Raw genomic sequence first — 72,089 nt, forward strand, 5'->3', positions numbered from 1 at the left:
GAGGGGGGGGGAAGTTTCCAGAAATCCTCCACATTGAAAAAAAGAGACTTTTTCCTGTTCTAAATAGTGGGATAATGTCCTCCCCCTCCAATCCTGTGTTGATTGGAGAAGCAGAAGGGTCACCTCAGATTCCCAGATGATCTGGCAATGCGCATGTCTGCTGGGGCTTTTTTTTAAAAAAAAGGTGAGAGGCAGTATCACGCGTGAGCTGTCCAAACAGGAAAAGGCTGATCTTGTGCAGCTTTTTTGAAAAAGGACCGGACTTTATGTGCTGTCAAATTAATGCGCCATAGATGCGTAGCAAGCCGGGATGACACTGGAATACGCTCGATTGCCAGATGTGGATGTCTGAACAAACACATTTAATCCGTCAGTGAGACGGAGCTGTATCGCCACTAATGGTACGTCTGGCTGCACCCAATGTCATCCTAAACAGAGTTTAACTTTGATTAGCACACAACTTTGCTTAGAATTGCATGGTTAATAAAATAAATATTCATCTGCAATGGTATTTTGAGACTTTCAAATTTTGACTGTACTGCTGTAGGACTGAATATTCAAATAGCATTTTGTTATTATTTCCCAGTATAATCCTTTATGCATATAATCTTATTTGGATTGCTAAAACCAACAGGTTTTTAAATTACAAAAACTGAAATAGCTGCTAAAATCCTGAGGGGGCGAAGTAAATCCCTTTTTATTCAGAGACTGACTCTTAGGAAAGTGCTTTTAGATTTTTCAGTTTGGGATTATTGCTCAGGTTATATTAACCTGATAACTTTGTATAATTAAAATAATCTTGAATTTTAAAACTCTATCCTGTTAGACCAAAGATACCCTTCTAATATGAATGAATTCCTTAGGCAAAGCAAAGAATATAAAGACCAACTGAATGGAAAATGAGAAAATGCACATAGGATTTCCATATGTTTAGAGATGCAAAATGCGCAATGCTGGCCTGGATGAAGCACAAATCGGAATTAAGATCGCCGGGAAAAACATCAACAGATATGCAGTTGATACCACTCTAGTGGCAGAAAGTGAGGAGGACCTAAAGAAGAGGGTGAAAGAGGAACGCGGAAAAGTAGGCTTGAAACGCAATATCAAAAAAACTAAGATCATGGCATCCAGCCCCATCACATCTTGGAAAACAAAAGGGGAAGACATGAAGTAGTGACAGACTTCAGATTTCTGGGATCCAAGATCACTGCAGATGGTGACTGTAGCCATGAAATTAAAAGATGTTTACTCCTTGGGAGGACAGCTATGGCGAACATAGACAGTATAATCAGGGCTTTTTTGACAGAAAAAGCCCAGCATGAACTCATTTGCCTATTAGGCCACACTCCCTGATGTCACTATTGTTTTGCACAGGGCTTTTTAATAGAAAAGGCCCAGCATGAATTTATTTGCATATTAGGCAACATCCCTGACACCAAGCTAGCCAGAACTGCATTCCTGTGCGTTCCTGCTCAAAAAAAAGCCCTGAGTGTAATAAAAGTAGAGACATCATTCTGCCAACAAAAGTCCATATAGTCAAAGTGATGGTATTTCCAGTAGTAATGTATGGCTGTGAGAGCTGGACTGTAAGGAAGGCTGAGCACAGAAGAATAGCTGTGGTGCTGGAGAAGAATCTTGAGAGTCCCTTGGACTTCAAGAAGATCAAATCAGTCAGTCCTAAGAGAAATCAACCCTGACTGTTCCCTGGAAGGTCAGATGCTGAAACTGAAGCTCAAATACTTTGGCCACCAAGTGTAAAGAGAGAAACTGGAGAAGATCCTGATGCTGGGAGAGACAGAAGGCAAAAGAAAAAGGGGATGGCAAAAGATGAGATGGCTGGACAGTGTTACTGATGTAACTAACATGAATTTGAGCAGACTTCAGAGGATGGTGAAAGACAGGAGGAACTGGCGTGATTTTGTCCATGGGGTTACAAAGAGTTGGACTCAACTTTGAGACTGAACAACAACAAAAAAGATGAGATATTGAGTATCTTTATGAGGTGAGGAGCTTTATTCAGTTGATAGTAGAGATACACTAAATGAGGATTTCAGACTCCTTGGAAATTGCATTTTGAATGCAAAAACAAAATAAATTGACATAGTGAAAAAGAAGTGTCATTGGACTCAAACTTTGTTCTGCTGCTTCAGACAAATATGGCTATCTATCAGAAGCAGGAAAGAGTCAGAAATTATTCAAACATGGCTTCCTCTGGAATGGAGATCCATGCAACTGGAAGAACTTTGGAAAGCCTTTCACATGTATGCCACAATAACTCAGGATCATCTGAGTATCTTCTTGAATTAGTGTAGTGTAAATTTATTTTAAATAAATGCAGAAACACAATGGCTTACAGAGTCAGTATACCCTTAGCCATAAGTAAAACTTGGGGTGGAACTACTCCAAATTCTGAAACTATTAAACACACACATCAAATGGACTACTGAATATCACATGTGGGAAGTACCAGCATCTTTTCTTCAGCAGGGATAAAAAGTAGCTGGGATGGAAGGGATTGATAGTGTGAGAGGAAAGGGCCATGAACCTTATGGTTACCAACCTCCAGGTGGGTTCTGAAGTTCTCCCAGAACTACAACTGATTTACAGACTTAAAGAGATCAGTTCCACCAGAGGGAATGAGAAGTTGGTAGACTCTGTGTTATCACGTTCCTGTTGAGCCCCCCCCCTCCAATCCAGAAAAAAAACTCCAAAAATTTCCCTAATCAGAGTTGGCACCCTGATGGTTCTCACTCTGTGCCAATTTTCCTTTTGCAGCATCATCAGTTTCTCTGTGTTTTAGAAAAGAAAATCACAGAAATGCATGTAATATATGGCTTTACCCTTAATTGCTAAGGTTCATTCAAACAGACAAGATTAGCCAAACCTGTAACAGAAAAAGTGTCTGACTCCATCACTGTGTTTGTATGAATAATCGCCATAATCAACAGCAGCTATGCTAGTTCTTTTAGAATCATCAGGTAGTCTATCGATAATAATTTACATTTTGGATTTAGTTCCCCCTCTCCTTGATTATATTCTGGGATCTGGTCATATGAAAAAAAATCTTTAGATAAAATGATAGTGCCACATTTTGATAGCTATGAAACATAATTGCAGTTGTTTTCCATTTTACCCATCTGCTAAATCCCCAGATTGAGCTAAACAATTTGTTAATTAGACTGTCAGTATCTGCAAATCTTCTTCTTGTTGTTGTTGTTGTTTTAACATTCTTTTGGGGGTGGTTGGTGGATGAGAGAGGATGAAACCTCTATCTGACAAGATTAATACAATGTGTTGACTAAGCAGTAGGAGTTTTTTTCAGTTAAGAAAGGCATTTCTACTTCTCATTAAGAACTGGATCAAACATACAGCTCTCTCATGGGCCAGTACCATCTTGGAATATATGTGGGGAGTTGACTTTATTTCAAAACACTCTGACTAGGAAGCAGGATTAACAACATTCAAGTGGGGCCTGAAGATCTCTCAGAATGACAACTGATATCTAGGCTAAAAAGACCACTTCCCTTGGGAAAAAATGGCAGCTTTGGGCCGAGGTCAGACGCATATAAACTGATGAGATGGGCATGGATGAAAGCCAGGTGCATGTCGGATTTTACGTGGTTGTCCAAACATCAGTATCTGGCAATGGTTGTTGACTTGTTCGTGTCCCGAACTGCCACGACTGAGACCTGGACTTTTTGATAGTACATTAAATCCGGAATAAGAATGCTTCCGACGACTCCCGCACGTACTTTCTATGTTTGAACACTCCATTGTAGCCAACTCATCACAAGTGCACATCCACTTCCCTGCAGGAGCCCACTCCAAATGATATAATTGAGCCAGCAATTGTTGACTCAGCCTTCCAACCTTCCGAGGTTGGTAAAATATGTAGCCAGCTTGCTGGGGGGAGAAGTATAGATGACTGGGCAATGGCAAACCACCCCATAAAAGGTCTGCCATGAAAACTTTGTGAAAGCAGCGTCACCCCAGAGTCGAAAACGACTGGTGCTTGCGCAGGGGACCTTTCCTAAATGGGGGGGAGGAGGCAGATCGCCCACCTTTGCTATCTCCCTGCCAGGGGAGGAAGATCACCCACCTTTGCCACCTCCCCGCCAGGTGGAGAGACAGCAAAGAGAGTTGCCATGCTCCCCCCCCCATTTAAACACCACAGTGGGGTGTTTAAATGGGGGGGAGGAATATCACCCACCTTTGCTGTCTCCCCGCCAGGCGGAGAGACAGCAAAGAGAGCTCCTGGGCTTCCCCTTCCTTTCTGGGTGTTTAAATGGAAGGGGGGGGCAGATCGCCCACCTTTTCTGTGTTAGAGTATTTTGCACGCGGAAGAGCTGAAGGAGAGGGACAGGCAAAACACAGGAATTAATAGACAAGAGAAACAGCTGTATTCAATGGTAGATATATTTACCAGGATAGTATCCAATATTCAGAGTCGTTGCCAGGCCAAGGTCATACACAGTAAACAGTAGACACTTCAGTAGATAACAGTATACAGCAGTAAGTATACACAGCACGATCCAAGCACAGTAGCCTAGGATCCAACACCAGCAGTGTTCGCTGCCACCCAGACAGTGGGCCTCACAGTGCCCACAATCCTTACAGGCAGACTGAGCAGGCTCACTGAGCTTCCCTAAGTACACGTACCAATCATGCAAGGTTGCATCAGCTCTGTGAGTCAGCACAAAGCCTAATTACAGGTGAGGTCATCCCACCTTACCTCAGTAACAGGTAACAGCTGGACCATGATGCAGCATGACTCAGCATGACATTGCAGAAACAACATTACTATTACTAAGATGGAGTCAGTCAGCCATTTTAGGACTGAGTTCCAACATTCTGGCACCTTTAAAAAAAAAAGCCAAGCACAATATCCCACGTACTGCACTTGCGCGAGTGTGCAATGCCATCTCAAAAAATGAGGTCCGGTTGAGACCTCTGATCAACCAGCGATGGGACCAACACTGCTTAGAACTGAAGGATGGAGGGATGTCTGATCAGGAAATTCGTTTTTAAAAAGCTGCGGGGTATAATAGCGACTGGTTAGGGATGGATTTAATGGTGAGTGTGACTGCGGCCTTGGAGAGTGAGCTTAATAGCTGTATACCTCTTGAGATCTCTCCCATGCCTAAAGCCCACCATCTCTAGAATTCACCCCAAAATCTTCAAAAATTTTCCAACTCAGAGTTACCAACTCTAAGAAACCATTGACTTTCTGTTTGCTGTGCAACTGCTAAAACCAATGAACTATCCCTGGAGGAAAAAAGAGGCAGACCTAGCTAATACTCCTCCTTTTACAATATTTGAAAAATGTATCACTGTCTCATAAGTTCACCTTTTAAATAGTCCTAAATGTGATTACAAGAAGAAAAAATAGAGGGGGGAAATCATTATTGAGACACACCATCCTATTTGTTTCCATTTTAAGGGTCTAAGGGTCTTAAAAACGACTGGAATCTTACTTGTTTTTTATGAAATGATGTAAAAAAAAGTTTGGTAAACAAAGTCTTTGTATAAATGGATATGCTGTTAAGTTATTAATCTATGGAGATGGCACTGTTGTTTTAAATACTGTATGTTTAAGGAACAATAAGATTGTATACACCTGTGGGTATATAAGTGAGAACCTCTTTTAGCAGCCTGGAAAGATTGACCATACCATTTAGAAGCTATTGTAAGCAGCAGCATTTGAATGTATTATAGATTTTTCTTGGAAGGTAGGTCTTTAAATATGGAGGGTACCCCACAGGATTTGCTAAATATTTTTAAATAATAGTTTATATATGGTTTAATGTATTATTTATAGAAGCGAAAGCAAAATATCAGATAAAGTACTGCCACGTTGTGTTCTACTGTCTGTGCCTTGTTATACAGAGGAAGAATTCTAGGGAGCATAGGTCTCCTTGAAGGACTGCCTTATTGGATTATTACTCTCCAGAGCGTGGCTCTCCACATAAGACTTCATCTTCAGAATTTTTGTCTGTTGAGTAATATTGGACATTTATTGCCTTTTGAGTGACTTTGGGTGTGGGCTTTTGTTCCTTATGCACTTATGTTGTGATATTGAGAACTTGTGATGAATTATTTTTCTAATTATTAATGAAACATAGGATTTGTTTATAATTTTGAGGCTGGTTTTTTGCAGAGGCATTTGTCTTTGTTTCCCTGCTTCATTATCCACATAGCTCTTTGTTGGTTGCTCATTCCCCTAGATGGAGCAGGGATTCCCTTGACTTTGAAGGCTCCAATCCACAGCCAGCCAGTTGGCTGGAAGGGGAAGCCCCATGCTCAAACAGCCCCCTTCCATGTTGATATTGTTGGTGCAATGACATCACACCAAACTGACAAGCAGTCATTGTGCCAGGTATGTTGCATGTTGATGCTGTAGCATTTTGCCAGGAGTTTTTGACGAAAATGCTAGAGTGTTGATGTCTGACATGCCTGGCATGATGACCCAAAACCTAGGAGCCCCCTGCTGGGAGCCAGGTAAGACATGGCAACCCTATTTTCCGGTCATAGAAAGGTCACATACAGCACAAAACCCAAATCTCAGTGCAGGCCAATCAGTGCAAGATTTCAGTATCAGTTTATATTCTAATCCTCAATCAGCCAAATTCAAAGACTGGAGCTCTGAAAGGATGAGACAGACTTTTCTACAAACCTGAAAATTTCCCCATGCTGAAATCTTTTTTAAAAACCTAAAACCTGGGGCTGTAAAAAACCTCAAAATGATAAAAGGAGCACCTGTAGCTTTAATAAAAGGATCGCTAGGCAACCAGAGTTTTGTAAACCTTCCAGCCAGCATCATTAATCCAGAGGAGCAAAGCCCTTTCTAGGACTGTTTTGGTTTTTGAGGAAGGACTCATTGGGGAGGGACGGTGGCTCAGTGGTAGAGCATCTGCTTGGTAAGCAGAAGGTCCCAGGTTCAATCCCCGGCATCTCCAAAAAAGGGTCCAGGCAAAAAGGTGTGAAAAACCTCAGCTTGAGACCCTGGAGAGCTGCTGCCAGTCTGAGAAGACAATACTGACTTTGATGGACCAAAGGTCTGATTCAGTATAAGGCAGCTTCATATGTTCATATGTTCATTGGGGCCAGGACAAGCAGCTGCCACTGAGCAACTTGTTACCATGTGACTGACATGACTCACCCAAGCCTATCTGCATGCTACTGTTTGACAGCAGCCACCCCACAAAGACCAGTGTGGTGTATTGGTCAGAATTTCAGGTCAGGGCCTTGAATCATTCTGCTGTGGCAGTTCACTGGGCCATTTAACATTCTTAGCCTAACTTCCCTCACAAACAAGGGTGGATTGGCCATTAAGGCCATGGAGCACTTCCCAGTGAGTTGACATCCCCTCCCCACCTAGACTGGGCCAGTCCAGGCCTCATTCGAGGTGGGGGAGGTGGCACCCACCCACCTGAGATAAGGTAGCAGAGGTGACACATGACCTGCCTGAGCCCTGTGTGAGGCAGAAGCACAGGGTGATCGCAGGCCTGCCCAAACCTTGCATTAGGCAAGAGAAGCAGCAGCACCCAGCCTGCCTGAGCTCTGCTTAATGCAAGGGAGATGGCAGCACCCACCCTATCCAAGCCCTGCGGGAGTCAAGGCAGATGGCAATTCCTGGCCTGCATGAAGCGAGGGAGGCAAAAACACTCGGCCCACCCAAGCATGCAGCAGCACCTGGCCTGCCTACACTGCTTGAGGTGCAGTTATAGGGTTGCTAATCTCCAGATGGGGAGTGGAGATTTCCTAGAATTACAAATGATCTTCAGACTAAATAAATCACTTATTATTTATTTAAAAGATTTATTCAACTTTTCCTAGGGAAAATGGATGCTTTGGAAGTTGAACTGCATGATATTATATCCTACTGAAGTCCTCCCTTCCCTAAACTTTACTCTCCCAGGCTCCACCCTCAAATCTTCAAGTATTTCTGAATGTGGGGGTGACATCCCTAGTGAGGTAGATGGTAATGCAGGTTGTCCAAGCCCTGCACAAGGCAAGGAAGGTAACAGTGAGGTATGGCATGGCTGTGCTTCCCAAGCATCACACAAAGCTAGGGAGGCAACTCCTTCTCAGCCTGTGCTAAAGAGAAGTGGTGCCCAGTCCACAAGAGCTCCACATAGGGCAAAGGAGGCAGTACCCAGTCCACCTGAGCCCTGTGTGAGGCAGGGTTCTTTTCCACTGTGCTTTACTCCTGATCTGCAGCTTCTCACCAGCCTGGTCAGGATAAAATGGAGGAAAGGAGAATGATATAAGCTGCCTTGAGTCCTCATTATGGAAAAAGAAGAAGAAAAGGTTTAATATCCAACTGTCAGGCCTTCCTGGTTCCGGGTCGTGGGAGCGGCCAGGCGACCACTCCAGGACTCTGAAGCAGGGCAGCACACCTCAGACCGGGCTGGAGGGGAGGTTAACCACACCTGAATTACCTTCTCAGCCCCTGCGCTGGCTGCCCCCTCTCTCAGCATATCCCTTCCTCTTTGGTGTGCTTGGTGTCCTTCTTTTAAACAGGTAATCCCTGCAGTCCCGCCCCCCTCCCACTGGTTGTATATCCCCGGCTTTATTAGTAGAGGCAAGGAAGCCTCTACTAATATTACTCTTATAACAGGGCCTACTGCAAGCTCTTGGTGGATTGACTACATCAGGGGTGTGTGGCCTAATATGTAAAGGAGCCTCTGCTACAAAAAAGCCCTGTCCCTGATCTGTCAGAGCCAGTATAGAGACTATACAGACTTTTGTTGGCAGAGCCAGTAGAAGCTAGATTATCAGTCTAGGATCAAGAAGATCCAGGTCTGAATCCTCACTATGTCCAGAAAGGTTGATGGTGACTTTGGTCCAGTTAGACACTCTCACCTAGACCTACCTCAAAGATTGTAGTGAGGATAAAATGGAGAATTATATAAGCTACTTTGAGTCCCCATTGGGCAGAAAGACAGTATAGGCAGAGAGGATGAAACATTTTGTTGTTATTGTTCAGTCACACAGTTGAGTCCGACTCTTTGCAACCCCATGGACAAAGTTACGTCAGGCCCTCCTGTCTTCCATCATCCTCCGAAGCCTGCTCAAATTTGTGTTTGTTACATCATAATGCTGTCCAGCCATCTCGTCTTTTGCCCTCCCCTTCTTCTTTTGCCTTCTGTCTTTCCCAGCATCCGGATCTCCTCCAGTGAGTACTCCCTTCTCATTAGGTGGCCAAAGTATTTGAGCTTCAGCTTCAGTATCTGACCTTCCAGGGAACAGTCTGGGTTGATTTTCCTTAGGACTGACTGATTTGATCTTTTTGCAGTCCAAGGGACTCTCAAGATTCTTCTCCAGCACCACATCTCAAAAGCATCTATTCTTCTGCGCTCAGCCTTTCTTATGGTCCAGCTCTCACAGCCATACATTACTACTGGGAATACCATCACTTTGACTATACGGACTTTTGTTGGCAGGGTGATGTCTCTACTTTTTATTATACTGTCCAGGTTCGCCATAGCTGTCCTCCCAATGAGCAAACATCTTTTAATTTCATGGCTACAGTCACCATCTGCAGTGATTTTTGGACCCCAGAAATGTGAAGTCTGTCACTACTTCTATGTCTTCCCCTACTAAGGTGTAATGGGGCCGGATGCCATGATCTCCGTTTTTTTGATATTGAATTTCAAGCCTACTTTTGTGGTCTCCTCTTTTACCCTCCACAAGACGTTCTTTAGGTCCTCCTCGCTTTCTGCCATTAGAATGATGTCATCTGCATATCTAAAGTTGTTGATGTTTTTCCCGGCAATCTTAATTCCGGCTTGTGCTTCATCCAGGACAGCATTCTGCATGATGTACTCTGCATATAAATTAAATAAGCAGGGTTACAATATACATCCTTGTCGAACCCCCTTTCCTATTTTAAACCAATCAGTTGTTCCATATCCCGTTCTGACAGTTGCTTCTTGACCCTTATATAGGTTTCTCAGGAGACATGTGAGTTGGTCTGGTACTCCCATCTCTTTAAGGACTTGCCACAGTTTGTTGTGATCCACACAATCAAAGGCTTTAGCATAGTCAGTGAAGCAGAAATAGACATTTTCTGATATTCCCGTGCTTTCTCCATAATCCATCGAATGTTGGCAATTTGACCTCTATTTCCTCTACCTCTGCAAAACCCAGCTTGAACTTCTGGTAGTTCCTGATTGACATACTGCTGAAGCCTAGCTTGTAGGATCTTTAACATGACCTTGCTGGCATGTGAAATGAGTGCAATGGTGCAAAAGTTTGAATTCCTTGCCATTACCCTTCTTTGGGATTGGAATATAAACTGATCTTTTCCAATTCTGTGGCCACTGTTGCATTTTCTAAATTTGCTGACATAATGTGTGCATCACTTTAACAGCATCGTCTTTTAGGACTTTGAATAGCTCAACTGGGATACCATCATCTCCACTCACTTTGTTGTTAGTAATGCTTCTAAGGCCCATTTGACTTCACACTCCAGGAGGTCTGGCTTGAAGTCAGCGATTTCACCGTCATGGTTGTCAAGGACATTGTGATCCTTCTTGTATAATATTTCTTTGTATTCTTGCCACCTCTTCCTAATCTCTTCTGCTTTTGTTAGGTTCTTACCTTTGTTGTCCTTTATCATGGCCATCTTTGCACAGAACATTCCCTTGATTTCTCCAATATTCATGAAGAGATCTCTTATCCTTCCCATTCTATTATTATCCTCTATTGCTTTGCATTGTTCCATCAGGAAGGTCTCCTTATCTCTCCTTGCTGTCCTCTGGAAATCTGCATTCAGTTGGGTGAATTTTTCCTTTTCACCTTTGCCTTTCCCTTTCCTTCTTTCCTCAGCTATTTATAAAGCCTCATCAGACAGCCACTTTGCTTTCTTGCATTTCTTTTTCTTTGGGGTGGTGCTGATTGCTGTCTTCTGTACAATGTCACGAACCTCCGTCCATAGATCTTCAGGCACTCTATCAACTCTAGTTCCTTAAACCTATTCTTCATCTCCACTGTATATTCATAAGGGATGTGATCAAGGTCAAACCTGAATGGCCTAATGGCTTCCCGAGTTTTCTTCAGTTTAAACCTGAATTTTGCAATGAGTAGCTCATGATCTGAGCTGCAGTCAGCTCCAGGTCTTGTGTTTGCTGACTGTAAGGAGCTTCTCCATCTTTGACTGCAGAGTATGTAATCAATCTGATTTCTGTGTTGCCCATCAGGTGATGTCCATGTGTAGAGTCATAGAATCATAGAGTTGGAAGGGACCTCTAGGGTTATCTAGTCCAACCCCCTGCACAATGCAGGAAACTCACAAACACCTCCCCCAAAATTCACAGGATCTTCATTGCTGTCAGATGGCCATATAGCCTCTGTTTAAAAACCTCCAAGGAAGGAGAGCCCACCACCTCCCGAGGAAGCCTGTTCCACTGAGGAACCGCTCCAACAGTCAGGAAGTTCTTCCTAATGTTGAGCCGGAAACTCTTTTGATTTAATTTCAACCCACTGGTTCTGGTCCTACCTTCTGGGGCCACAGAAAACAATTCCACACCATCCTCTATATGACAGCCCTTCAAGTACTTGAAGATGGTGATCATATCACCTCTCAGCTGCCTCCTCTCCAGGCTAAACATCCCCAGCTCCTTCAACCTTTCCTCATAGGACTTGGACTCCAGACCCCTCACCATCTTCGTCGCCCTCCTCTGGATCCGTTCCAGCTTGTCTATATCCTTCTTAAAATGTGGTGCCCAAAACTGAACACAATACCCCAGGTGAGGTCTTACCAGAGCAGAGTAAAGCGATACCATCACATCACATGATCTGGACACTATACTTCTGTTGATACAGCCCAAAATTGCATTTGCCTTTTTTAGCCACCGCATCACACTGTTGACTCATGTTCAGCGTATGATCCACTAAGACCCCTAGATCCTTTTTGCACATACTGCTGCTAAGACAAGTCTCCCCCATCCTATAACCATGTATTGGATTTTTCCTACCTAACTGCAGAACTTTACATTTATCCCTGTTAAAATTCATTTTATTGATTTTAACCCAGTTTTCCAGCCTGTCAAGGTCACCCTGTATCCTGTTTCTGTCTTCTTCTGTGTTTGCAACCCCTCCCAATTTAGTAACGTCGGCAAATTTAATAAGCATTCCCTCTATTCCTTCATCCAAATCATTGATAAAGATGTTGAACAAAACAGGTACCAGGGCAGATCCTTGAGGCACTTCACTTGTCACTCCTCTCCAAGAGGATGAGGAACCATTCACAAGCACTCTTTGGGTGCGATCCATCAACCAGTTACAGATCCACCTAACAGAAACAGGATCCAAACCACATTTTACCAACTTGTCAACAAGGATAGTATGTAGAACCTTATCAAAAGCCTTACTGAAATCAAGATAAATGATGTCTAGAGCTTTCCCCTTATCCAGCAAGGTAGTCACTTTCTCAAAAAAAAAAAAAAGAGATCAGGTTAGTCTGACATGACTTGTTCTTGAGAAACCCATGCTGGCTCTTAGTAATCACATCCATTCTTTCTAAATGTTCCAGGACCGACTGTTTGATGATTTGTTCTAAAACTTTTCCAGGTATAGACATCAAGCTGACAGGTCGGTAGTTACCCGTATCGTCTTTTTTCCCCTTCTTGAAGATGGGGACAACATTGGCCCTTTCCAATCTTCCAGCACCTCTCCTGTTCTCCAAGAATTCTCAAAAATAATAGCCAGAGGCTCAGAAATTACATCTGCAAGCTCTTTTAGAACCCTTGGATGCAGTTCATCTGGCCCTGAGGACTTAGTTTCATTTAAAGAAACTAGGTGTTTATGTACTACCCCTATGCTGATCCTAGGTTGGAACTTCATACCTTCCTTATATGTTCTGTTTTTGCCATATTGAGCAACGTTTCTCTCAGAAGAGAAGACTGAGGAAAAGTAGGAATTGAGCAGTTCCACCCTCTCTTCATTACATGTTATAATTTCACTTTCTTGCCCTCACAATGGGCCTACCATGTCCTTGCTCTTTTTCTTACTCTGAACATAAGAAAAGAACCCTTTTTTGTTGTTTTTAGCATCTTTGGCCAGCCTAAGCTCATAGTGAGCTTTAGCTTTCCTAACTTTTTCTCTGGTGATTTGTTTATATTCATCCTTGGTTATAAGGCCCTCCTTCCAATTCCTAAAGGAGTCTTTTTTATTTCTCAAGTCTTTAGAGAGCTGTTTATGGAGCCACTTCGGCTTCTTTAGGCTTTTTCCATTTTTTTTCTCATAGTGATCATCTGTGATTGCACTTTCAGTATTTCGCTTTTAAGAAACTCCCACCCCTCCTTGGACCCCCTTCCTCCTAAGTATTTCTGACTATGGGATTTTACCCAGCATCGTTCTAAGTTTATCAAAGTTTGTCTTTCTGAAGTCCAACCTATGAGTCTGACTATGAATAGCTTTCCCCTTCCCTAAGACTGTAAATTCCAAAACCACATGGTCACTGCTGCCCAGGGTGCCCACTATTTCCACTTCTTCAATCAATTCTTCCTTGTTGGTGATAATCAAATCCAAAATAGCAGATCCCCTTGTTTCCTTCCTCACTTTCTGGAAAAAGGAAGTTGTCAGCAAGACAAGTCAGGAATCTATTTGACTTTTCATTTTTAGCAGAGTTGGACTTTCAACAATAATTGAAATCTCCCATGATCACTGTATCCCTTCTCTTGGAGAATTTTGCAGTCTGCTTTAGAAGTATCTCATCCAAGTCCTCTGCCTGACTTGGTGGTCTATAGCAGACCCCCACAATAATATCACTATTATTTCTTACTCCTTTTTTTTACCCTAGACTCTCAACTGAGCTGCCATGCTCAGATTCACATATTTCCTCACAAATATATACCTCATTCACATATACTGCTACACCTCCACCTTTTCTCATTTGCCTGTCCCTTTTAAATAAGTTGTACCCCTGAATCCTAATAGTCCAGTTGTGAGTGTCATCCCACCAAGTTTCAGTAAGGTCTATTATGTCATAGTCTCCTTCCTTTATTAGGACTTCCAGATCCTCCTGTTTGTTTCCCATACTCTGTGCATTAGTGTAGAGACATCAGAATCCACATTTTATGCATCCCAAGGATTTAGTTTCTGTACAAGCCTGGAAGTTAACATTACCTACCATATGTGCCACTCTGCATATCTTTAATGTTCTTATCCCCAGTTTCTGGCATCATACGAGGCTTTGAATTATTGTCTCACTCCCCCATACAATTTAGTTTAAAGCCCTCCTTATTACCAAACACCCTTTTCCTACCACCGTAAGGTGCAAACCATCTCCCGATAGAAGACCAGCATCTCAAAAGCAGAAGCCATGGTCCAGAAATCCAAATCTTTCCTGACAACACCATCAACGTAGCTAGTCGTTTATTTGAAATATTCTTCTTTCTCGTCCTAAGCCACGGCCTTCAACAGGAAGCACTGACGAGAATTCAAGAAGATCTCCAATCACCACCACCTTCCTCTTCCTATATTGGGGAGCAGAAGCTCCAGGCTTCTTATCCACAGGATCCTGAGAAACTTTCTTCAAGCTTCGTGAAGGCTGAGGAAGTAGCCCTTGTTCCAATGGTTCAGAATCAGTTACTGTGGGGAGATCCTGGAACCTATTGCTGAGCAGCAGGGGCTCAGAACATCTCCTGATTTTCTTTCTCCTTTGGGTTATATTTTTCCAGGAACCCTACTCCTGTGTTGGGTTCTCTTCTAATTGCTGAGATACCATTTCCTCTCCCTCCTCTTGTCCTTTCAAGAGTGCCTCATGCATTTTGTCAAGAAAATCCTCACATTCCTTTATACACTGCAGTGTGGACAATCGTGCCTCCAGTCCCTGTATCTTCTCCTCCAGCAGGGCCACTAACTTACACTTGCTGCAAGTGTAATTTGTGCTACTCTCAGGTAGAAATACAAACATCCCAAAGTCTTTACACGTCACTGCCTCTGCTCCCTCACCACTATACTGTTGCAATTCATTTCAAAATTTTCTTTAGCTTCACTTCTATTTAAATCCCACTACCAACTGCCACTTGAAACTAATTGTGGGTAACTCTCCACCTTTCCACAGATCCCCCAGGCTAGACCCCCAGGCTAAGAGCCACAGGCCAAGAGCCTTGCAAATTAAAGGTTCAAGCCCCCACCCACCTCTGACTCAACAGCCAGAGCAACAGCAGAGGGTGGGGCCAGCAATTACCCCCAGGCAAAAAGCTCTCCTCACTCAGCAACAGCTACACAAAAGCAATCAGAAACCCCTCTCCAGCAGGTACCAAGCGCTCACACAGTTACCTCCCACAGCAACCCTAGGTAATGCTCCCCAGCAGTTTAGAAAAGCAAATCAAGTCTCACTCACCTTACCAGCAGCTCTGTTCTAGATCCAAACTTAGGAAGATGGTGAGATATTTGGAAAAGTTTAAACAATTTAAGACGATTGGTTGGTTAATAAGAAAATGAATGGATAAGATGTTTAAATAGAGTGACGGAGTTGTATTTGGACGAAATGTTAATAGTTATAAATTTATGGAATATTATAATGTATCTATGGCCTGGGATTCTCACAGAGGTGGATTGGTGGTGGAATACATAACAATAAAAATTTTTATAAAAAAAAAAAATAGATCCAAACACCTTCTACTGCAGTTGAGACACCTCTGTCGCCTTTTAGGTTGTTGGAAGAGGGTGTTTGCTATGACCAGCTTGTTCTCTTGACAAAACTCTATTAGCCTTTTCCCAGCTTCATTTTGTTCTCCAAGGCCAAACTTGTCAGTTGTTCCAGTTACCTTTTGACTTTCTACTTTGGCATTCCAGTCCCCTATGATGATGAGGACATCTTTTTTTGGTGTTAATTCTAGAAGGTGTTGTAAATCTTCATAGAACTAGTCCACTTCAGCCTCTTCTGAGTCAGTGGTTGGGGCATAGACTTGGATTACTGTGATATTGAATGGTTTGCCTTGGATATGGACGGAGATCATTCTGTCATTTTTGAGATAGTATCCCACTGCTGCCTTCCTCACTCTCTTGTTAACTATTAAGGCCACACCATTTCTTCTATGGGACTCTTGCCCACAGTAATAGATGTAGTGATCCTCTACCCATTCCTGTCCATTTTAGTTCACTGATTCCCAAGATGTCGATGTTCAGTCTTGCCATCTCTTGTTTGACCACATCCAGCTTACCTTGATTCATAGATCTTACATTCCGCGTTCCAATGCAGTATTGTTCTTTGCAGCATCAGACAGTTCTTTCACCATCAGACACATCCACAGGTGAGCATCCTTTCAGCTTTGGCCCAGCTGCTTCATTCTTTCTGTGGTTACTTGTACTTGCCTTCTGGTCTTCTCCAGTAGCATATTGGGCACCTTCTGACCTGAGGGTCTCATCTTCCAGTGTCATATCTTTTAGCCTTTTGTTATTGTCCATGGGATTTTCTTGGCATAGATATTGGAGTGGGTTGCCATTTCCTTCTCCACTGGATCACATTTTGTCTGGAATCTCAGCTGTGGCCTGTCCATCTTGGGTGGCCCTGCATGGCATAGCCCACAGCCTCACTGAACCGCACAAGTTCTCTCGCCATGTCAAGGCAGCAATCCATGAGAGGAGGATGAAACATATCCCCTTCTTAAAAAAAAAATCAATGGGGGGGGGGTTAACCTCCCTGAGCTATCACAGCCAGTGTGACCTAGCTTGTTTGACTAGGACCTAGGAGCCAAGTCTGAATCCTTGGCCATGGAAACTTGCTGCATGAATTTCAGCCAGTCACACCCTTTCACCCTAATCTGCCTCACATGGTGGTTGTTGTGAGGATAAAACAGAGGACAGGAAAATGATGTAAGCTGCTTTGGGTCTCCACTGTGGAGAAATCTACTTTTGCCTGTCTCTCCCCCCACACACACACCTCAAATAAAGGACTGTTGCTACTTCATCCAGCATTTCTACAACTCTTTTAGCAGCGACAGAGCTGCTCATTCAGTATCCAAACTACTACTAAATATTGCAAGCTAGAGCAAAGCCCATTGTAGAACACAACACGAAGAAGCTATATTTTTTAAAGAATTCATACTGTATCATAATTGCCTGCTCATTTCAGAAAGAAAGTGTCTGCATACTTGTGGAAATGAAACATATGGTAATATAACACAAAATATGCATATTAAATAGGGTGATAAATATGCACACACTGTATCCAATCCAACTGTCTACAAACATTAAAGATGTTAAACGAGTAACACAAAGCAAATGCACTTGAACAAGCAATAGTTTTGCTTTACTAGTGTAAAAATGGGAGAAACAAATGTGATGCCATATTTAAGTTGTAAGTATTGCCAGGCTCTACATGTGTATGCTTTGAATTCAACCTAAATATCATAAAACTTTTTAAATAAGTCATTGACAGACATTAGTTGAGTCAGTTTTTTAAAATCCTCTGTTTTCCCAGATTATCCTCTTAATTAGTTTATGTACTAAATTAGGGAAGATTGTCAAATAGTGGACAATTATTATTATTATTATTATTATTATTATTATTATTATTATTATTATTATTATTATTATTATTATTAAATAAATATAATTATTTTAACTAATCCAAGTTGGAAAATTAGCATTCATAATCAGTGGTGGGACAAACTGAGTCAGCAGAAATCACAGCATCAGGTGCATAGACCAACCAACAGAATAAATTCTCTACCTCTGATGTGGTCTTGATAAGTTTCTCTGCACAGCCTTATTGCTTGTCATTGTTCTGTTATTAAGGAATACTTTTTGGATCTCATGTTTGTACAAAGCCCAACTGTGTCTGTAGTCTATGAAAGAGTGTGATTTAGTGCTTGCCTTCTTGATGCAAATTCTGCCTGCTTTTCAGGGTGCCAAATATCTGTCTGCCTGCACTGCCAGCCTCTTGAGGTTGCCAAATATATCTTTTTGTCTGCTATGAAACTGATAATTTAAATTGTCTATAAAGCAGGGATGCAATGGAAGCTGTTTTTCTGGTTGAATAATTTAACAATTTCATTCCAGCTGCATAGGGAAAAGATGACATGGTTGCGTTTTAAGCTTTTGTGAAGGTAACATTTCATGCATCTGATGAAGTGTGATTTAGCTCACCGAAGCTTATACTACAATAAATGTGCTAGCCTTTTAAATATCACAAGACTCTTCATTATTTTTGGAGCCTTTGTAGTATTTTAATGCATAATAGATACTTTGTACCTGGTGAAAATTATTTGTTTCTAATTTTTTGTGCATATTCCAAGCAAAGGAGTTCCATCAAACTTAAGAGCCCTATTGCAACCTCTTTCATGTCCGGCATCCTTCTTCATACAGGCCCAACAAAGATGGCTTAAAAAACAAGGCCTTCCCTCAGTTTTGCTTCCCAGCACTAGCATTGAGAGGTTTCTACCTCTGATTATGGAAGTTCCCTTTCATCATCATAATAATGTGACACAAGACATGTAATTAAGTCCATAGCAGGCCCTCAAGATATTAGAAACTGTAATATGGTGGTGAATTTCATGTACAATTTTGAACTAATTTGCATACTTGTAATTAAAGTGGGAGAGAAACAAAACTTAAGTTTAGCAAGCTTCAAGTTGCTATCGTGATACTTTATGTGATATTGATAGCTGTGCACACAGATTTCCTAGAAATGTCAAAACAAGAAATGAGCTTTCAAGGCAGCTAAACATTATGTATTGTGAAAGTATACCCAGTTGTAAAACCATTTAAGCACACCAAATAACTCAGTGAATTCACAGTGCACTGCTTGCCCAATGTCTAGAAATTCTACACCTGTTCAGAATGACTCAGAGCTATTATGGTAGAACGAAATAACATCAGTAGAGTTCCCCAAAGTTAGAGATATTTAAGCACACTGTTATATCTTCCCTGCAAGAAGCTTGAGCTATATTTTGCATATTTGACAACTTGGAGCAAAATGGTTTCAAATTCTCACCTGTTTGGAACAGTTTCCAACAGTTTTTCTGGTGGTATTCCTGATGGTCTGTTCTTCCCAGAAATAGTTTATCAGATGTTCATCTGGATGGAGTTTCTGGAGTAATATAGGCTGGGTAGGGAAGGAACAATACCTGATCTGGGTTCAGTCAAGGTAAAAAGTCTCTTAAAAATCATGTAAGATATTTGTGATGATTAACATGATATAAAAGTATGTAATGGTCTCTTCAGTTTCAAAAATAGGACAGATTTTGAGACAGTAAAGGAGAATCACATATCATCTTGCAGAGAAGATTAATGAAACAAGCAAGACAGACATAATGACGTGTTTGCACTTTCTCAGTAGACTTTAAATAAATATCAATAGCTGATGGATAGATACGTTTAAAATGACAAAAAAACAAGGATTGAAATGAAATCAGTTCAGCTAGTTTGGAAACATAATGGCTATGGAGTCCCAAATATCACAAACTACTATATCACTGCAAAATTATTCTCTGGGTTATTGGGCCATGAGAGGATGATACTTTGTTGAAAGTGGAGAATGCTTTCACTAAGATGCCTCTACATGTGTGGGATGGTTGAAGAGTGTAGAAACAAAAAGCTTCTGTAAAAAGGATTATTGTATAATAAATGATTAAACATCAATTTGGAACAAAATTAGTAACAGGATAGCTCCAGATGCTTCCCCTTAACTATCAGCATTGAGAAAAAGGGATGTATCAATAGATCAAAAAGACAAATAGGATAGAAATGGGGGAGAGTATGCTTTTCTCACTATGAGGACTTGATTAAGGATAATAAAATAGTTCCTTATGAAGCAGTAATACTAACAAGCAGAAATTCAATAACTACTATTTACAAGGAAAGGTTATTTGGTTTCTTTTTCTAAAGTAATACAAAGTTTTTAAAACCCTCAAAATTTTCTTGCATGTTCAATCTTGATTCATTCCCATAGATCTCGCACAATCAGAGATATTAGGATTATATATGTAATTTATTTTTTAAAAAAGAGAGGGGGGGACATACATAGAGACAAAAATAGAAAACCAGTGCTGGCAGACCTACACAAAAGTTTGTGTAAAAGGTTTCCAAATATCTAACAATAAGTCCATATGTAAAGGGGACTCTGAGACAAAAGATGCCGCAGGGCCATATTTAGATACCAACAGATGTTACGATTATACAAGGTGGGAGTGCACAGGAATGGAGTTCTACCTTCGCTGGCCAGGGCTCTGGCTAGCATGCTGGGAAAGGTGTCGGGAGGCATTTTTAAATTTGTCCCTGATGACTTCAGCCTTCCCCAGCACACCCACTGCAGTGGGCGTGCTGGGAAAGCCACAGGGGAGCTCCTGATGGGCTTTTTCTACAAAACCCCCTGCAATTGTAAATATTGCAATTCAACAGAAGTTTACAAGTCATATGCAGACCTCAGCTGAGAAAACAACTAAAACACTGTAGTCCATCAGCTGATCCAATGTAAAATCCTCCTATTGATCCAGGCCTTCCATAAAAAATTTTTCTCAATTTTTAGGTCTGAATTGATCCATAAGGTTAATTTAGCATGTTAACAGCACAATCCAGAGGGGTTGGACTGAAAGCGCTGTGGAAGCGAACTTACCGCTATGCTGGTGGTATGGAGACCTACACCAGCGGATCCTCCTCCACACCGGCAGAAATGGGGCATGCGCCACTCTCTGGCCGCCACAGCATGCCTCTGCTGCGGGCTGATGGAAGTGCGCCGCCGCGCTGCACTTGGGGCACAGCAGAGGTGCAGGGCGGCACTTCAGCATAGGAGGGGGCTGACCCAGGGGAGTGGCAGCTGCTGGTTGGCTCCCAGAGAACTTTTGGTGCAGGAATGCCCCCCCCCCCAGGCGCAAACTTATGCCACGCAAAACGCTGGTGTACCCCATAGGCACTAGTGCAAGCAGAAAGCACACACCAGCAGCAGTGCACAAACCCGTTTGGGAGCCATGTTATCGTTCCACTAATCCCCTCCTGCTCTGGGCTGGGCATGGCCCCCCTCCTGCACCCAATCAGTGCCCCCCCTCCCAACAAAAGTTTCGACTCCTGCCATGCACAACTCCCCAGGGAAGGCAGGGTGCACATCACAGCACTCTGCTCTGGAGGGCTATGCCGTGTGGACTTAGTGTGAGAAGGGGTGCACTTGGTGGAGGGAATGGCACAGAGAAGGATGTTAGTTAAGTTAGAGCAGCTGAACGTGGGGAGATGAGCTAAGTTTGGGCTGCCTGTTTAACCACTTGTGCTTCCCAGTCCTAACAGGTCTCGCTTCCAGAGCCCCCTGTATGGACGGGTAAGTCCTGCTAGGAGTCCCCGTGGCCCCCAAGACCGTCCAGTTTGAGTGCAGCTTCGGCCAGAGTGCCAGCCACCACACATGTGCATGTGGGGGTGCACCCTGGCCATCCATCTTGCTGGTGTTCCCCCCACCCCATGTCTCGGGCATCCCCGTGCTGGGACAAAGGGGGTGCGACACATGTCCCTGCTTTCCACAGTCCAGCCAGTGACTCACCATCTAGGGCAGGTCCTGCTGCTCACACCAGCCCCCGCCGCACTGCCGTGATTGCGGGCAGCTCCTCCTCGCCTGTTGGGAACCGCACATGCTGTTGGAGGCGCTGAAGCACAGCGTCTAGGAAGGAGTGCAGGCAGCAGCTGGCCAATGACTGGGAGACCTTCAGGACCTCAGCCACCACACCCTAGAAGAAGCTGGTTGCCAGGAAGTGCAGGGAAATGAGGACCGCTGCAGGACTGGGATGGGGCGGGGGCCGGTCACCTGGCTGCAGAGGCTCGCCCTGAGCTGCTCACACAAGTCCTGGATGGTGGTGCGGTACAGGCGAAAGCGGTCCAGACAGGTGGCATCCTTGAGACACAAAGTGCTCAGGCACTCCCCGTATCTGCGCGCCTGACGGCGTCTCTGCCGCCACCGCACAACCCACACATAGAGAGCGGGGAGGATATGCAACAGCCGCACCTGGGGGAGCTCTGGCAGCGGGATGAGCAGGCACCAATTGCCATGGGCCCTCATGGTTTGCACACTGTGGCGCAAGCTGCGGTGGCCATGCTGCTGCCCTGAGGCGCTCCACCACAGCTTCTAGACACCTCTGGAGCTGTGAGGGGCCCTGCATGAGCAGCGGCGTGGGGCCATCAAGGTCAACAGATGCTCTGCTGGTGTCCCATGGAAAAGCTGGGCGGGGCGGTGTGAGAGCGACCACTATCAGCGAGCTGCAGTCTGCAGCCCCCGTACTCCACTGCCCGTGGGTGGCAGACAGATCAACATCTACAAGAGTCACTGCCAACCAAACTGGACTGAAGCAGAGAAGGTGCTCCTCTTTGACTTGGTGGCTGAGAATGCCACAGTGACACTCGCCGCCACAGAGCCAGTGGGGTGAACTCCCGTTGGCGGGTTTTCTGGTGTATGGCGGCAGAGCGAGTGTCCGCTGTGAGCCAGGTCCCTTGCACAGAGCAGTCCACCCTGAAGCGTATGAACGACTCCTTTGGCTCTGCCAAGAAGCAAGTCCGGCGTCTCATCACTAAGGGCTCGACCTATGAGGAGGCAGTGGCCCGGGCCCTGACCGGCTCTGCGGCATGGGACCCCTCATCCGCCCGGTGACTGTAGCTGGCCACGGCATTGAGGTGATCCGTGGTAGGTTGGTACTTTCCCCCCTCCTGTCCTCGCCACCGTGGGACTGCCAGATTCTGATGGCAACACCCTTTGCCTCTGTTGGGATTTACATATACCTTTAGCAGAGTAACGTGGAGATAACCACAAAAGCTTAAGAATACAAAGTAGTTTATTTTTCTAATGAGGAAAGGTATGACTGGGATTTCTAGAAAACAAAGAAGGATTCAATATCCCGTCTAACTACATCTCGACTCTCTCAAGTCCTAACTTCAACTGCATGGAGATCTAAGGGATTAACACAAAGCACTATAAAACTGACCAAATGGTTTCCCTCAGACTGCCACCCAAATATATGGATTAGCCTATTAGGGTTCTCCCTGAATGGTCACTATGCATATTGACACCTAGCCTTGGCAGAAAGTATGTGCACACATTCTTATTGGCTCTACCTACTCACTGGCTAAACATCAGCACGTATATACAAACATATAATTAACTCATGACAACAGGAAGTGAAATTGCATCAGAAACCCAACAGCCTCCCCCCCAGGTGACTCCCAGGAATCATCACGGGCTGCCACAAGCTCCACTGTGGACTCAGAGGTGGGAGGCCACTCTAGCGAGGCAGCTAAAGACTGGAGCTGGCTGCCCAGCACCTGCGCGACGGGAGGTCAGCAGGTCCAGCAACCCCCGCCACCCAGTCAGTAGGCGCCGAATCAGGGGGAGGATGCATCGAGTAAGGAGGTCATGGATGCCGTGGTGGGTGACCTCTGTCTGTCCACAGATGATGAGTGGCCTGAGTCCCCTCAAGGTGCGACACTGAGCGCGGGGCGTGGGGCATCTGCGACTGGCCGCTCGTGCCAGCATCTGACCCCTGTCCCGTTCCGCTGGTAGCCACACCATGACACTGATGGCCGATGTGGTGGAGAACCTACGGAGGGTGTCCCGACGCAGATGGTCAGCCCTAGCTGCCTCCCTCTTGCTGCGGACCTTGGATCTCCCTCATCTCCTCCCCATGCCAGGGGGGCTGGGCATGGCAGACTTGTGTGCAGGGCGGCCCCTTTCCCCCCCCCCAGCCCCGGCCCCTAACCAGGGGGAGCCACTGGGGGATCCGGAAGGTGGCAGTGATGCAGAAGGCTGTGAAGGTGGCTGGGAACCAGGACCCAGGGCTACCGGGACCTACAGCCAGCTCAAAGAATACCTGCCACCCTGTCCTCCATGTGGGCAGCCATAGAGTGGGACCAGCTGGAGGGGCACCAGGAATGGTGGGAGGCCATGGCCGCAGACCAATGCTGGATGGCGGGGATGGAGGGGACCATGTCCACAGCCACTGGCCACCTGTCTAGTCTCAGCCATGAGGTAGTCACAGGAGTGGGACACGAGGGTGGAGCGGCTGCTCGCCAATATCAACCAGTCCCTGGTGGCTGGTGGAGTGGCGCCTCCTGCTGCTCCTGAGGCGCCCCCCTCCCCCGGTGAGGTGGGCAGGGAAATGCTGCATGCAGGCGCCATTGGGGATGACATCCAGGATGCCGTGCCTGCCCCTTGCAGGGGACGGGCTGCTTCACAGCTCTGCCCTTCAGGCAGCCACCTCTGCCCACTAAGGCTTGAGGTGACTTCCTGTAAAGGGGCCGGGCAGCAGCCCCTCTGCAGCCCGGAGCTTTAATAAATCTTATCCCTGCACATTGCGTTGAGTCCTTATTCAAGGGGGATTCAATGGGGTGGGGGGAGGCTGCGTAATCCTGGTGTGGCTGCGTAATCCTTGCGGAACATACTGACCAGATGCTTCCCCAAGGATTACGCAGCCACACCATGGGGCTGGGTGTGTGTGTGAGGGGGGTGGGGCATGCGGGCAGCCTATCACCAGAGAGCGCTCTCTCCTCCACCGAGTATCACGTGGGCCGGCTCCCTGGCCACCACCAGCCAATCCCTGGGGAAGCACCGCCTCCTATCCCCTCCCTTGTGCCACTCTGGGAGCCCACACGCCAGCGTATTTTACACATCCACAGGCGGTGGCTTGGGCTTGGGCAGGCTGTGCTCCGGTGTCCCAAACCCCTTTGAAAGCCAACGAGTGGTGCCGTAGATCCGCCCATGCCCGAGCAGCTGGCGGATCTATGCCAGTATGTCTGGATTGGGCTGCCCATGAATCAAATTGACATTGTCATGCACCATTGTTCTCTAGATGCAGAAACTGTAGAAGGAATGGGGTCCACTTTGGCATAAATAGACCCATTCAGGGGTGTTGAACTCATTAATTATGAGGGCCAGATCTGACAAAAAAGGGACCTTGTTGGGCCAGGCCATATGTGTCATAAAATGTAATGCCAGGTAGTGGAGATAAACTTTATAAAGGACACAAACAAACACAAAGGTTTTTTTTAAATAAAGCTTAAAATAAAACATGCTTAAAAGATTAGCACTCTTGCAATATGTTATTTAATAGTCTCTGATAACTTACACCTCTTGCTCTGAATTATTGCATCAAAATCTGTAGACAATGTCTGTGTTGTAGCAATCTTGAGTATGCTGTTCAGGTGTTGTTCAGGTGTGCATCTGTAAACTGCAAACTTACTTTTGACTTCTTGACATTCATTACAGAAATCTCATGGCCAATGCTTTGAGCCTAAGACTCAGAGGAAAAACATGAAATGGCTGGGTATTGTGAACTTTTGTACATAAATTGCTTCATGTGCTGGTCAGCCAATGGAGAAAATAGAGGCTTTGCTCTGTAGCTCCTAAGCGATTGAGCAAGCCTGTCAAAGCAAGCTGTGATGCAGAAGGAAGCAAGAGAGAGAAAAGGAAGCAGATGACAGTGAGTTGCTCACAGGCCTGATAGGAGCCGTCTGGGGGCCTGATTTGGCCCTCAGGCTGCATGTTTGACACCCCTGCCCTGATGCACTCCATTTAGAGAGGGGCACAAGACAAGAAGCCTCTAAAACAGCCAAAGATGGATAGTCCACCTACCTTGTTGGATCAGGGGAATGCTGTGGACAAGTTGGTAAAGTGTGGTTTGGATCCTACTACCATTAGGTGGATTTGTAACTAGTTGACCAATTGTACCTGAAGTGTGCTTGTTAATGGTTTCTCATCCTCTTGAAGAGGAGTGACAAGTGGAGTGCCTCAGGGATCTGTCCTGGGTCCTGTGATATTCAACATATTCATAAATAACTTGGATGAAGGAATAGAGGGAATGCTTATTAAATTCTCAGATGACACTAAAATAGGAGGGGCAACAAATACAGTAAAAGACAGAATCAAGATATAGCATGATTTTGACAGACTGGAAAACTGGGCTAAAAATAACAGTGAAGTTCAACAAAGATAAATGTAATGTTCTTCATTTAGGTCTAAAAGTTTACATGCATAATGATAGAATGGGAGAGACTTGTCTTGTCAGTAGTATATGCAAACAATATCTAAGGATCTTAGTACACCATATACTGATCATGATTCAGCATTGTGATGTGATAGCTAAACAGGCAAATGTAATTTGGGGCTGCATCAACTGAAGTACAGTATCCAGATCACATGAAGTAGCAGTATCACTTTATTCTTGGTTAGGCCTCAATGAGTATCATGCTGTTTTTTCACACTGCAGTTTAAGAAGTATATTGATAAGATGGAACATGTCAATGAAAATGGTGAGGGGTCTGAAGACCAGGCCCTATGAGGAAAGGTTGAAGAAGTTGGGTATGTTTGACTTGGAGAGGAGACAACTGAAGGTGATAGGAAATAGTTGAAGGGTTGTCAAATAGAGGATGGAATGGAGTTGCTTTGTGTTGCCCCAGAAGGTTGGACCAGAACCAGTGAATTGAAATTAAATTAGAAGACTTTTGGGTTAAATGTTAGGAAGAACTTCCTGACAGTTCCTCAGTGGAACAGGCTTCCTCAGGAGGTGGTGGGCTCTCCTTCTTTGGAGGTTTTTAGGCAGAGGCTAGAGGCCCATCTGACAGTAATGCTGGTCCTTTGAACTTAGGTACAATATGAGAGGGAGGGCAGGAAGGAATGAGACAGTACATAATTCTTGTGAATTCCCTTCATTGGACAGGAGGTTGGACTTGATGGCCCTTGTGATCTTTTCCAGCTATATGTTTGTATGGTTCCAATAATTAGTACAACTTAACATATATGTCTAGCGATATGAACTAAGATCAGGAAAACCAACTCTTCCTTTATTGAATGAAAGGTGCATCCTTTTAAAAGAAATTCAAGGTAGTAAGGAACCCCATATAAATTTGTGAAGCAAAGTATTAATTTTATGAATACATCTGCAAAGTATATAGTTAGGAATTGCATATAAAATATAAATAATTTTAGGCATAATATTCATTTTGAGTGTATTTACTTTGGCCCATAAAGACAAGTTTAAAGTTGCCCATCTGTCAAAATCCAAAGATTTGCTCGTAATCCCCGGGCCAAAGGAGGCCCGGTTGAAATCTACCAGGGATCGGGCCTTCTCACTAACGGTACCTTACTGGTGGAACCAGCTGCCGGAGGAGGTGAGGGCCCTGCGAGACCTTGGGCAGTTCCGCAGGGCCTGCAAGACAGCCCTCTTCCGGCTGGCTTACAACTAACCGACACTGGGAATTTCGGATGGTGGTAGGGGCATTCTGATAGACCGCTGGTTTTATGTTTATGTTTTATTAACTTATTGTTTTAAAATGATGTTAATTGATGTTTTAAATGCTAAACCCTATGTTAAATTTTTACGTGTTGTGAGCCACCCTGAGCCACTTCGGTGGGAAGGGCGGGATATAAATCGAAATATAAATAAATAAATAAATAAATAAATAAATAAATAAATAAATAAATAAGATATATCAGCAAGAAGTTTGTTCAAAATTTAGCATAATTTCTAAGAATCAATATTCCAAGATAAGTAATTACATCTGGGCACCACCTAAAATGTCCATAGGAAAATACACTCTGTGATATATTGTTTCCCAGTGGCATCAGCTCAGATTTAGTTCGGTGACCTGAATATCTAGCCAGATCTCTAAAGGTATTAATAATATTCAGTAATGCAGTTATGAAAGACTGAGATTCCAAAATAAATAATAAAAGATCATCTACAGAAAGAATAATATAAATTCAAAAAAATCCAGTGAATTAAACTACAGTTGAAATAATTCACTGGGTGGGCAGAAAATACATGGCATTGATTGATGAACTGTAATTTCTTTCAAAAAATAAACCTGGACCTGATACCAGACGAAAAGTGTACCTCCTCTCAAAACCTCACCTGAGTGCTGAACCGGAGGTCCATTCTACACACACAGCTTACTTCTGATTTTCACTGAAGTCGAGCTGGTTGGGGTTTACTTTAAATGCTGTGCCTGCATTCTACATCTTTCTCTCTCTCTCTCTCCGATTTGTATTGAGAATTGCAGTGTATATATTCTACATACCAATGAGAAAACCTGGGTAGTGTTCTGGAATTGATTTCTCCTTATTGGTTAGCTTCACACTGGACGTGCCTTTTGAAATAGGAGACTCTTCCAGCTGAATTTACTGTGAGATTGCCATTACTGGTCTCCCCCCATCAGTAGTCAAGGAGTTTGCTGGAGGAAAAAAAAACACTGGCAGACACTGCTTTAAGAATTTAGTGAGAGAGGGGGGAGGTGGAGACATCAGTACTTTGCAGCCTGAGTTCTTCCCATTGTTATTTAGAAATGAGATGATAAAAGGGGAAGAGGCTGCTGCTGCCACAAAGTAGGTTCCGCAGCACTATTCTCACATTTGAAGTTTGTGGTCAGAGGCAATTTAAAAGGAAACTTTTTTTTCAAATACAAAATTGCCCCAAAGAAGAATCAAATTTGCTCAGCATCTTAACCAACCAAGCTAACTTGATATTCTTGCAAATGAGTCAGACAAAGGCAATTACTTTCCTAATCTCCTATTTCAAAAAACATGCCTAGTGTGAAACTGACCAATAAGAACAGACCAATTAGCCTGCAGGGGAGGGCAAAAATCCAAGGAAATGTTTCTACTTTTTTGCAATTTTTTTTTAATTTTTTCTTATTCATCACATCATTTACAAGATGACCAATATATATATATATATATATATATATATATATATATATATATATATATATAAATTTATTTTGCTGTTGTTGCTTGACCTCTATGTATCATCCATATATTCCATATTTAAAGGCTTGGAAGTGAATTAAGAAGAGGATGAGGAAATACTCCTCTGAAAAACCACTCTTGGAAACTACAGAGATACAGCGGAGTGACAGCAGAATACCGAGAAAAGGATGTGGAAGGAATTTCAAAATCCGACAGGAGAGTGGGGTTAGTGTGTGAGTGAATATGGAAGCAGGTTTTTGAAGCGGAGGTGGAAGGCAAGAGCCATAGTTAATACAAAGAAAGGGCCAAAGTTTAATGTGATTCAGGAAGTGGATGTGTTCCTATTTTCTCCCTGAAATAGACAGCTGGGGAGGGAAGGATCCTGTTAAAGTTAAATTGCTAAGTAAGAGGTAAATTCAGATTTATTGCATGGGACCAAAGGCCAAAGGCCATTGCAAACTCAGTTTACAATCAAGAAATAAAAAGAGGTCAAGCAACAACAGCAAAATAAATAAAAAATTAAACCAAGTTGCTTCCAGATGATGTTTTAAAAAGCAATTGCAGAACAGAAATTAATCCTTTGAAACCTATGTGTATTCAGTCAATAATAAAAGGAGCTATGGCAAACCATTACCTTAGGTTCAGGCCCATAATCACAAGGGGGCCTTCCAGGGCACAGGCCCCTGACTTATTTGCGATGCCCCCCTAACTTTCCAGCCCTACCTGGCCTCCTGACTTGCCCCCTGACTCTCCGCGATTCCAATCACACATGGGAAGAACAAGCGGGAAGAACAGCAGAAGCAGTTGTTGGCTTCCCCCCACCTTTAAGGCCCCGCCGATCAACTGATCGCGGGTCCTTTAAATTGCACCAGAGGCTGCCTCAGTCGTTTCTCTGTTGCGTGATATGAAGGGGGGAGGCAGCCGTGGATGGCACCAACAACAAGAAAGGAAGGGAATCTAATCGTGCTGGGTGCGCAATTTGAGTGGTGGTGGGGGAAGGAGGAGGCAGTGGGAGCAAAGAGAAAGGAAAAGAATTGTGCAGAGGCTGCCTCAGATGCCCCTCTGGTGTGTGATTTGAGTGGCAGAGGAAGGGAAGGAGGAGAAGGCAGCTGCAACGAGGACAAGACTTGGAAGGAACTTAGGAAGGGAAGAGAAGGGAATTGCACTGGAGGCTGCCTCAGCAGCTGCCCCTCTGATGGGCGATTTGAGTGGCAGAAGGGGTGGGAGGAAGGAGGCAGCAGCAACAAGATTCAGAAGGAACTTAGGAAGGGAATTGTGCCAGCGGTCAGACTGCGGCTGCTGCTGCCTGAGGCGGCTCTCCCATAAAGCCCCCCCCTCCCATCTCTTGGCTACAGGCTTCGGCAGGCAGCATGGCTCATCCCCATGGCCTCAACGGACTCTGCAGCACAGAGTGGGGGAGAGGGGAGCAGGGCAGTGGGAGAAGGCTTCCCCCAATGTGCGGCTGGGAGGTGCGTGTATAAACTGGGCTGTCCAAATACAGTGGCGTGGGGATGAGCTGCCCGAGCTGCCCAGAGGCAGTAAACAAAGTACAGAAAATATATTTAGTTTAAAAAAAGAAAAAAGATCCAAGCATCTCACACTTCCCATTGTAGCTGGCAAAGTAGCCCTGCCCCAGCAAGGAGGAAAGTCCCGCCTCCAAAGCTGCCCAGAAGCCAATCTATTGCTCTGTGTGTCTTCCCTCTCTTGCTGGCAAGCCCTTAACCCTGCCTCCTGTCCAATAACACACTGGCACTACTGTTCTGCTCAGTTAATTTTGTTTGTAGTCAAAAACTTCTGTTGCCTGCTGACACTCTCCCTCTCCCTTCTCTTGCCATTGTCTCTAGTGGATAAGCCTGGTAAATTGAGGGTAGTCCAGGGCAGTGTAAACTGTACCCTAAGACTGTCTGTGGGGATACCAGGCTCCAGGTGGGACCTGGGGATCATCATTTAAAGAGCCATTAAATTTCTGCATCATCCTGGGGTGGTGGGGTTTGGAATGGAATGGGAATATGGGATGTTGCTGCCAGACTGAGTTCTAGAGATCACCTCACTCTCTCCAAGCTTTTGCCCACCTAAGAATACTGTTCTTGATGGACCAAGAGGTCTGATTCAGAATACTGCAGCTTCACATGTCCCATGGTAATAAGTGAGCTGATTATATAGAAAAATGTCAGACTGGAGGTGATCCAGTTGGTTGCTGGGGCCTTTAAATTGTTCCTGGAGGCTGGAGGCCACTCTTGTGCTACACACCTCCAGAGTGATTTTTAAGTGAGGGGGACTTTTTAAAAATTCAGGTGTCCCCTGAATTTTTAAAATGCCCCCCCACACACACACAGCTTTAAATTTCTGGCTACGGCCCTGCTTAGGCTGCAAGCTCTAACCTAGACTGGATTTTCTTAGCAGCTGGGCCAAAAAGACCAACCTTGATTGATCCTGAAGAAGAAATAAAATTTTCTCTGTTGCAGAACTGGGGCTTCAGCTGGCCAAGAATGAATCTAAAAACAATTAGCCTAGGACGGTATATAGACAGAATAGACTTTTCTATAGACTGTATATATAGACAGAAAAACAGGTAATGGGAAAGATCTTCCAGTTCTGGAGCTCTGCGGATGCATAGATGCTATTTACTGGTTTATTTATATGATGTTCTACGAGCATTTAGGATTGTGTAGTTTGAAAACAAATGGCTGTAAGAGCTGAATGGAATTTCATAAAGTTGAGTAGGAAGATATCCCCCAGGGTCACCTAGTCAAACTCCTGCATAATGCAGGAAATTCACAAATACTTCCCCCCACACCTCCAGTTACCCCTGCTCCATGCTCAAAAGTGTGGGGGGAGGGAAACTCTTCAGTATCCCTGCCAAACTGGTAGGTAATCTCAGATATATGTGCTTTGAGAGAATTTAAAACTTAAAATGCCTTGCCTGTCAAAAATGGCATCGTGCTAATACATAGACCTGACAGTTGAAGTCTGTGACACCCCCCCGCACCAAATAATATCAGGCAACTGATGAAGAATTGTATTATATAGTAGTCCAAAGACCAAGGTCTTTGGCTTGTAGTGAAAAAATTTCCCACTCAACCAGTTTAGAAGCTTTAAATATCTGAGTAAGAGGTAAGCAGGAATGCTTGGTTAGTCAGACAGAGTGGGTTGCTGAAGTGTAAATATGTAAGCTGTTTTATTAGTAGTGTATACTATTTTTTCTTTTAAAAATATATGGTTAGAGCCTATGTACTATTACTGTAAGGCACTGGAAGAAGAGGATTTTTCTTCTCTCTTCAATCTCTCTTTGCATTCTATAACTGTATTTGTTCTTACCCTCTTTGTAATGAAAAAGGAATATGTGGGTGGACGTTTGCAAGCTGTCTTAACTCATTTATGACTTCATCTTCATTTAAAGATGGACAGGTTAAATGAAGCTCCATAGAAAAAGGAATACATTAAACAGTGTCTTGTCATTATATTCACCTGTGTCTGTATGTGGACTATTCATTATTTGTATATGAACTGGTAACTTCAAATGACATTGTCTTCACCCAAAAGACAGTCTAAGAGGAAAGTATCAAGCACTGTCTCCTGCAATGAGTTGAGTCATATTTGCCTTGAGTAAAAATTCTGAGCTTTTAATTATGGCCATGAATATTTTACAGAGGAGTAATAATTATCTCAATGTCTACAGACTTGAATATACTGAAATTCGACCCAATTAGCTTTAATTTTTGGAACCCCCTTTTTGCTATTAAATACGACACTCAAATATGTATTAATTGCATAGCCAATTAAATTACTTATGCATGATTAGGCTCTAAACTCATGCAGTTTCCCCCTTCTAGCAAATAACTAAATGGCAATGTCTTTCACCAGTATCTTACAGTTTGGCAAAAGGCATTGTCAATTGGATTGTTGTTCTCAGACCTAATAATAACCTATTAGCCTAATTACCTATTCTTGTGCCAAAGAAAATCTTAGTGTGTTGTGTTATATTTTTGGTTGCTAGCCCTTTGCTCTGGAATGATCTTCCAGAAAAGAAGAGGCAGGTATCCACCTTGCTCAACAATTTTGTCAATATGTAGAACACATTTTTGAGGTCAGGATATGATTTGTTCTATTAAGAATAAGTTCAGGCAGAACAGAGGAGGGCAACCAAGATGGGTAGAGGGCTGGAGGCGGAAGAGTCTGGGACTTTTCAGTTTAGAAAAGAGCTAAGGCAACATGATGACAGAGCTTTATAAAATTATCCATGGGGTGGAGAGAGTTGACAAAGAGAATTTTTTTCTCCCTCTTGCAGAATGCTAGAACTTGAGGACATGCAATGAAGCTAATGGGCAGTAGATTCAGCAGGAGAAACCAGCTCCAGGATCTCTTTCTACTGTTTTTAGATCTACCCAGTAATTCCCAAATATATTTGAGATTTTTTCAGGATTTTTTTTCCCAGAGAACACCTGGATACATTAGGGAAGCCACAATATACCTGAAAAATACTTATTAGGTATTTTTGGGGTCTATTTTCAGCTCATGTAGAGCCAAATGCACACCCCTAGTTGTGATGCCAGGGGATACTGGACTGGCAGGTCACCAGTCACCACCCCCAAAGCTCTCCCAACAACTGACAGATCTGGGCTAGCAAACCTGTAATGCTTTTTTCTTCCCACTAATCACTTTTTATCATTCCTCTCCATATTCCTTGCAACAGCCTCTCAAACACATCCAAGAGTAGACAAGACATTTTGTTTGCAAGTAGGGTGCTCAGTGGGCCAGTGCCTGAGAGAGCTGCTGAAAGTCAGGAGAAAGCGGAGACAAGTATCTGCCAGTCTGCCAGCATGTCAGGAGCCATTTGGCTCAGGTCCTTCAACAGAAAATGGTAATTGGTGTCAGCTCAGCAACTGCCTCCTTCCACACCACTATCTATTGGGTGAGCCAAGACCCATTGTTGGCAAACCTGGTCTAAGCTGTGTAGTTCCTCGTGTGCTGACATGTGCGGCCACTAAGACCGTTCACCTTGGTTTGCTCCTGGGCATTTTAACTTCCTAGTCTCCTGCTGAACTCATCTTTCCATACTCTCTTCTCTTCCTGAGTCTGAGTTACTTATTTTACGACTGGTTATTATTATACTTTTTACTTCCTCTCCTTATATCTTCTCACATTTCTGTTCCAATGGTGGGATGGGAGGAGGAAGAAGTGGTGATGAGGCAGTCTCTTTTCACCTGGACTTGCTTATGCAGCTTTGTTAAGTGCCTGCTTTCCTAATTTCTGTCACTGCCTGTTTTGCTGGGCACTTGGTGGTGTTTTGAGCCATTATCCACTGACTTCCAGCATCTGAGTCACTTCCATGTAGTGGTGTACTGCTTGCAGTATCCTGAGATTTCAACTGCTGTAATCTATGTGTACATGTACGTCTGTTGGATAATTACGGTTGCCAAATCCCAGTCCTCTCTAGGAATCAATGAAACTACCTTGTTTTTCTATAAAGTTTCCTGCAATTTCTAGAGAGGTGTGACATTACTTCCAGTTTTCCCCAGAAATTATATAATGCGTTGCCAACATTTCCCCTATGTTTCTACCCCACACCATCTGCTGTTGATTGCCAGGATAAACAACTATAATCGGATTCAGTTTGGAATTTCTCCCCTAAACTTTTTTCTCTACTGTTTGCTTTTTGAGTGGTTTACCACCTAATTATTCCTTTCCACTTTTCATATTTTTATACAGCCTTAGATGTTCACATAAATATATACCTGAGTCCTGGGAGGCTCTTTTTTGAGGACTTTTAATTTAACTTGGAGAAGGAGGTCATATATTAGATAAGTGCTTGTGTGGTTAAGTGTGCAGATTGTTCTATGGGAGAACCAGGTTTGATTCCTCACCCCTCCACTTGCAGATGCTGGGATGGTTTGGGGTCAGCCATTGCTCTCGCAAGAGTTGTCCTTGAAAGGGCAGCTTCTGTGAGAGCTCTCTCAGCCTCATTTCACAAGGTGTCTGCTGTGGGGGGAGAATATAAAGAAGAATATAAAGGAGACAAGAGATCTATTCAAGAAAATAGGAGAAATCAAAGGAACATTTCATGCAAAGATGGCTATGATAAAGGACAAAAATGGTACATAAGAACATAAGAGAAACCATGTTAGATCAGGCCAATCGCCCATCCAGTCCAACACTCTGTGTCACACAGTGGCAAAAAAATTTTATATACACACACTGTGGCTAATAGCCACTGACGGACCTCTGCTCCATATTTTTATCTAAACCCCTCTTGAAGGTGGATATGCTTGTGGCTGCCACCACCTCCTGTGGCAGTGAATTCCACATGTTAATCACCCTTTGGGTGAAGAAGTACTTCCTTTTATCCATTTTAACCTGTCTGCTCAGCAATTTCATCGAATGCCCATGAGTTCTTGTATCATGAGAAAGGGAGAAAGGTACTTCTTTCTCTACTTTCTCCATCCCATGCATTATCTTGTAAACCTCTATCATGTAACCCCGCAGTCGACGTTTCTCCAAGCTAAAGAGTCCCAAGCATTTCAACCTTTCTTCATAGGGAAAGTGTTCCAGCCCTTTAATCATTCTAATTGCCCTTTTCTGGACTTTCTCCAATGCTTTTTGAGGTGCGGCGACCAGAACTGCACAAAAAGGACTCCAAATGAGACCGCACCATCGATTTCTACAGGGGCATTATGATACTGGCTGATTTGTTTTCAATTCCCTTCCTAATAATTCCCAGCATGGCGTTGGCCTTTTTTATTGCAAACACACACTGTCTTGACATTTTCAGTGAGTTATCTACCATGACCCCAAGATCTCTCTCTTGGTCAGTCACTGCCAGTTCACACCCCATCAACTTGTATTTGTAGCTGGGATTTTTGGCCCCAATGTGCATTACTTTGCACTTGGCCACATTGAACCGCATCTGCCGCGTTGATGCCCACTCACCCAGCCTCAACAGATCCCTTTGGAGTTCCTCACAATCCTCTCTGGTTCTCACCACCCTGAACAATTTACTGTCATCCGCAAACTTGGCCACTTCACTGCTCACTCCCAACTCTAAATCATTTATGAACAAGTTAAAGAGCATGGGACCCAGTACTGAGCCCTGCGGCACCCCACTGCTTACCGTCCTCCATTGCGAAGACTGACCATTTATACTCACTCTCTGCTTCCTATTACTCAGCCAGTTTTTGATCCACAAGAGGACCTGTCCTTTTATTCCATGACTCTCAAGCTTTCTAAGGAGCCTTTGATGAGGAACTTTATCAAAACCTTTCTGGAAGTCAAGGTAAACAACATCTATCGGGTCTCCTTTGTACACATGTTTGTTCACCCCCTCAAAGAAATGTAACAGGTTAGTGAGGCAAGATCTTCCCTTACAGAACCCATGCTGAGTCTTCCTCAATAACCCATGTCCATCAATGTGCTTACTCATTCTGTCCTTGATAATGCTTTCTACCAACTTTCCTGGTATTGAAGTCAGACTGACTGACCTGTAATTTCCCGGATCTCCTCTGGAACCCTTTTTAAAGATGGGGGTGACATTTGCTACCTTCCAGTTCTCAGGAACGGAGGCAGATTTCAATGAAAGATTACAGATTTTTGTTAGAAGATCCACAAGTTCAACTTTGAGTTCTTTCAGAACTCTCGGATGTATGCCATCCGGACCTGATAGGGACCTAGAAGCAGAAGAGATCAGGAAGAGGTGGCAAGAATACACAGAGGAATTATACAAGAAGGATTTCAATGTTCCGGACAACCATGACAGTGAAAATGTTGACCTTGAGCCAGACATCTTGCAGCGTGAAGTCAAATGGGCTTTAGAAAGCATTACTAACAACAAAGTGAGTGGAGATGATGGTATCCCAGTTGAGCTATTCAAAGTCTTAAAAGATGATGCTGTTAAGTGATACACACATTATGTCAACAAATTTGGAAAACATGACAGTGGCCATAGGATTGGAAAAGATCAGTTTATATTCCAATCCCAAAGAAGGGTAATGCCAAGGAATGTTCAAACTATTGCACCATTACACTCATTTCACATGCCAGCAGCTCATGTTAAAGATCCTACAAGCTAGGCTTCAGCAGTATGTCGATCAGGAACTACCAGAAGTTCAAGCTGGGTTTCGGAGAGGTAGAGGAACTAGAGATCAAATTGCCAACATTCGCTGGATTATAGAGAAAGCACGGGAGTATCAGAAAAACGTCTATTTCTGTTTCGTTGACTACGCTAAAGCCTTTGATTGTGTGAATCCTAACGAACTGTGGCAGGTCCTTAAAGAGATGGGAGTACCAGACTACCTCACATATCTCCTGAGAAACCTGCATAAGGGTCAAGAAGCAACAGTCAGAATGGGATATGGAACAACTGATTGGTTTAGAATAGGAAAAGGAGTTTGACAAGGATGTATAATGTCATTCTGCTTATTTAATTTATATACAGAGTACATCAAGCGGAATGCTGGCCTGGATGAAGCACAAACTGGAATTAAGATTGCCAGGAAAAACATCAACAACCTCAGATATGCAGATGACACTATTCTAATGGCAGAAAGTGAGGAGGACCTAAAGAACGTCTTGTGGAGGGTGAAAGAGGAGACCACAAAAGTAGGCTTGAAACGCAACATAAAAAAACCCTAAGATCATGGCATCTGATCCCATCACACCTTGGCAAATAGTAGGGGAAGACATGGAAGTAGTGACAGACTTCACATTTCTGGGATCCAAGATCACTGCAGATGGTGACTGTAGCCATGAGGACAGCTATGGTGAACCTGGGCAGTATAATAAAAAGTAGAGACATCACCCTGCCAATAAAAGTCCACGTAGTCAAAGCTATGGTATTCCCAGTAGTAATGTATGGCTGTGAGAGCTGGACTATAAGGAAGGCCGAGCGCAGAAGAATAGATGCTTTTGAGATGTGGTGCTGGAGAAGACTCTTGAGAGTCCCTTGGACTTCAAGAAGATCAAATCAGTCAGGGAGATCAGCCCAGACTGTTCCCTGGAAGTCAGATGCTGAAGTTGAAGCTCAAATACTTTGGCCACCAAATGAGAAGGGAGCACCCCCTGGTGAAGATCCTGATGCTAGGAAAAGCAGAAGGCAAAAGAAAAACGGGACGGCAAAAGATGAGATGGCTGGACAGCATTACTGATGTAACAAACACAAATTTGAGCAGACTTCAATGGATGGTGGAAGACAGGAGGGCCTGGCATGATTTTCTCCATGGAATCACAAGGAGTCGGACTCAACTGTGCGACTGAACAACAACAAGCTGCTCTGAGACTCTGATTCAGAGAGAAGGGTGGTGTATAAATCTAAGGTCTTCTGTTTTAAGTAAACAGGGTTTTATTTGTTGTTAAATCACCTTAAAAGTTGGCATCAAAATCCCTGCTTCAAAGTTTACATAACAAACCTATTGAATTACCTAAAGTATTAAATATATATTTTCACTTCAGATGTTATGTCTCCTTTTGGACTCCAGCGCAAGGGAGGGGGGAATCCAAAATAGTTTGTATCTTTGTTATGTGTCCCAAGTGAGAGCCTGTTTCTTACCAGGAGTGTAATTAGAGGTTCCAAACCTGCTAACATTGTCTTTTTGGATCTGATTAACTCTCCACCCTTTCTATACTATGAAAATCTGATTATAATCTCTCTTTTACTTCATAGCCCTGATGCAGTTGGTGCCCTTAAATTACTCACAAGGGAATGGCACAGAGGGATGATGCTGAATGACAAATTTCACATGTGTCACATGCCGCATAATGATTATTAAATTGTATTCTCTGGAGTGCTTGCTGTACCATCTGGGGTGGCTTCAGGCATTTAGAGCTTCACTCTTGTTACCTAGTCACCATGGTTTCAGCCAACTAGAGTAAGACCATCTGTAAATTACTAAATGCCACCCTTCTGTGTTATTTCCTTTTAATCCTCTTGGTTATACCATGACTTCTAGGTTTGCAGGGTTTGCCTTAAAACTACTACATTACACTATAAATATATTTTTCTGACTAATTTTTTCTATTTTGGAAAGCAAAAACTCACCACCCCCAAAAGCTGTGAATGAAGCTCATCAAACTGTATACTTCATTATAGATGGCAATTAGCCAGTTGCTTCCATTGTTTATGACACTGAATTGTTAAATTCATTATGAGAATCTTGAGTAGCCAGAAAGCTGTAGGCTTTAATTTTATGTACTGTTTGCAGTGCTGGATTCTGATCACTGTGGTTCAGTCTATTGTATGAGGCAAAGGGAACATAATTATTCTTGATGGCTCTGGATATATCTTCAATGACTTCTAATTGTTGGGAAATGGCTTTGGCTAAATTCCCTTCCAGGATGGAAAAGATAGATCATGGAGGAAGAATGTGAGTCTGTGTGAAAAAAAAGTCCAGAATTTTGAGATACCGGAGGGCGTGGGGAGAGAACAGCACATAGATTACCAAGAGCTGGCTGAAGCACCTTTTTGTGCAAGATCCCACTGTCAAGTCGGCAGATTCAATAACGAGTCTTTGTTGAAACAAAATAACTAGTTTATTGATACTGTTGTTCTTGGCTAAGTTGGTATTGAAAGCCTAAAGTCTATACAGTAGAATGCAATCATATAAGGTACACTTCAAAGGGATTCTTTAGGAAGGGGTACTATGCAGGGCACATTCACACATTGATGTTACCATTTCGTTCTCAGGCCCGCTTCGGCTTTGAGCGTCTCTGGCTCCAACCTCCCCCGGAGCCAGGCCTGAGAAGGCTCAGATAAAAACGTTCACATATTCCCATTTCAAAGCAGTACTACATAACAAAGAAAAGGAGGGGGTAGGGAGAGTTCAAGCTACCAGCAATGGAATACAGTTTGGCTATACCTAGGATGCTTCTCACCTGAGCCAATGTTAGGTACAGACTTGACCAGAGTTTTATACAGACTTGACACCCACTCTTTCTGTGTTTAGAGATCCCATGTGAGGTAGATGTTCTAACCTGTTATTCTATTACTCTTTGCCACCACCTGTGCTCTACCTTTAAACAAAGCTAATATAATTTAATTTAATTTTAATTTAATTTAATTTTTTAAATTTATTCTCTGTCCTCTCCTGCAAGCGGGCTCAGGGTGGCTTACAACATTAAAAACTTTACAACAATATTAAATAAACCACATCCAAACAAAATAATATCATAATTACAAGATTTTTTAATCAGCAGTTATAACTTTTGGGAGTTCTCTCTGATGTTTAAAATTTCTTTGTTTTGCAATATTGCTGTTATGAAATAATAAATTACATTATGAAATAATTCCGATAAGATACCATAGTATAGTATACTCTGACAAATAAAGAACTGATGTTTCTACACACAAAAATACCTCTACCTTTTCCTGTATGTATAAAAGTATGTGTATAAAATATAAAAGTACAACATTAGATGTAATGCTGTAGCAATTTTGAGAGGCAGAAAATGCACAAACTGAGTAGATGGTACAGGGCTGATACAAAGAAACAGGGGAGTTTCTAGAATCTTTTAAAAGTAGTAAAGAGGGCATTTTTAACTAGAACAACTTGGCTGGAGAGTTAAGGAAAGCTACCCCTTCCTCTTTTAGGCAATTATGAATGCTTATATAGATATTTAAACTATATAAATAAAAATACTTGTAAACTATGGAATGATGTGAAGAAAATGAATAGTGGATTTTTTTTTCTGTCCCATGACCTGAGCTCGCCTACAGTGAATTTAATAGGCAGTAATCAGGAGAGTCCAAAGGAAATACTGTATCACATTCTGCATAGTTAATTCCTTGAATAAACTACTATGAGTTGGCAAAGGAGGTTTTAAAAGGGGATTAGACAGATTCATTAATGCGGACAAGTCCATGACTGACCATTAGCCTATGATGACCAAATAAAACTTCCATTCAGGGGCAATATACTCTTGAATGCAAATGGAGGACAATTTTGGGGCTGACTGTTGCCTTTATTTCCTGTGATCGGATTCCCAGAATTATTTGGCTGGCTAGTGTGGGAAACAGGACATAGGACTAAAGAAATCTCTTGTGTGATCCAGCAAGCCTTTTATTTTAATCTTAGGAAAGGTACAGGGTGTGTAATTATCCTAGCCTTATATTTACAGAGGGGGTTAAAATATTATTTAGTGTTCTCTGCATTGATTGGGCCACTCTGCTTGTTTTGTTTTGGGTTAGTAGAAATATTTTAAGGTATTTTTACAATTTAGCATTTTTGAGAGAGTCTTAATTTAACAGGGCTTTATTCCAGGTGACGTGTCTCCCCTGTATTTAAATGACAGTGCACATCAGTGTTCAGGCTAAATCCCTTGGCTGGAGAGTCTTCCTGATTTTGTTTATTCCTGTTGTTTGTCTGCTTGCTTGTTTTGCACTGTAATATGCAATGTGTAAATCATAAGTAAAATCTATTTTAATAATCCTGTTCTTCCAGAATGAAAATTATTATTCTGTTCACAGAAATAGAAAGCCAAGTGATTTCTAGTGTGATATTTCTCCAAATTAGGATCATGGGGGGATGGGAGAAGGAATTTTTGTCTGAGGTCCCATGGTAGCTCTTGACAGCTCTGCCTACACCCCCTTTTTCTCCCTCCCTTCTTTCAGGGGGTTCAAGGATCCCTACAGCATTCTGCCCTCTTCCACAGGGCCATGCCTATGCCCAGGGCTTTTTTGGTAGAAAAAGCCCATCAGGAACTTATTTGCATATTAGGCCACACCCCCTGACACTGATCCAGCCAGAACGGCATTCCTGTGCGTTCCTGCTCAAAAAAAGCCATGCTTATGCCTAAGATCTCCAGACTCCAGCCATCATCATCCTTGTTTCTTATAGCAGCAGCAGCAGCTTTAGGGCAGTGACTGGCAATTTACTAAGAAGTATATAGAAATCAGTCCAAAAGAAAATATTATACAAAAATATAATAGTCTTTTGCTGAAAAGACTAGACCATTTGTTCTAAATCATTACTCTACATGCGCTACCTGCTGTGTTGTGTATTTGATCATCTGTGGGTGTGGCCTAAGGTATGTTGGCAGCGCTACTCGAGCCCTTAGAGTACGTATTCTGGAACACAGGAGTAGACTTAGGAACCATGTGATTGAAGCTCCTATGGTCAGCCATTTTATGCAAAAGAATCATGACTGTGAAGATTTTAGTTTTTTCACCTTATACAAATATGAACAAACAGATAGAAATGAAGACGTGCACAAGATCCTGCTGCAAAAAGAGGCATACTGGATATACCAGTTGAATTGCATTTCTCCATATGGACTGAATATGACCAATTATTTGACATGTTTTTTATGAATGGTCTTCTTTATAATATTATGAGTGCTGTGCATAATTTGCCTGTATAAATTATGGGATTTGATATTCTTTATATGGAATGTTTTGTATGTTGTATCTGCTGTGATATAGTTTGTGGTGTTTGTGTCTTTAAGCATGTTGCATTAGAAATATATTACTTTACCTTTAAGAGGTTTGCTGTAAATGAGATGTTTGCCTTTTTAAACATGTTAATTGCACCATTAGGGTGCACAAGAAGCCACATACTTAGCTGTAGCCAATGTGAAATTGCAGCTGGAGACGCTCTGCGTCCCTCTTTTTTGAAAATTGTGTAAAGAATCTATATAATTGAATCAATATGTAAGTATGATATATTTTTTCACTGGAAGAGGGTTGGTGGTGTCTGAATGTCCTTCTGATATTTTTGTATAATATTTTCTTTTGTTAGTGGTCCCAGGTCTGATGAAGACTGGAAAGAAACAAGTACTTAATCGATAGACTTGTCACCACACTACTTTGGGACTTGAATATACATATTTTAGACATTTGGACTGATTTCTATATACTTCTTAGTAAATTGGTCACTAGCTTGCATTTTTTGTTGTGTAATCCATTATAGTGACCTCTCTCAGATTGTATTCTATACCACTAGAGATTCTGCCAGCCTTTACAAATCAATACCAAATAATGAGCTCTTGTGCTTGTAACTTTAAAGGGATCATTTTCCAATCTGTTCCCCATTGGAGTGCGCTGGATTCTTGAAGGGAAAGTCCCACTGAACATGGTAGAACTTCTAAGCAAACTTGCAGGGGATCAAGTTGAAGGAGAGGGGAGGAGGACAGGAGGAGCAGCCCCACCATTGTCAGTGAGCACAATATGTCAATAGTTCAGTTCAGTTCAGTTTGCTTTATTACGGTCCATGACCAAATACACAACACAATATGTCAATAGAGTCCTCTGGTTGCATAAAATGGCTGACTCATGATTTGTTCCCACAGATTATTTTTAATATCCAGTTTTCCCATTCTGAAAAACAAATTTGCGATTCTTGAAGTGGAAGCTGTCATGTCACAGAGTGGGGCCCAGAGAAGCTGCCCTATTTCCCATGTGGTTAAGAATACCTCTGGATGTATGAATAAGAGTAGAGCTTTTTTTGAGCAGGAACGTACAGGAATGCAGTTTGACTGGCTTGGTGTCAGAGTGTGGCCTAATATGCAAATGAGTTCCTGGGTGAAACAATGGTGGTATCAGGGTGTGGCCTAATGTGCAAATTAAGCCCTGGATAAGAATTGCTTTTAAGTTAACAAGCTCCTAAGAAGTGCAGGGAAACCAGCTACATTTCTACTTGGTCATTAAATAACAAAAGTGACAAGAAGAGACACAGCATCTTCTTCTAGGTTTGCTATTTTGATGTTTTTCAATCAGACTGATGTCTAACAAAGTTTTTTTGTTTATTCTTAGGTTGGCTCATTTATTTTGCTTTCTAGCTTTTTGTTTTTAATGTTAAAGATTTTTAAGTTGTTGCAGATTCAGGTTGGAGAAAACTTAATAAGAATGACATAGAAGTGTGAGAGATATAAACAAAGTATTGGAAAATGTGACTTGGATAAAGCAGTTGCAAAACAGAAGAATTTAGACGGATTATGCCTATAAACTGATACTGAAAGTGTGTTGGAGTATTTTGTGCCTACATTGTGCAAATCTGAACCAATTTGAAAAGTAAATGTGAAATATCAAACCTATAAACTGAGTGGCTTTTTTGAAGATAAGAGACTGATAAGAGGCGTATGCTACATAGAGCTGTTGCTTTTTTTCTGTCTCCTATCCATGTGACTTTTTTCTGTTACCTAACCTTATAATTGTGGACAGAGAGAGTTCACCACTACAGTGGTGTGGAGTTCCTCGAGGGTCGATTCTCTCCCCAATGTTATTTAACATCTTGATGTCCCCTCTGGCAGAAATTGTCCGGAAGTCTGGAGTGGGGTGTTATCAACTTTAAGATAATATCCAGTTCTACTTCTCATATAAGCAGCAACTGGTAGCTGGAATTCCGGTATTGGCCTCCTGACTGGATTCAGTGGTGGAATAGCTAGGTGAGAGTTGATTGAAGTTAAATCCATCTAAGTCAGAGATCAAGTGGCTGGGGAAGCCTGGACTGCTGGGGTGGCCATTTCTACTGACCTTTGATGGGCTCCAACTTTCTATGGTCAACTCTGTCAGTAGTTTGCAGGGTATGGCTCGATCATTTGCTCTCCATAGACAAACACGTGTTCTCAGTGACTGCATTTCACCATCTATGCCAAGCTCACCAAATGGCTTCCTATCTGCCTCAAGAAGACCTTGTAGTAATTTATGTAATGGTCACCTCAAGACTTGTCTACCATAATATACTCTATGCCAAGCTACCTTTGAAGTTGTTTCAAAAACTGCAAGTCATCCAGAACAGAGATTTCTGACAGAAATATTCTGGTCAGTGCATATTACAACTATCCTATGGCAACTGCACTGGCTCCCAGTTAGTTTTGAGTGCCAATTCAAAGTATTGGTACCTACCTTTAAAGCCCTGAACAGCCTCAAACCTTCAGGACCACCTCTTCTGGCATGATCATCCCTGTCTTCTCCAATCTTCACCCCAGCATTTATTGAAGGTCCCTGATCCACAAACTGTTCACCTTGTGTCAACAAGGGTGAGGGTCTTCTCAATAGTGGCTTCTTCCTGTGGAACCAGCTGCCTGAAGAAGTGAGTGCCTTGCAGGACCTCCCTTGGCTCCATAGTTCATGCAAAACTGCTCTTTTCCAGGTAGACTTTGGGTGATTGTGATCCACCAGGCAGCTGCTGTGCTTCAGCTTGTCTTCAGCATCCACACATCCTACTGTTTGATAATGGATCCATTTTAATGGAGATAGATTACACATTCAATATTTTTAAAGTTTATTGATTGTATATTTTGTATTATTTTTATCATATGTATTTTATATATTAGCCATCCCAAGTCCTGTTTGGAAAAGAGAGAGCAGGATATAAATTTGATAAATAGTACTTATAAAATAATCTAGGTGGCGCCTGGAGTTCTCCTGGAATTACAATTTATATCCAAACTACAAAGATAAGTTTCCTCCCAGGAAATGGCAGTCATGGCACCATATCCCCACTGTACTGCTTCCTATCCCAAACTCTGCCATCCCCAGGCACTGCCTCCAAATCTTCAGGAATTTCCAAAGTTGGAGTTGGCAATCATACCTGCAGATAAAGATGAAACTCAAAGTTTGTTTACAGTTCAATGTATTCTGCCTTTGTGCTCAGCAAAGTTTGAAGGCTTGCTCCACCCTAACAAGACTTTATTGAAACTAATTAGGGATGCTGGGAGTTTTGCTGCAGATACATTTGACTTTTGAACTTACCATGTTCCATGGTGGCAATTAGATGTAAGTCAATCACTCTGAAAGTCTAGTTTATTCCGAGAAGCCATGAACATCAGCCAAAGTACTTTGCTTTGCTCTGTCTTGAAGAAGACAGTTGTTTTTCAGGACTCTGTGAAGGTACTTCATGTATGCCCAACATTCCAATACCACTTGGTTTGAAAGTGGCACCATCTGATATATAATGTGAGAACTCATGCTACTGTTTTGTGATCTCTGAATATTATGAGGGTCTTAATGTTAAATTTATTCTGATGAGAGAAGGGAATTTAAAGGGCAGATCTCTATGAAAAAAAACATGATTTGTAATAGGAAATCAGAATGAACATTTCCCTACAGTACCTGAAAGAACTATGTTTCTATTACTCATTGCTAGATAATCTATAATCTAGTAAAATGATGTTTCCTTTTCAAACTCTAATGAGAATGTGTACAAGACATTATGGGGGGGTTTGTGGATCAATTATATTTTTAATGGATAGATTATATCCATAAGCATTGAGGAAAAGCATGTTTCACATGGATCTTTCACATGCATTCATGTTGTTACTTTCTTCCAAACAACCTTTTTAAGCATGACACTACCAGTTCCTCATACAAACATTTTTAAATTAACTTGCTTTCAACAAGAATACATCATAGTTATCCATTCACAGTGTAATGTCTCCCGATCATGCTATTTTTTCCTGTGTGAATAGCAGAGATGCAATTTTAACCACATTCATTTTTAAAAAAAAAGAAATCATGAGTATCATATTTTCATTGTCTTCCTGGTGGTTTTGTGTTTACTTCAATTCTTATTAATTGTTATTCTTATTAGACACTCCAAAGTGATTCTACATTCTGATCAGTCTCATTCTTATTCATTGCTTTCATGCATGGAGCCTTTTGATGGGAATCAATCAGTTATATTTAGCCTATTTGGAGTATTTTATGTCTCTCAATTATAGTTCTTTTTTAACCGCCATGTATTTATTAACAATATTTATAGATAATAACAGAGGGAAAAAATAAATAAACAAGTTATTGAACCAAAAAAATCTATGATAACAGTAACTAGTGATGTGCTGCAGAAGGCATAATTGGATCAGTGAGCATTTATGTAAGCATCATACAGAATTTAGGTACTGGAATAGTTAATATTGAAGATACTAGCAGAGCAATCCTGAGTGGGGTGGAGGTGAAAGTGTTTTGGGAGCCAACTTACCCCTACATCAGTATCTCAGTTACATCAGGTACGTCAATGTAACCAGCACTTACATCAAGGCAGGCACATCGAGGTGCCCTACAGCTCATGGGTGCCAGGATGTGATGCCTGCATTGCTGATAAGGATAGTACTTACTATGGAGTTCCCGCTATTATGTATACTAATTAGAGAAAGCTAGGGATACTTTTGGCACTACTGGACCTGGGAAATTGTACAACACTTCTTCCCTTGAAGAAAGATCTGAGATCCGAAATGACTTGCAAAGCGGACCGGTTCTCTGTTGGACCACCCACTTTTACACAGGACTGAATGTTATTTAGTGGCTTTTAGCCACATAAGGACAGTAGGAGCATTGAGTAACGTATGAGGTTTTAACTTGGTGATATGTACTGATATTATTTGTTTTGTATTTTGATACTTATTATTCACAAGTTAAAAATTGCATTTTATATGGCCAGTGTGGCTGGGGGCCGTGTTGGAAGCATGACCAGAGTTAGTCAGCAACCTGAGCCCTTTCAGCCTGGGAAAGCCCGCTGTCCAAGGCAGAAACTTACACAACAACAAAAAAAACCCCATGAATAAGCTGGCTTCTCATGCCAGCTAGTGAGTAAGGCAGACCTGGGAGTCCCAGAGTCCATTCCCCACTTGTAACATGGGAGTTAGGTGGGTGGCCTTGGGCTAGATGCCAGATGCATACCCTCAGCCCAACCAACCTCATGAGGTTATTGTGAGCATGGAATAGAGATGAGGTGAATGATGCAACCTACAGCAGGGGAGGTTGCTAATTAACTGAGTGCATGGATGAGCTCCTTACTGGGTGCCTGCTCCAGGAAGGGGTTCCTCTGGCACCTGGGGGAATGGCATCTCTGCAAGTAACATTACATAAGTCATTAAAAAAACACATAAGTCATAAAAGCGTAAAAAGAGCCCTGCTGGATAAGACCAATGGTCCATCAAATCCAGCATCCCGTCTCACACAGTGGCCAGCCAGTTCCTCTGGAGGGCCAACAACAGGGCATAAAGGTTGAGACCTTCCCCTGATGTTGCATCCTGGCTCTGGGATTCAGTGAGTTAGTGTCTCAGAATGTGGAGGTTCCCCTCAGTCACCATGTCTAATAGCTATTGACAGGCATCCTCCATGAATCTATTTAATCCCCCTCTAAAGCTGTTAAAACAGCTGTTTAAACAGTGGCCAACACTACATCCTCTGGCAGTGAATGCCACATTCTAACTACTCATTGCATAATGCAGTATTACCTTTTGTCCATCCTGAACCCACTGTCCATCAGTTTACACTGGATGCTCTTGAGTTCTAGTATCTGTTTGAGCATCTGTCTGAGGTGCTGCCCCCTTTAGGGAGCCATTCAAATGACCCTAGCAGGGCATGTTGCTGTTAAATAGCATTTTAACTGTCAAGGTACCCCCCAAGCTTTCCTGATCTTGGTATACTCTGAGCATTGTGGGGCACTGGATCATGGAGGTTCCCTGAATCAGTGGGAGGGAGCCATTTCAGGACACAGACTCAGTATTCATGGGGGGCTTGCCCATAGAACATACTGGCATGCAGGGGAGGCAAATGACAATGAGCATGTACCAGGCTGTCATTGGCATGGGTCTCTGTGAGGGGGCAAGGGTAAAAGAGGAAAATTGGGCTCTAACAAGCTGCCCTTCCCTGCTCCCAAGTGCTACGTGCAACAGCATCTGCCAGGGACTGGCCACTCCTGTCAACCTGAAGTGCCCCTCCCCTTGTAGCACCCCTGCCTCAATAGTACGCTGTGAGACCACACTGCAGCAGAATCATCATGGACACGGTCTGACAAGCAGCCAGCTACAGTCTCCACCCCCCACCCCCTCTTGGCCCTTGGGAAGCCAGCTAGTAGCACCCAGTTGCATGGTGGCTGGCCGCTGCAGCACAGGCGCAGCTCAGGATTGCTCTGCCCAGATTTAACTACCAAAATAGGATGGAGCTATATTTCAACCTCTTGATCTTGAACAAAATCTCAGTTTAAAATTTTTAACAATCCACTTAATCATTATAACAACTAACTTTACAAATAGGTAACTATCTTTTTTAATGTACACAGTTATAGTTTTTAGAAGTTGGTTTAGGGGGGAATAGTGCATTTCAGGGGCCACATCTCTGCAAGGAATCTGAGTATAGAAGTCACATAATTACTTTGGTGAAAAGATTAGTTTTATTCATATATAGTCAGTAACTAGTTTTATAGTAGACCAGTTTGAATGTGCCAGGGGACAGGATTAAAAAATTACATATATCTTGCAATTCTACCCCAAAGGGCAACATTTCATACTAGGCAAATTTGTAACACTTCCAGGCAGGGCTAAACATTCTCCATACAGCTTGTTTAGATATCTTAAATAGGAGAATCTAGTCTACAAACAGCTTGGAGTGAGAATGGCAGCCATCCTTGCTTAAACTTACTCCTTATAACCATCTTGCTGTGCTCACAGTCACAGCAGCTAAAAGCTGTTTAAAATGGAAATGTATCTGAAAACAACCTGCCATTCATCAAATGGAAACTGTCATGTACTACAACTGTCATGTACTAAATTAAAAGTCAGACATTTTTAACTCTGAGATGGAACAGAATGGTGGGACAGATTTTATTCTTGTTTTTGGATTTTGCATTGGCCAATATGGCTGTCCAACTTTTTCTACTTCAAGTGTACTGATTTCAGCCAGGAAAGAGAGGGAATTATCAACAGAGTGAAAGCAGACACAGGTTAAGACTATGTTCTCAACACCATATAAAAGCAGCCAATTTGACTTTAATGGCTTTTATTATTTATTTATATAGCTACAAAATTTTTAAGCCACGTTTCCACCTGTACAAGAGCTGTAAAAGTAGATAATTTAAAACATACATGATGAATTACATTATAAAATTATTAAAATAAGCCTCATTAAAACAATTTTAAAAGACTTTGAAAAGTATAAAATACAGAGAACATGCAAAACATAAAACATCGGTTAGAAAGGAGGGATCATTGAGGGAATGCCAAATGAAGCAGATAAGAGTCCAACAACTGGCATAAAGAGAAGGGGACAAATCTCCTTGAGAGAGAGTTCCAAAGCTTTGGTGCATTGATCGAGGGAGCCTTTCCTAGGTTGCCACAAGCCTAATATCAGAAGGTGGGCTCAAACCATAGAGTTTTGCCCAAAAAGCAGAGCTTCACCATGTAACTTCACTTCCACATGATGTCATTCGGTCAGGGATGTTACATGCTACATCATTGTTTGCGGGGGAGGTCTGGGAACCCTACTAAACCAGTCTAAATTATTTGCCTTGTCCAGGAAAGCTTGGAGTTGCCCAGTCACCACCCATTCAGATTCTGTGAGGATCAGTCTGGGCAGGAGAAGTTGGTCCCATGATATGTTCCTATTCCCCTTACCACTGCTAACTATGCCAGCTTCAGAACAACATTTTTATAAGGGACAGTGAATATGCTCATTTATCTCCCATTGATTTTAATGTTTTCAGATTTCTCCCAGTTAATGATTTTAGATCCTACATCATTCAGATGTAAAACATGCTATCAGAACTCAGATGCTTACTCAGGTGCTTTTCCAGTCTTGATATGGCATTATTTAAACTGTTTGTGCAACTTAAAAAAAGAATATGCCTGACATCTTTAGGCTTCCAAATGGTAAACTGCATTTCTCAACCCCTCCTTCACACAGGGATAAGAACTCTTTCTTGTCCTTCATGAGAAATATCCAACAGGAAACAAATTTGTGAGCTTGTTTACATAGATTTATATTAGAACTATTGGAAGGCTCTGTAACTGTGCTCACCTTCAGAGGTCTCTGCTTAATATATTACATAGAAATATCAGTTTTGGTATCTCTGTTGCTCTGTCATGATAGTTAGTAACAGAAAGGTGACTGGCAGTGCAGAATGTTCAGTGCACTTAAAACCACCCTAAACTGTAGCATGAAAAGTTCTTACTTTAGAACATGAACGTTACGGATGTTTGATCTAGACCTTAATGGTTATTAATGAGAGCTGTCAGGTCTATATCTGTTGACAAAAAATGAGTCATTCTGACCCTACAAGTCTGTAGCTGACATGTTTTTTCCCTCTTACAATCTTTGTCTTCATTTGGCAACCTGACAATGAAATACTAGTGTTTACCTGTAATATCCATTAGGACAAACTAATTAACTGGTTGTGAAGATCTGAATAGGTCTTCACTGGCTTTGTCAGTCAATCAGGACACAATTTCCATCACTGTGGGTACCCACAAGTTAATTTAGAGACCACTAGATTCTAATTAGTTGCTGAGTATACTGTGTGACAAATCCTTACAGTAAATCCTCTGTTCATTAAGACATCACTTTTCATGAAATTCTTTTCCTTAGAGTCTAAAGGACTGATGAATAGTAGTGAGATCAGCAAAACAGAAAATAGGCTAAAGCACAATAAATTTGAAGGAATGTGTCTCAGTCTCGCATACTGACAGTTACACTGGCTCATTCTTTTTTTTTTTTTTTTTTGCTTCTGTGAACTGCATTCAGTACTGATATTACTGAGTGTCAGAAAGGAAGGAAAAATAAATCTACAACCAAACCCAAAACTGAAGAAGTTGAGGGAAAGGGTATATCGGGGGGGTGGGGGGACCAAATCTGCTATTTGAAAACCACTAAGATTTAAACTAAATAAATGTCATTTAATAAGTTGCTAGGACTCTTCCAGGGATGGGAATTTTTCCAATTATAGGACAAAGTAGGAGAACTCAAAAAGCAAAAGATTATTTTTCCCAAGTTAGAAAAAGGGCAGATGGCATAGATGGGAGGGAACTATGTACAAATAGTTCAGAACAACATTTTTGCTCCCCAACTAACACATCATCAAATATACTTTATTTGATTATACTTTATTTTAATGAATTATCAATTAAATTAAGATGAAATCTATTCACTTTCACACAAAGTTTAGAATAAGCAAGACTGCATTGTTTTCCCTCAAGCTGTATGACAATATAAATAAAAAAAATCTTTGATAGATGTGTTTTTCACACTTGCATTCTGAATATGAATAAAATGTAGACTTTTCTTGCAATTTTTGTAACACTGAGACAGAAGACATGGGCTTTGTAGTCACAGATTTGTCATACTTAGTAAAGTTCACACACTTTCCTTTCCTTTGGCAAGGTACAGTCTCACAATAAATCTAATTTATGGTTATAGGAATAATAAATATCCCCAATGACAAGGCCATCCATCTGGAGGTTATTATGTTTTACCATTTACTATCAGCACGGCAACTATAGCTCAAATTGTGACTGAATGGGAGCATGAACTCTCTGACTGATCTTTTAAAAAAACACATATTTTACAGTACTTTATATGCAGGTGTATGATGCATGCTAATTAGGATAGATTGGTGATGGAAATGTGAATAGACAAACTGAGACTCCCAATGTATGCTAATCTGGATAATCAAAGATTAAATTCCACATTTGATATTTTGTCTGTGTGGAAACGTCTTTGAAAAGCTGACTCAGCAAAAAATGATTATGATGTGTTGCATCCAGTTTTCCCACAAACGCAATGAGTTCTTTGATAGCATTCTGTGGTCTTCCTATTCCCAGTTCTGCCTTCTGCACCTCCTTTTGAAAATCTACTTCAGGGGCCAGGAGACCCTAGGTAATAATACAGGAAACAATAGAAAGGAATTTGAAAATCTGTTAGGGGGGTTCATGGGACCCTTGGGATAATATAGAACAGAACACAACAGGGAAAAAAACTTAGAATCTGCTTCAGGGGGCTGTCAGGGGACCCTTGAGAACAATTTAGAACACAGCAGGAAGGAATCTGAAAATCTCCCTTTTTGGTGCAGGGGATGCTTGGGAACTACATAGAACATAACATGAAGATGCTGAAAATGGACCAAAACTTGTGCAAGACTTTGTGTGTGGGAGGGTGGAATAATCCTTGCCAATTCCCCCTCCTGGTTGGATGTCCTGTAATAAATTATATATGGTGTTCAAAGGATCCCCAAGGCTCAGACATTTTTTTTTTGGGGGGGGGGGGATGCACTGAAAGAGCGAAAGTGGAAAAGATCTTTGTAAAAGTGTTCAATTAATGGAAGTATTTAACTCAGCCTAATGTAAATGTGTACTTCCTCTGATATTAAAACAATAATCTTTTACACCTTTCTATGTTGATTCTAGTGAATTAAAATAAGTGTTCAAGTTACACAATCATTTTGACATCACCCAATGTTGGTGGGAACGCTCTAGCCCAGGGGTGTCAAACTCATTTGTTATGAGATCTGACATAAGTGATACCTTGTTGGGCCGGGCCATGTGTGTCATAAAATGTAATGCCAGGAAGCAGAGATATAAAAATTTAAATAAAACATGCTTAAAACATTAGCAATCATTGGTCTTAAAGGTGCTTTCTATCTCTCCCATGCTATCCAGGCAACTAGGCAATGGAAGTTCTGCTCTTTCCTTCCTTCCCAGTGGATCAGGAGGGGCTTCAGCCAATAGAAGAGATGCTTGAATCAGCAGCTCTGCTGTGCAATTGAGAGGGCCTGGCAAAGCAAGCTCTGCCTCCCCCCTTCCTCCCCAAGGGAGGAGCCTCAACCAATGGAGAAAATAGAGGCTTTGCTCCAAAGCTCCTGTGTGACTGAGCAAGCCTGGCAAAGTAAGCTGTCATGCAGAAGGAATCAAGAGAGAGGGAAAAGGAAGCAGGTGACAGCCAGTTGCTCGAGGGCCTGATTTGACCCCTGGGCCACGTTTTTGATACTCATGCTAGACTCTAGGATTAATATTGTAGGAAAAAAGGTTCTCTAGGAATTATTTTTCATCCATTGGGTAGGGGATCAGTCAGTGACTAAATTGGAAGAGGTCTGATGGGCAATTCATTACAGGCATACACAAAAATGACATTTGATGACCATTTCTCTCTAGTGCCTTTCCAGAGTGTTAATTATGAAATGTTGGGCATTAATTTAGACATTACTTTTCCAGTTATGCCAGACACACTTGTTAGCCTGCAGATCCGCAAAGCATATTGTGATACATACCATCTAATAGGCAGTCCAATTCATGTATTTTAGTAGATACTGGAGAACACATTTCCTCCAAAGCAAATGGCAAGGTTGTTAGTGGCATATGGTGCATTAAAGCAAGTAAAAGTGCTTGTAGTCCTAGACCTTGATATATCAGGTCCCATTCATTAATTTAATGGAGGGTTGCTTTATGTAGAAAATGTATATTGTACTAGGGCTTTTGTTATTACTGAAATTATAGTGCAAGATGATCATATACTATAATATCTCCATGGAAGCTTATGTTAGAGCTGTTGCATTAGATACTTTGAAATGAATGTAGCCCAGTCATTATTGTGACTAACTATATCCTCATAAGACAGTTCTTACATGTTAAAGGGTATGAATTGACACTGCAATTTGGAATAAATTGCTTTTGCAACTTTTAAAATTTTATTTTATACTTTTCTACACTTTCAACCATGTTGATCAACAGTTTCTATGGTAACTTGTAACTACAATGTACTTTTCAAACTACAAAGTATTGCTACATTGAGCTGTTGGAACTATCCATCTTCTTCTAAACATTTAATTGCTGAACCTAGTCTTGTTATGGAGCCTCCATAGTTCCAAAGCACCTAGCCATTGGAACTTTCCACTACTAATCCAATATGCTCCAAAGCATTTGGCAGGGCAGGTGTTACGTCAATGCCTTAGCATTCCTTGTTTGCAAGTGAATGAAGTGCTTACACTTTCACTGGGGAATCATGTAATGCAGTTCCAGACAAAAGGAGATTGATTGGGGGATTTTCAATGACCAAATGAGGAAATAAATTTTAATCCTGAATAATTGGCAACAATTGAAGATGAGTGTTTGAAACTGAGATGAATTGTAAATATGAAGATAATGGTTTATTTTTGATGGGGCTTGTTTGGTCTCAGAGGCATTCAGAGCTGTTTTTGTCATTTTCCCTTTTCGGTTCTAACAAAATCTATGGAAAGCAACATCTGTTCAATTTTCCATATTTGATGAAATCTTATTCTTATAAGAGAATAATTTGGCCAGCCTGCCACAGAGCTTGTGTGGTGATTGCAGGCAGGCAGCTGCCTTTGCCTTCCCCAGAAGGAGGGAGAGGCAGATGATGGGGCACATGTACATGCTCCTGTCAGGCGGGGGCAGAACCAATGCTGATAAAAGGCAGCTCCACCGCAACCTTTCAGCCTTTTGTGCATGTGCCCAAGCACATGGAAGGACCTCATCAGACAACTCTCTGGTTTAGACTGGTGGCAGAGGCGAAGGGGCAGAGGCCTTCAGCAGTTGAGGTGCTGGCAGCAGCTAAAAGGTGGAAGCCTAAGGTGGCAATGGCATGTGCCAGGGGTAAGCAATGGGGTGGCTGATGCTCTCGCTAGCAAACAGATGAAGAGGTTGACCAGCAATTAGATCAGTGCCCCTGGAATTAATGGAAGCTTGGAGGGTTGAAGTCAGCATAGCTAAAGCCCTACTGTTAGTCCCTAGCACCAGGCAGGCATATGATTGAGTGTTTCAACAGTTTGAGGCTTTTAGGCTACAGGTAAGGATTGGCCCAGTCAATCCCAGCTGAGCATTTGCTGCAGTTCTGTGTTGATTTGAAAGGTAAGGGGTTTGTGGACAGGTCTATCAGCACTGGGTTTTGCAAGCAAAGTGCAGGGTTTAGCAGAGTTACAGGAGGTTTTAGGATTCATAAAATTTTAGAAGGTTGGTTCAGGGAGGTGGACACTCAGGTTGATAAGAGGCAACCCATCTCTCCAGTGGTCCTTATGGGCCTTGGGGAGCTTGGGGAGTAGTGTGTGCATCCAGTTTTAAGGCTTGCCTTTTCCATCTGACTGCATTGGTACCTTTTTTGGGGGGGGCGGTCTTTGCATAAGTGAGTTAATAGTTTCTTCCTGTAATGATCAGTCAAGCAGGGCATTGGCTCTTTGGGAAGTACATTTTACTAACAGCAAAGCCATTATCAGGGTTCAGCAGTCCAAGGCTAATCAGCAGCATGCAGGAGTTAATATTTCCATTTGGTCTTGTTCTGTAGTAGAGTAGTACAGGGAAAGGATAAGTAGTTCAATGAACACCATATGGCACCCCCAATTTTTGGGGAAAGGATCTGTCTGTATCTGCCTTTGGGTTGTGCGGTCCAGCGTGGGGAATGAGGACTGCCTTAGCAGCTGTTCTGGTTAGGTTCTCTCTTTAATTTGCACGGCTTAAGGGGTTGGAACACCAGGGTGGTAACCCGCTTTCTATGTTGGCCATGGTGCAAGTTGCCAGGGCTGGCTTGGCCCAGGGGCAGGTGGCTTTTCCATGTGGAAAGGAGCAGCCTGGGATGACCTCTGGCCTTGACACATTCCGCACTTTAGTTTTAGAGCAGTTACAGGAGAGCTCTGTCAGCCCCACCTACCTCACAGATTGTCTGTTATGGGGAGAGGGAGGGAAAGGAGATTGTAAGCCACTCTGAGACTACTTTGGGTAGTGAAAGGTGGGGTATTGTTGTGTATGTGATTGGAATTGTATCTAGTATATGGAGTTCTTGCCTGGCTCATTGGAGCCTGTAGGACTGAGCTTGGGGACTTAGGAACAGTAGGCAGGAGGATCCAGATTCCTGTTGCTCTGCTCCAATCATGAGCCCGCTGCTGGTTTCAATGGTCCAATAGCATGCTAGCGTGGGAAATTTGTGGGTATATATAGTTGGCAGCACTATACTATGCTGTATTCAATAAAAGAGCTATGTTCATTACCACCTCACCTCATCATTGCAGAGAACCCACTATATTATAGGTATAAATCCAGTCTCCTCCTTCTCTTCCTTTCAACTGGGGGGGCAATAAAGTTTTTTTAATTTTATATTATTTAATTAGGAGCAAAAGGAGAATGAGAATTATTTTGGTAAATTGCCATTTTTAGATTCTAAGGGAGTACATATGAACATATGAAGCTGCCTTATACTGAATCAGACCCCTGGTCCATCAAAGTCAGTATTGTCTTCTCAGACTGGCAGCGGCTCTCCAGGGTCTCAAGCTGAGGATTTTCACACCTATTTGCCTGGACCCTTTTTTGGAGATGCCAGGGATTGAACCTGGGACCTTCTGCTTCCCAAGCAGATGCTCTACCACTGAGCCACCGTTCCTCCTCAATTTTACAAGTTTCTGATGATACAACAAAGAGTGACCCAATCATAGCTCAGGCAGACTGACTAAAATTTAAACTTGAGCCACCACAGACTCATTTAATACTCTATGCTCTACTTGAGTCCTATGAAGAAAGGTTGAAGGAGCTGGGCATGTTTAGCCTGGAGAGGAAGCGGCTGAGAGGTGATATGATCACCATCTTCAAGTACTTGAAGGGCTGTCATATAGAGGATGGTGTGGAATTGTTTTCTGTGGCTTCAGAAGGTAGGACCAGAACCAATGGGGTGAAATTAGTTTCCAGCTAAACATTAGGCAGAACTCCCTGACCATTGGAGTGGTTCCTCAGTAGAACAGGCTTCCTCAGAAGGTGGTGACTCTCCTTCCTTGGAGGTTTTTAAACAGAAGTTGGATGATCATCTGACAGCAATGAGGACCCTGTGAATTTAGGGGTAAGTATTTGTGGGTTTCCTGAATTGTGCAAGGGGTTGGACTAGATGATCCTGGAGGTTCCTTCCAATTCTATGAGTCTATGATTCTATGATTCTACGCTACAGCTACATTTGCTCCCAATCTTACAGACAGATATTCTCACCTGAGGGATCTACAACAAAGCCAGACAGGTCCAAAAAGACAATAATAGAACACTCAACTCAAAACAGTTTCCGGCAACAGTAGTTTATAATCTCTACTAAATAATGACATTTCTCTTTCACAAGTACTGGAGTATAAAGCTTTTCTTGCATATAGACAGCCTCCTCCCCCCATTTCAAATAATTCATTGCCCACAATAATTCAACATCTTACTTAAACATGGACACTGGTACAAGAGCTTACAATAAACCCAGATGCCAACTTTGCTGCCACATACACCCAGACAGCACAATCACTGGACCGAGAGCCGGCCCTAGACTATCTGGTGCCTTAGGCAAAGGTAACTTCCGATGCCCACCCCCACCCCCAAAACCAATTTTCAAAAAAGGTCTCCCCCTTTTTCATCTCCTCTCAAGAAAATATAATAAGCCAAAAGCTGAGAAGGGATTTTTCTTGTTAGTGATTTTGTGGAGCTGCCACATCTAGTGGCAAGGAATTCCAGATTGATGGGGGCTGAAGTAGGCATGGAAATGGGGTCTGGCACTGCATGGGGAATGGCGTGCAGTTGTGGGAGCCAGGGTAGGTTGCCCCAGATGATGGGGCAGGGTGCAGGCAGACAGGCAGGGTGAGCCCCGAGCCCCCCACTCTCTTCCTGGTTTGCTTCCCTGGCAGCTGTTGAAGAATGTGGAGGGAGCAGGATGAGGGCTTGGCAAATACTTGTACCCCATTTATGCAGCTGCACACACAAGCGATTCAGCCGTCCAGTAGTTGAGTCTCTTGGAGCTCAAGCGGGCTGAAATCCCCCCTCACCTCCAAACCACATGTTAATTAAGTGTTGGAAGGGAGGGGAGAGTCACTCTGCCTAAGACAAATATTTTTAGATAGTTTTCTTTTCCACCCTCCCCTTCCCACTCTTGTTTTTTTAAAAAAAAAAAATCCATTAGTCTCGATTGCAGCAAACTATTCATTCCAAAAGGGAGGGGGTGAGCTAGCTCATGTGACTGACAGAAAATCTCAGGGCTGGACTGACCCAGGTGAGTTAAGTAAACACATGGCTTTGTAAAGTTTGTTTTGGTCTAAAACAACCAGAGGTGGGTTGTTTTGGTGCCTAAGCTGAGTCTTTCATGCAAGACATTGTTTCCTCATCCAGTTACAGAAAAGGAACGAATACACAACAGCCTTTTAGCAGCTTAAGTGTTCATTCTGGCAGAGAATTTAGCTCAGTTCACAAAGAAGCTTATTGTGGAAACAAGTAGAATCCCAAGTCAAGCTCTTGCTTGAGTCTTTTGTTAGGCAATAATTCACACCTTCCTTCAATGCACTCCGGGGCAGGAGGCGCCAGGCAGCCAGCCCAGCAGAAGCAGCTGATTGGCCAGGGTGTGACCTCTGCTGGCCTCTGCTGGGAGAAGGAGCCACAGCCAGGTCCTTGAAGCCTCATGGCTGGAAGGGAGGGAAGGAGGGAGGATGGGATGGATAGAAGGGAACTCGTTACTCAGTTCTTTTTGGCCTTGTGCTGTGGCAGAGACAATGCATCCTGGCCAGCAAAGCTTTCCATTCATTCCTGCCTGCACCTCACACAGTAAGCCCAGCCACCCCATGCCTCTCCTGCAGTTCAGGGAGAGAAGGGAGCTCTTCCTGCGTTTCCAGCCTCAACATCAACTACACCATCTCAGGCTTATTCACATGCTCTTCTAACATTGTAAATGCCATTAAATGCCAACAATGCCCTTTGGCATAGGACAAACAGGTCAAACCCAACATCAAAGAATAAAAGGATAATATAGAGAGGTTGAATAGGTGCAGGCATCTGATATTCAGACTGGTACTTTGGACTGCAGAACTGAAACAAGGAACACCAGGAGTAACATAATATATTCGGCTACATGCTATATCTTCCAGTTCATAGTGCTGCAATAATGCAAACATTATGAAGAGAAGTGTGCCTTGTTTTACAGTAGTGTAAATGTCAAATAAAGATAAACTTTAAAATGTTTAATGCGCACTCCCAGGGTAATTCCTATAAGTTTTTTAAATTAATGAACAAAACCACATTGCTGACCTTTAAAGCACTGACAAACCCCAAAAGGAAGTTCTTGCAAAAGGCTATCAACAACAAGCAGGAGCAATGACTCGATTAGCAAATTTTTCAGGTGTCGCCTTGCAGGCATAATAAGTAGCAGCAGCAGCTCCATTCATCAACACCACTGCAAAGCCTGGCATCTGAGTCATCGGAGCAGCATCTTGTTCACTAGAGAAGGCAAACAAGAAAACTCTTCCTTCCAAAAAAAAAAATCAGTTGGTCTGAAAGTTTCAATACTTGATGTGGCTAAATCAATGGTGTTTGTCTTGAATGATCCAATAAGCCATCTCTAAACTGCATCCAGACTATAACAAGATAAATAATCATAGCTCTGATCCAGTCCCCAAGGTATCTATAGGTGTTGGTGGTAAGCATTCAAGACTGAGTTTGGGCTAATATCTGGAGCTAGTGACCAAGTGGCAAGCACTCTAGGCAGTGTACTGAATTTGGAAGCTTTATACCATGCAGTGTTGTGGTATTGGCTCTCAGGGATCACATGATTTGCAGGACTCTGCACTATCCTGGCACAAACTGTCTGTAGTTCTCTCCATTGGCCAGTTGGCCTAGTGATTCAGGAGGTTGGGCAAGCGTCCCCAACCCTTTTCAATTTACAGGCACCTTTGGAATTCTGGTACAGGCTGGTGGGCCCAACTACAAAATGGCTGCCACAAAAAGCAAAGCCAACCATAAAAAATCAGGGAGTGATGTTGAACTCTAATAGTAATTCTTCAATATTTCAAGCAGAAGTCCCATTTAACAGGATATATTTTAAAATGAAAATATTGTTTTTAAACATTTGTTTGCATACACCCAGCTTACCTTCAGTCATGCAGTGTAGATCATTGTGCCATGGTGGTAGGCTTCCCAATCTCCAGGTCCCAGCAGGGGATCTCCTGGTTTTACAGGTTTCCCCCCACCCCCAGCCAACTAGCCAGTGGGGGAAGCCCCACCCCCACCCTAACTCATAGCTCTAGATCTCTGGCAGTTTTAGGGAATAATGGGGAATTGATCCACGGATATCGGGGGCTCTAGGGGGGCTGGTTTTTGAGGCACCAAATTTTCAGAATAGCAGCTAGTGCTTCTCCCCAAAATACCCTCCAAGTTTCAAAACGATTGGACTAGGGAGTCCAATTCTATGAGCCCCAAAAGAAGGTGCCCCTATCCTTCATTATTTCCCATGGAAGGGAGGCATTTAAAAAAGGTGTGCTACCCCTTTAAATGTGATGACCAGAACTCCCTTGGAGTTCAATTATGCTTGTCACATTCTTGTTCCTGGCTCTGCCCCAATGTCTCCTGGCACCACCCCCAAAGTCCCCTGGCGCCACCCCCAAAGTCCCCAGATATTTCTTGAATTGGATTTGGCAACCCTACATGGTGGCAATTACTGCTGAAGTAACTTTTTAAACAACTTTTTTTTAGTGTTTCAAAAAACTTGTAAGGAACCCTAGTTGATAATCAGCCTTTCACTGCACTCTTTTATGTGTTAGGATAACACAAACTTTGATTGAGGCAGGGGAAAGGGTGTAAGTTTGATGTTTAAGGACTTCTCAAGATTCCATCTTTTTCTATAATAAAACAAACCTTTCTGGGTTACTGAGTGACAAATTCATGCTCTCTTGTTAATAGCTTTCTGCTTTTTTGTAGTACTCCAAACGTCATAACACTTCTAGTTGTGGCCTACAAGGGGGTGCTTGCAGAAAATAATGACTCTAACATTTCAAAAATTTTCCTAAAGAAACAGCTAAGAGAGAATGCAAATGAGAGGAAGAGAAGATATGTAGATGCACAAGGAGGGGAATGAATGACAGGAAGAAAAGTGATAGGTGTGGGGAGGAGAGGACCTTGGAGAGAAGGAAGAAAGCAATAAACAGAGGGGAATAAAAGAGAGGCATAAAGGAAAGCAGAGAGAGCATGAGATCAGGCGCAGTGCGAGAAATTAGATTTCCCTTTTGAGTCCTCATAGGTCCTCACTTATAACTTTGCCCTTTTTCATAAAGCTAGTAATTTATCGTACATAGTGTAGCTTATAGTACATGAGTTATCACTCACTTGCACAAGTGTTGATTGGTGTATGACTTGCACCTGTTTGTGGATAACAATACAGTGGTTATGGCAAATATAAAAATTTTATTGCGCATAAGCAGAAACAAAGAAAAAGGATGCATTCAGAACAGTAACACAGTATCAACATAGTTTCGCTGCTATTTTGAGTAGGCTGTTCCCCTTTTTGTAATGGATTGTTTCAGTAAATAGATACTAATTAGCATCCAATAACTCTAAGATTGTCTTTGCCTATTCAATGAAAAAGGAGGGGAAAACCATATACATATATATTACCATAGACATAGAGTTTCAGCCAAATACCAGAATATTGCCAGCAATGTGCTCACATTTCCTCCAGTCATTCTGGAAGCAAGAAGGGACATTGCTGTTGGCTTCATTACATTGCCAGTGTGTCCCCCCTCCTGTAAGTTTCCTGCTAGCTGGCAGTCTCATGCTGACAAGCCCAGAGGGAGTACTTTAATGATTCTGTAGATCAGAGGTGTCAAACTTATTTATTATGAGGGTCAGATATGACATAAATGAGAACTTGTTGGGCGGGTCATAAAATGTAATGCCAGATAGCACAGATATAACCTTTATAAAGGGCGCAAAGAAACACAATTATAGATTTTTTAAAACTTAAAATAAGACATGCTTAAAACATCTGCACACTTGCAATATTTGTTGAGCAGTCTCTGAGAACTGAGAACCTCTTGCTCTGAATTATTGCATCAGAAACTGGAGATGATGTCTGAGCTGTAGCAATCTTGAGTATGCTGTTCAGGTGTTGTTCAGGTGTGCATCTATAAGTTACAAACCTACTTTTGATTTATTGACATTCATTACAGAAATCTCATGGTCAATGCTTTGATCCTAAGACACAGAAGGAAACATGAAATAGCTGGGCATTGTGAGCTTTTGTGCATAAGCTGCTTCACATGCTAGTCAAGAACATGTGAAGGCACCATGTTTATTTACAAAACTGTAGTCTTCCCTAGAAAAATAACTGCAGCTCTTATGAGGCAGTGCAGGGAACAGTGAATGCAATCCCACCACTGTGAGGAAAAAACCCCTTACAGAACATCGTAATCACCAGCTTGGTTGCCAAAGTACCTGAAGAAGTAACTCACATACGTCTGGCCAGAGAGTGTGAGCAAACCTATCCAGGGGCGAAAGGGACTTAGGCAGTACAAGCAGCCATAATGCTACAAAGGCACTCAAGACTGTTACATGAGTTCCCACCAGGAGAACAGATGGCTTCTCGTCGTTCTGTATGACGTCCATCACGGCCATGGAACGGAGGAAACTGCGCCGCCAGGAGCTATCCAGGCGAACGGTTTTGAAGCACTGACCATAGAATCCACTGTGGAGGGCTAACACCACATGTAGCCATCTTCCTACCAGGCCTGACTCCATTCCAGCGAAGCGGACGGCTCACGTACTCGCCAGATGTCACCTGTACCTGCAAGCAATCTACCCACCCCAGGAGTGGCTAATCGTCCAACCGCCACTGTCTTTGTTTAATGGAACTCAGGACAAAAACTAGTGCCAAGGAGAAGACAGAAGAAGAGGAAGATCATCTTCAGCCAAAACCAAGTTCCCTTGTGTAAACCGGATGTTACCTAGGCAATGATTTGACTCTCTATTGTCACCCTTTTCGATAAGTTTAATAGTCTTAAGCATCTCCCCACTCAGTAATCTCTCCTATTCTTCTCCCCAACTGTCATTTTGGAGCCTCACCCTGGTCCATTTCAACCTGAAAGTTCACTCAGGTATCCAGGATCCAAGCAAGTTCATTGGTCAGGAATGGGCACCCAATTAGGTGCCACCAATGAACTTTCTATTGGCTGTCGCAGAAGTCCAGCCCTTATGGTCACTGCAAAACCTCCCCTTTTTAGGAGGTCATGCATCAGCTGACCACCTTCCTCCTCCCTCATACCTCCCATCCCCTAAGGGCTCAAGAGAGTCCTTATAACCTGTGGACTAGCTACCCACAGGTGTGCTTCTATCAGTATCCAAATTCTGCTGCATAGATCCAACCCTGATTCCTGATCAGTTTCGGGTCCCGTCTCCCACTTCCTCGCTCGTCGCCATTGGAGCCTTCCTTGAAGACTAGGATCGGTAAATATCACCCTGTTCGTCTACCCATGTGTTTCCCTATCTCTCTACTTATTTTTCTTAGTACTGTATGTATGATTTTATGAGTATTTTATCTTGTATGGAAGCCTATATTTTTCTTAATAAATTTTAATTGTTTTACTTAATTAGAGTCCCTAATATTTTTAAGCATTACTTTCTGGACGTGGAATCCTGTATACACAGGTAAAAGATCCTGATTAAGCCAGGTGCCCACCTGACGATTCCCCATCCTTGTTTTGAGGGCATTTTGGCTTACACCACCCTTCCCCATATAAACTGTAACAGTTTGCAAAGAATGCATATAAACTGTAAACATTTTGTGAAGAATATGTAAACTGTAAACAGTTTAAAGAATGTGCAAACTTTGCACATGAATACTATCAGCACCTATTGAGGACTGATTATGCCAACACTAATAATGATAGTCTTCCAATCTGTCTGGCAAGGGATGTGGGACTTTTCTGTGCAATGTTGGTGACTTGCCTCAGATTAAAGTGTTAAGATGCTCTTTGTCTATTTCCATTTCAGCAGCCCATAAATACTTTAAAGGATGTAAAAAATCACTAACTATGGAGAATATTGGTCTTTATTTAGTTAACAGATATCCATAACCTTGAAAATGGTGAATAATATTTCTCAGGTATTCCTTTACGTTTGGCAGGTTTCAGAATTACTGAGCACTGTCCTATCCCCTCTGCCTATATTTTTGATAGTTTTGACAGCCATGATTCATTTAGAATGCTGGGTCTATTCAAGATTTTCAGATCTCAAGGGATCTAAAGAGCAGGGGAGGGGGGCGGGTTAAAAAAAGTTTAAATAAGTATTAGATAAAAATTTTTATGAAGTTTAATATACCTTAGAGTATATCTTTCAGGGTCCCAGGAATTCCAGTAAATAGATTGTACACATTTATTATAAACAGAGAACAAAAACTGGAATACATCTATACAAGTATGTTAGAAGTACATTATATAGTATTTTATTGGGTATCCTGAAAAATGCCTATCCTTGTACTGAATACAAATGCATTTATAACAAAATCAGTGGATACATGTGTTTTGATGAATTTTTATTAAGACATGCATAGATATTTATTTACCTTTTATATTTAGAAAAAAAAATCTCCATTTCATTACTAAGACAATGCTCTCAGTAAGCTTATGAAATTTAAAATAATAAAATTCAGCAGCATGATAAAAAATTAAAAGCAACAAACAAAGCGGCTGTAGATAATAATAAACAGAAACACATAAAGCAATAAAACCCCTCTAAAAACCCAATAAAGCTAGGAGTGAAACTAATAAACTGCAATATAGCAGACAAAGAATATATAAACAACAATAAACAATATATAAACAACACCCTCCACTAAATCCAGCTAATGTTAGGCAGTATCCATCAACTATCCAAATGTTTTCTGAAAATGTAGAATTTTAAAAGAGTGTCAGCAGATCGACAATGAAGGGCTAAGCAAGTCTCATGGGAAAGAGTTCCATAAGTAGTAGCAGTAGCTAAAAAGAACATATTATTTATGCCCCCAAGTCTCTCCTCTATTGAAGTGGGCACATGGAGATGCCCAATGGCAGTTGATCTTAAGCTAGGGATAGGCTCATATGGTGTTCTCTCACTTATGTTTGTTCAAAGCTAGTCAGGGCCTTAAATGTTAACACCAACACTTAGAGTGTACAAATGCATTCTTGTCTTTCTGATAGAATTAAGTTAGATATGTAAAAATGCTCCTGGTGCAATACATAGCCTTACTGGCCCCAACAGGCAGATTCTCTCATCACTAACAAACCTGTCAATGTACACTGGAACTTGCAGCTTGGATTGGGTGAACTGTGAGAGTAGGAATCATGGGGTATTTTCCCCCTCCCTCCATTCATTCTTTCTGATTCCGGGAACATTGATCCTGAGCTTGCAGGACCTGCATGGGAAAGCACTCACATGGATTGGGAGACTGTAGAAGGAAGGGAACCAGTTGAAGAGTTAGGAGTCCAGGGGAGAGGAAAACAAGATCTGCACCTATCAGCATTTTCTTCCTAGGGACTGCTGGACTTCCTCCTGTAGACATTGAGATCATTTCTCATGCCATTGAAAAAGAAACACACAGATGCACAGAAGACACCAGTTTCTAAACAAATCTCAGTCTGAGGAAATGTAATGTTTAACTATCTCTTTTACTTTTCTTCCTTTTATTCCAGAACTGCCAAACCCAGATAACATGCAGAAAGGAAGGGGAGTTGAGACTTTAACTATCTAACAAATATCTCACCTCTTGATGCTGAGACTTGGAAAGTGAACTAGTATGTAGATCCATTGATATTTGCTTATATTGTAGCCTGTATGAGAGACAGATCTGTCATTCACCAAGTGGTAAAATATGTTATGTTACCTAGTTTTTATGTGTTAAAATAGAAATGGTAGCCTGTATAATATTGCTATACAATATGGCTATTCTAAATGATGCTGAATAAGACCACAGTACTGCTGCCAAATCCAAAATGGAATGATTAGTTATACTTAGTAAAAATAGCAGTGTGGGGAGCTAATTACTATTTTGTAGTTTGGATGCCTTCTGCCAAAGGAATATCAGGTTAACAAGATCAATCTTTTTTTATCACACAGCTCCAATTATAAATCACAAATGCTGTTCCAATAAAAATGGTAAGCAGTTTCAAATCAGCAATCCTCCTTTAAAAATAATGGGGGGGTTTCTATTCCTTTTCTATTCCTCTGGACAAAAAGATGTTTTATGAAACTTGCCATAGTCCTCCTCCCCCCAATTTATTAATCAGGAAAATCTTATAGTCCTACTATGCTAAGAGACATCTGGGAAGGACTACACCAGCATAATGTAGATACCATCCTAGGCACTCCTAACAGCAAAAGAATCAATGCTTATAGTTAGGTACATTCTTCAGGACTTCTTATGAGCAGTGGTTGAAATCCCCTGCCAGCAAAAACACGAGCAATATGTAAGTGAGCACCTGCCCTACAAACACATACACGCACACCACACACACACACCACACACACCATTTAAGTAGCCCAGCAGGAACTAAAGAGCTCAAAGGTGAGGTTGTAATCCTGAGGAGTGGCACACACATAGTAAGAGATGCCAAGTCATGGTGCATGGTGCTGTTCATTTTGCCTAGCATTCTTCCTTTCATATAGCCAAGCCTGATTGAAAATGCTACCTGTTTATTACTTAATTAGTGTCAACATTTCTACACAGGTTCTTGGAACAAAAAGTTAAGAACAAAACAGTAAACAAAATCAATAAATCTAATTCAACTGGTGCCATAGAAGACATGGATAAGCATAGATGGTGGTTGGTAAGGAGAGAAGGAAGAAGGGAAAAGGACAGGTTATGGGGGTTGCTAGAAAAGAGAGACAATAGTGAGGACTTCTTAATATTCATAAATATAATGATCCAAGATAAGATTTTGTGATGCACTGTTTCAAATCTTAATCTCCCCTGGTTTCTGTCTTCAGTTGCATATAGTTGACTCTGAGTTAAGAAAGAGAGAAACTGACTGGCTGCTTGGGGCAATAACTTGCATAAATAATAATAATAATACTTTTTATTTCTATCCCGCCCTCCCCACCAGGGCAGGCTCAGGGCGGCTCACAACATATGAGTATAAAATACAATAAATGAGGCTATGTATTTAACAACGTTAAAACTGTAGAATATATAAATCCTCTTAAATGTTGTTTTTAAAAAATACAAAAAAACCAGTAGTACCATAAAATGTTTTGTTTTGTTTTTTAAAAAGTGTTGGACGGAATAAGGCAGATGAATGAGGCAGATTTCATAATATCAGCCAATGTATCAAGGAGAGGGAAGAGCTTTAGGAGTATTTTCCCCTGCCATGAGGATTTTAACTGCAACTGAAAATGTTTCATACATATTGCTCTATTTTTAACAAATGCTCCCCCCCCCCAGCCTGCCTCATTGTACAATATTATTAGTGCTTCTTATTTCATGTCCCTTGAGTACTAATTTTGCCAGGGAGAGTACATTGTTAAGAGACAAGCAAGAAAGACAAGGTGATCCAATCCAGCAAATGAAATACATTTGTGGAAGCAGCTTCCCACCCATGCAATCAACACACATGTGTAAATGCAAATCTTGACAGGTTTCCACTGAGTTGGCTGAGGGCATCTTCTGATCCATAAGAGAATGTACAGGGCATAGGTTGCATGCATTAAGGAGCTTTGTATTCTGTGGTAGTTGCCTCTCTTTTCCTTTTTGACAGGAAAATTGGCTTGATAGATATATCCTCTTCAATAAGAATCTTAGCAAACACTGTATGCAAAATTGGCAGCTGAGCCATTAAGGGACACAAATTTTAAATAAAGATGTCATTTAAGTTTGTGACACTCTATTCAATTCAAAAGTTTTCCTTTGTAGTTTCTTCACACTCAGGACACAAATGCAGTCATTTTTTCTTCTGGTCAAATTCATGACATTTGATGCAACTGTTCCTGTTAAAATTGACTCCCATTTTGTATCCATCATGTGCAAATGATGTGAAACATATAAAGGCCATTACAGTTAGGGATAAGCATGAAGTGTGAGAATGTAGTTTGTCACATGCACAGTTCATGAACCATAGATGGTCATTAATTTTTTTTATTCTAGATGAACAGGTTCAGTCCATGAGATTCATGATGCAGTAGAACAGCCCCAGAGTATGCTAAAGACACCAAAATCACAGAAAATCTCTGGCTGACTCTTTTCTGAGGATCGGATTTACAGGATCTAAGTTATGCCACCCAAATAAGGTGTCCCCAGGAAACTGCTTTCTGGGGAAATGACAGGTCAGGTTCAGAAGTTATAGAATGGATTCTCTACAAGCTAGAGAAACAAAACTCACAAGGGATCTCCAGGGAACTCTTTTGTATCTGCTCTCCAAGTCTGGTGAGGATTGGATTTGTGGGGTCTGAGTTATGCTTCTCCAAAGAAGGTGTCCCAACCTCTACTGTTTCCATTGAAGGGGGAAGCAAACACACACACACACACGGCCAATAGAAGCCCTGCAGAACAGAATCAAAGTCCTAGACAATCTCTGCAGTAGACTGAAATGGGGGGGGGGGATTTTTGCAAGCCCAACAGAACCAGCGCAATATACTCAGAAGAACCAGTGCTACTGCGGCACTGCAAAACAGAATTAAGATCAAGCCAGGAAAGCACTTTCAGTGGAGGTCAGGCACAGGCTCAAAAGTGTATAGAATGGACCCATTGCAAGCTACACACAGCAACCACAAAGGGAACCTGCTGCCCACTCCTCTACAATCTCTCCAAGTTGGGAGCAGATGATATTTCTGATGCCCCAGTTATGCACACACACCCTCAAAAGGCCTTCCCAGTGCTCTTTCCAGAAAAGACAGCTGCAGTTACAGGAGTCTATGGAATGGCTGAGGAACAAGCCAGTGACATCAAAATCAAAGGAAACTTCACCTGGGCAGCCCTCCCCCCACCAGAAAGACACTGGAAGCAAGGCAAGCATCTCCCCTACCCTCACAGCCTCCTCCTAAGTATCCAAAGGCAGGTCCTGAAGTACAGAAAGGCAGACATAACAAGAAACTTCTGACAGGGGCTCCTCAAAAGTTACCCCATGACAGCTTTGTGGACACTCCAGCCTCATCAGACCAGTGGGAATCAGAGTTTTCCATTTAAAGTGATTAGTGATACAAACTGTCTTCCATAATAAAGAAAGACTGTACAGTTTCTTGCCCAACCAAGTGTTTATGGTTTGAAGTGCTGAATGTGTTCATATACTGATATAATGTACAAGGACTGTTTCAAGTATGTTCCTTGGTGATGCCCTGCTATGGTTGGACTACTACAGTGGCCTGGAAAATGGGTTTGGTGCCCAGGGGTCTGTGGTAAACAGGGGGTGGAAGATTTCACCCCATGATAAGCATCCTTTTCACCCACTTTCACCCTCACAGTGCACAGAGGTATTCACACTCTGGAGGGGTAATGTGGGAGGTCCATAACTCGGACCCCAGAAATGTAATGTGCCCCTACCTTGGAGAGATTGTAGAGGAGCCAGTTCTAACATCTGATATATAAGCAAAAGGGCTATATGGAGGGCCCTGGAAGCAGTCACTCACCTCATTGTCAGTGAGATGATTGCTATGAATGGCTAACTCTTCTCCTTCATGAAGGATGTAATCTTTCACTAGCTACAGTGACAATGGTGAAAGTTCAGCTCTCCAGGGTGCAAGACAGAACCACACTTCACAGCAGACCTCCAGAGCAGACATCAGGACTGTCAGGGCATGGCCCAAGCCCCAGAAAGAGACAGTCCTGGTGCCACTGGGCTACAAATTGGTTCTACTCTGTGTGCTGGGGATAGATGCAAAATATCTTGTGATGCAGAGAAGCCTGAGGGAGTGAATGTGTGGCAGCAACATTGCTCATGGTTACATGGTCACTGATGCCAGAACCAACATGCAGTCAGAGCTGAAGTGTGTGATCTTCAAGGGCAAAGTCTGCCTGGCACACACACTTCAGTTGATGGTGAAGGATGCACTGGTGCTGAGGAGCACTGTCAAGGCCACCTGGGATGCTGCACCCCTTGAGATGCAGTCTTTGCTCATTACCTGCCAGTGCCTGGCTGCCCATTTCCAGCACATATTGAAGTCTGTGTGTCTGCTGTGTGAGGGGTAGAGAGAAGAAGATGAGGAACTCCACCTACACCATGATTGCACATTTGGTGGAGTAGAAGAGTACTATGCAGGATGTCATCTCCTCCATGACCATTCTGCAGGGAAGAAGAATTCAGCATCAACTCCCAAATGGTGTGTGTCCTCAAGCCCTTCCAGGACACCACCAATGTCCTGTGTGTCCATATGGCCAGCATGGGGCAAGTCATCCCCCTGATTTGAGGGCTGAACCAGGCACTGACCTTAGCAATGGAGCCAGCTGTTCTCCCATGGGTCAGGGCCTTGGCAGAGAGGTTGCCCATGGGTATCACCAGCAAGTTGCATCCTCTCTGCAAGGAAGAGGAATACAAGCTAGCCTCTATAGACTGTCACCTCTGGATAAAAAGCAGCATTGCTCTCCTAAATGCAGAGCTATTGCAATGGAACAGCAGATGGAGGAGTCTGGGAAGGAGGAGGAGAAGCCACAGCTCAGCACCTCTGCCTCAAAGAGCCCAAGAAAAAGCCCCACTACTGGTTATCAGTAGTGTATCTGAAGGTCAGTGGTAGCAGGCCTACCAAGCGTGCAATGACGGAGGATTTGGCCGAGCTGATGGTGTGAGAATACCTTTCCATGTCCCTGGAAACCACCACCATTGATTCCCTGAAGTACTGGTTATGCAAGGCTGTCATCTGGCCCTACTTCTCTTATGTGCCATGAGCCCTGAGTTCACCTAACATCAAACCTCAGCAAAGGAGAGGAGTTTGCAAGGAGAGAATAAATGAATGTGCTCTGCTAGCCAGCATTTGAGAAGTTCCTCTGTGTAAGTGCAAACAGCCAACAGACAAAAGGATGTGGAGCTGAACAGAATGGGAACTCTGTTATTGGCAGTGCCTGTCAGGGCTGGATCGGGGGGGGGGGGGCAGAAGGGGTGCTTGCCCTGGGCACTGCCTGGGGGTGCTGAATAGAACACTCACCGGGGGGGGGGGGGGAGGAACAAACCAGCAGCCCTGCATCTCCAATCTGCCTCCCCCGCCCCCGCAATTAAAGACCAGTGGGGTCTTTAAATGGGGAGAGAGGCAGATCAGCTGCTTTCACTGCCTCCCCACTTTGCAGAAAGACAGCAAAAGCAGCCCCACATAACCTATCTGCCTCCCTCCCCATTTTAAGACCTCACTGGCCAGCTGACCATCTTTAAATGGCAGGAAGCTTTACAGAGAGGTCGTGAAAGAAGCACTGCAGTCCTCCCCCCCCCCATTTAAAGGCCCCACCAGGGTTTTTAAATGGGGAGGAGGCAGATCGACTGCTTTCACTGCCTTTTCACAAGGCAGACAGGCACAAAAGCAGCCCCAAGTTTCTCCCTCCCCCAGGGGGGAGGCAGCACTCTAGTGCTGGTGCTGCTGCCCCACACACCATTTTTCAAGAGGGGGCACATTTATTTACTCTTGTCCGCACTAAAAAAAAAACGTAGATTCCCCTGGTGCCTGTTAAGCTTTAGTGGACTCCTATTGAAGTTTCCAGGGCTGAAGAATTCCACCTCCCCTCCCCACTTCCATTACGTTGGGTTTTGTAAACAGAAACAGACTGGGAATGTATTCATTCATGCACCACAACAAACAGCATCAATGTTCATGGAATGTCCGTGCCAGGTGCCCTTCCATGAACATCACTTTGCAAACCACGAACCGGCCAAAATTTGTGACATACTTTACTTCATGAGCTGGTTCGTGCTCATCCCTAATTACAATGCTGTAAATTTGTCCCCCTCCAAAAAAAGAGAGAGATGAAAATGACCAAACTGCACTTGTATGATATTAGATGCAATGGAAAACTGAA

The sequence above is a fragment of the Heteronotia binoei genome, chromosome 7 (genome assembly GCF_032191835.1).
Source record: "Heteronotia binoei isolate CCM8104 ecotype False Entrance Well chromosome 7, APGP_CSIRO_Hbin_v1, whole genome shotgun sequence".
NCBI lineage: Eukaryota > Metazoa > Chordata > Lepidosauria > Squamata > Gekkonidae > Heteronotia > Heteronotia binoei.